The 71,434-nt window shown below is 38.8% G+C and overlaps 3 protein-coding genes across 5 annotated transcripts in view; 1 reads left to right on the top strand and 2 right to left on the bottom strand.

Moving 5' to 3' along the window:
• The window catches only part of LOC131772147 (protein O-glucosyltransferase 1), a 12,299-nt gene extending 11,170 nt beyond the window's left edge, over positions 1-1,129 (bottom strand). Inside the window, exon 1 of the mRNA XM_059088050.2 lies at positions 932-1,129. Coding sequence (XP_058944033.2) covers positions 932-1,079 — 148 coding nt within the window. The 5' untranslated portion in view covers positions 1,080-1,129. The remainder of the gene's footprint in view (positions 1-931) is intronic.
• Positions 1,130-1,278: 149 nt separating this feature from the next.
• On the top strand, positions 1,279-8,075 carry LOC131772129 (proton-coupled zinc antiporter SLC30A1-like). Of its 2 annotated transcripts, none has more exons than XM_059088040.2 (4): positions 1,279-1,374; positions 1,687-2,334; positions 3,505-3,909; positions 4,699-8,075. In XM_059088040.2, the coding sequence occupies exons 2-4, from the start codon at positions 1,710-1,712 to the stop codon at positions 4,977-4,979; spliced, it is 1,311 nt and encodes a 436-aa protein (XP_058944023.2). In that variant the 5' UTR covers positions 1,279-1,374; positions 1,687-1,709; the 3' UTR covers positions 4,980-8,075. The 2 variants fall into 2 exon arrangements, with proteins under 2 accessions (XP_058944023.2, XP_058944015.2); XM_059088032.2 differs by having other exon boundaries at positions 3,502-3,909.
• Positions 8,076-11,303: 3,228 nt separating this feature from the next.
• On the bottom strand, positions 11,304-58,615 carry LOC131772188 (A disintegrin and metalloproteinase with thrombospondin motifs 9). Of its 2 annotated transcripts, none has more exons than XM_059088086.2 (65): positions 58,476-58,615; positions 54,227-54,472; positions 53,764-54,125; positions 52,728-52,887; positions 50,256-50,449; positions 48,830-48,913; positions 47,470-47,594; positions 46,769-46,809; positions 46,313-46,418; positions 45,653-45,796; positions 45,122-45,266; positions 44,861-44,965; positions 41,672-41,814; positions 41,359-41,422; positions 41,121-41,241; positions 40,898-41,034; positions 40,387-40,504; positions 39,858-39,950; positions 39,252-39,418; positions 38,725-38,857; positions 38,209-38,335; positions 37,446-37,650; positions 36,831-36,998; positions 35,968-36,132; positions 35,532-35,750; positions 35,001-35,201; positions 34,199-34,405; positions 33,706-33,867; positions 33,413-33,574; positions 32,735-32,884; positions 32,312-32,473; positions 32,056-32,205; positions 31,714-31,875; positions 31,465-31,614; positions 30,868-31,017; positions 30,228-30,389; positions 29,980-30,129; positions 29,227-29,376; positions 28,544-28,696; positions 27,868-28,020; positions 27,404-27,553; positions 26,778-26,927; positions 25,896-26,045; positions 25,544-25,693; positions 25,042-25,191; positions 24,066-24,215; positions 23,475-23,624; positions 22,699-22,848; positions 22,094-22,243; positions 21,326-21,475; positions 20,896-21,048; positions 20,230-20,403; positions 19,658-19,837; positions 19,149-19,319; positions 18,689-18,865; positions 18,098-18,268; positions 17,547-17,723; positions 17,228-17,369; positions 16,830-16,921; positions 15,817-15,911; positions 15,038-15,174; positions 14,538-14,632; positions 13,861-13,965; positions 13,431-13,527; positions 11,304-13,109 (listed from the first exon to the last, which is right to left on the bottom strand). In XM_059088086.2, the coding sequence occupies exons 2-65, from the start codon at positions 54,306-54,308 to the stop codon at positions 13,093-13,095; spliced, it is 9,315 nt and encodes a 3,104-aa protein (XP_058944069.2). In that variant the 5' UTR covers positions 54,309-54,472; positions 58,476-58,615; the 3' UTR covers positions 11,304-13,092. The 2 variants fall into 2 exon arrangements, with proteins under 2 accessions (XP_058944069.2, XP_058944075.2); XM_059088092.2 differs by lacking the exon at positions 58,476-58,615 and adding an exon at positions 57,498-57,594.
• Positions 58,616-71,434: the final 12,819 nt, after the last annotated feature.

Below are 71,434 nucleotides of genomic sequence, written 5' to 3'. Positions count from 1 at the left end.
AATTTTCTCTTTTCTTACCATTCCTGGTCTTTGTGTTTCAATTATTACAAAGTATACCAATAATAGAGGCACACAGTTTCAAATTTTTACCGTTATGAGTACCCACATTTTAAAGGCTGTGATTAAATGCCCGGCAGCCGGACACGGTCTCAAATAGACTAAATGCCCGGCAGTCAAAAATTTTCACGCAACTTCAACCTAAAGGCACTTTCAAACTTCTTGAGAGTATTAGATGTTTGTTAAGAAATGTCAAGCGATTCCAAAAATTAATCAATTAAGTCCATTTGAGACCGTGTTCGGCAGTCTGATCAGAAGCGTAGAATTTCCAAGTTTTCGACAACCGAGTGATATTACAGTATGCACAAACTCGGAGAATTTGTCCGCTGAAAAACCAAATAAGTTTTTGGAATCGCTTGACATTCTTTACCAGACATTTGATACTCTTGAGAAGTTTGAAAGAACCTTTCGGCGGAAATTGCGTGAAAATCTTTGACTGCCGGGCATGTAGTCTATTTGAGACCGTGCCCAGCTGCCGAGCATTTAGTCACTGCGTATTTTTAAAATAAATCATCTTAAACCATATCCAAAAGACCTTCCCTTCTGGAAAAAAATTTAAATCATTAATAATTCAATTGATTCCACTACAGTCAAGCCAGTTAAAATTTAACACGTCACCGTGGGAAATTAACTGAGTCACGCAATTTGCTACATGTACACGATAGAAATTGTGTGACTATGGAAACCCCTCGCGGTTTGTTAGATTTCCTTTTGCGATTTGCCGAGCCATCAGGAATTTTAATTTCTACGATATTCTGAAATAAGAATTATTTTTTAAACTTCACTGACCAAAGCATAAAACCACATGTTCAAGCGAGTCACAAAATGATAAACAAACAAAAGTTGTTGACGATCGATTTCGGCTCAGCAATACCTTTCATTGTGTACTTAGCTTTGCTCCGTTTTTCCTCATTTCCATCACAAGAACCATCTTTCGAGCAATCACCTTGCAAATTGGACCCAAAAACAGCGTTGTAAATATTTACAAGAAGCAGAATTGAAACTAGCACGCGAGGAACCATAGCGTGCGCTGAAATTTTATTTGTGAAAAACTCCCTACAAATTATATGATGAACATGTACTCTATTACCGCTGATAAACTTTACATTGTCGAAAATAAGCCGAGAAGCTTCCGACCAAAACTAACCAATTAAGGTATAACTATCAGAACCCGAGGTATGAGATCGGTTCCGAAGATCGCGGGCGCAGATAGTCGTCAGATGACGATTTTTACTTTCGATATCGCCACATTTCTGCTTATTATTGTTGTTCTCGTTTCCTTGAAGAGAGGACATCACTTTTAAAAATCCCATGCAGGTATTTAATACAATTTTTTTCTCATTATTTGCCACTTTTAATGGTGAACAATGGAGCTGTCTTGTTGTTTTTCTTTGTTTTGTATACGATTATTATTAACTCCTTTTCCTGACAAACAGCGCGTGTCACTATTTTTGTCAGCCCGCGTGACCAACGTAAAATTCCTCAAAATACATCATTACTGCTATTGACCCCCTGGGTTATTTGCCCTTTTGGGCTGATAAATACAGGAAAATCACATTTGCCAACAGTTCACTCCTTTAGAAGGACCTCGCTTTTTTGAACTTGAAGTGACATTACAGTTCTCTTCAGTTTTCTTGTAGGTAACCACAAAAATGGCTGACTCTCGCAAGGTTCAACTCAAAAAGAGATTCTGCGGCAAAACTGGCAGTGTTTTGTCGATGCTTTTTATGACCTCTTCGTTCTTTCTGGTTGAAATTATTGTGGGGTATGCGACGAATTCAATGGCGCTTGTAGCCGATTCGTTTCACATGTTATCGGACGTTTTGTCACTGCTGATTGGATTTTTTGCCTTGCGGTACTCTAAGCGCAGTCAACGAACTGAAAGAAACACATTTGGATGGCAAAGAGCTGAAGTATTGGGAGCTTTGGTGAACGCTGTGTTCTTGATTGCACTGTGCTTTTCCATCCTTGTCGAGTCGCTGAAGCGATTAGTCGAGACAGAAGAGATCCACAATCCTATTCTCGTTCTTATTGTGGGAGTCGTTGGTTTGTTGATAAACGTAGTCGGTTTGATTCTCTTCCATAAACATGGACACGGGCATAGCCATGGAGGAGGAGGACATGGACATAGCCATGGAGCCCAGAATGGAACTGATCTGAAAGATCTATTGGTATCCAACAATGGTAAAACCACAGGAATGGAGCGGAAGTCGAGCAATTCGTCCGAAGATGAAAATGAATTGATCAGCGAAATTTCAAAGGGTGTTGTACCAGAAGGTAATCAAAATTTTGATTTCCTTTTTTTTTTTTCGAGAATATTATTTAACTTTCTATAATATCCTCTTGAATGCGATACAACCAAGTTTGGTCTAGGTATTCACTAGATTACCCTAATCAGCTGCTATAGATCTTTTTGTTCCGATTTCTAGCTACACAAAATATTTTTTGTCTTGCTGCGAAGGATATTAGTGGGCTTTATATCTTGTTGACAGCTGCGCTCAATTTTGACGTCTTTTTACGTTTTTTGTAGCAAATTACGCGGATTTCGTGTGTTCATGACCGAATACACCGGCTTTATGAAGGGGTTTCTGTGGTGTTTAATTTTATGCAATAACCGGATAAATTACGAAACCACTATCAGGTGGACCATCTCCAAATCCATTTTAAGTCTTATATCTCGGATTAGGTATTGTATCTTTATCCGATGTACTCAGCTCTACATGTTGAACTTTCATTATCATGTACATGTCCAGCTCAAGGATTTTATTTTGACCCAGCCGGTCAAGCAGATTATTAGAATCCTGGCTTATCATGAAAAAATTTAGTGTGGCACCATAACACAATCATTTGTCCTTTTGTCCTTCGTTTTGTTTTGGTTCAGAGTCTTTATTTAACCTTTTTCCTATCGTCTCACCCATCTGCTAGCTAAAATTCAATTGATATAACAAATTGAGGACTTCATATCTCTCCTGGCTTTCTCCATACTTTTTCCTCTCAACCCACTGATATAACAAAGAATAATTGTGTGATGGGGTGTGTGGAACAAAGCCTCAATCCTTCATCCCTAAACAACTTAATGTAAGAGTGCATTTTCTCAATTCTCTCTTCTGTACATTTTCTAAGGTGCTGACAGGGAGAATTTGTTTAAAAAATTCAGAGTTTTTATGGTTTAAAGAAGAGGTCTGAAACCCATACGTTAATTTTTAATTCAGGGATAAACCACAGACTGCATCAACATGCAATATAAATGTTTTATGTGGTTTGAGGCAGAGCTTGTGGTATTTATTAGCCGTGTGTGATTTGAGAGTTCTCTGCTTAAATTTAGCAGGCTGGCTCTCATTCAGACAATAAGAATTTTCTGTTACTTTGCACTATTCCTCGGCTATTGCATTTCTCAATCACAAAGTAATGGCTAATCATTTTCTTTGTTTGTTTGTCCTTTAGCAGTTTTCTTGTCAGAAGGAAATGGGAAGGTCCACACAGTTGTTTCAAAATCAAACACTTCTCAAATGAAAGTCAAGTCTAGCTCTCAGCTTAACATGCGCGGTGTATACCTCCATGTCCTTGGTGATGCCTTGGGGTCTGTCATTGTTATCATCAGTGCTTTGATAATCAAGTATGCCTCTGGTAAATGGACAATTTATGTGGATCCAGGCATGAGTATTATCATGGTTCTACTTATTCTGAAGACATCCATCCCCCTGATGCGGGAATCGTCCCTGATCTTGCTTCAAACTGTTCCCACACACATCAAGATCAAAGAGGTACAAGATCGACTGTTGGACAACGTGGAAGGCGTGCTGAGTGTGCATGAATTTCATGTTTGGCAATTGGCTGGGAATAAGATTATTGGTAAGTTTTTTTCTACTTTTCAGTGAAACTTGGCAAGAGATGTTTCTGGTAATCAAAATTATAACGACATTCTTGAATGTGATTGCTCATCAGCTAGCTGATTAAACACCAAAAGAACAGTAAATCACCATGCCCATAATTGTACAGTGTAAGAAGACAGTTTTATATGTCATGCCGAATGGCTGTGTAGTATTACAGTATGCATCATTTACATTTCTGTTACACAGACAAATAGGTTCACATTTTGGTGGGGAAAAAACTATCACTGTCCATGATAACCTTATCATATATTTTTCACTTGAAGTTTTATGGTTAATTTACAGTTTGAAGGAAGCTTGTCATTTGTAGTGTGTCATTCTTTGGGCATATATATCCAGCCATGTTCCTTCTTTGTTTGAGTTCTTCAATTTTTTTATTTTTGTTTTGCCAAACAGATGTTTTTTTTAGTTTCATTCAGTGTGAAGATATGTCACTAAATTGACCTAACATATTACATTATTTATCTTATGGACCACATTGCCCTGCACATGCTTTTATTTCAAACCTCCCTTAAAAATTCTTGTATGAGGGCCACAGGCTGTGGTGTAAGTGGGGCTAGGAGGAAAGAGAAGGAACACCAGAGATTTGGTAAAATCTTTCTTCATTGAGTTAATGATTGTGCAAAAATGGTAAATATTTGGCTCCCAGTCATGGGTTACTGTTTGTCTTGACCATTTGCCAAATATTTCTGATCCAGCTCTCCCACACAGTTGATAAGTATACAGTATTAACAATCTGTTGTTTTTTCAGCATCAGCCCATATAACCTGCCGTTCTCCAGATGAATACATGAACATTGCCAACAAAATAAAGAGGTTCTTTCACAATGAAGGCATTCACTCTACAACTATCCAACCAGAGTTTGTTGTGGAAAATGAAACAGACAGCCAGTGTGCCTTGGAGTGTGGGAAAGATGACAATTGCGCTGCACAGAAATGTTGCCCAGGTGAAAATGAAACAGAGGTGCGCAAACGTGGTGCTTGCCTAACAGATGGGAAGGGTGAGCTAATAAATCATGAAACAATGGTATAAAAGTGTCAACATCTATATGTACAGATTGTAGGATGATATGCAATAAATTTTTATGAACTGGGGAAATTCATTCATTCAACTCTTTAAGTATCAACTCATTGGACTTGAACTGTCTGCCATACATTTCTAAGCTCTGAGAATTTGTTTTTCAATGAGCATTATCCCCTTGTGTGATGTTCTCTCTGTCTGAACAGTGTATTGAAGTTGTAAGGAGATTTTTCATTTTTGTCACTCCTGGGATTGAAGGGCTTAAATGTATTTTGTAAATATTTAAACATTTCTCTCCCAAGATCTTATTACTAATTCCCCTTACTGACCACAATACATTTTTTTGTGATGAGAATTTGGTTTTGGATTAACTGATCCCCTAATTGGTATTTTTCTTTATTCTCATCACTTGTGAGCTTGATGTGGTATTGAAATATTGTTAAGAGAAATTCTATCAGACTCTCATTGGAGGGAAAGTTTTAATTGAGAAAATGTAGTAGATACATGTAAGCTGCTTAGTAGTTCATTACTCTTAGCTTTTGGTGAATTTTCAACCAAATTTGTTTTGCAAAGGTTAATGTAATCTGATTGCATGTTCAGATCACATAGAGGAAAGTGATCCTGAAAAGCACTGCTGTTAGTCATAGTGACTAGCATTTTGACAACCTTGGTGGAAGTCAGCAGTCAGAATGACTTTTCATCACTTGAGTGAAATGTTAGCTTCTGCTGAGCTTGTTGAAGTGTCAGTTGCCACTGCTCCTACTGACATCAGCCCTTCCTTCCACTCCAACTGGACAAATAAACTATGCAATCAAATGTAACTCCTGGGAGCAAACTGTGCTATTAATGAAAATTAATTTTAGTATTTTCTTAAATATAACATTATGGTACATGACATATATTTAAACTGAGTTGTCACACAACAAATTAAATTAATTATAACAGCCTTTTAATGGTGAAAAGCTAGTTTTGAGGGCTGATATTTGTGGTTATTCAGTTGTATTTAGCCCTTATTTACTATAGATCGTACAAAGCTTTATTCTAATTGATCCATTCTGTGTGACTGACTTGTCTCTAAAGTTTATTTAAGGAATTTAAATTCCCTGTGTCATTGTTTACATGATTTATTTACATAAATCCCCTAGTTCACCAAACATAATGGAAAAGGAGCTTGTAGGGGACAAATTGATTGATTTGAAAAACCAGAATATATAAAATTATGTGAAAGGCTATGTAATTATACTTAGAGAGAGTTACATGTATGTTGGTAGTTGAAATATGTCTAACACTTAAATTTCTAGTCATGATATACGACCGTCTTGAGACTATGCTAAGGGGACAATTTTTTAGCTAGTTTTAGTTGGCCTGAACCATTTAACAAATTGATTCCATGTTGCTGTGCTTCTGTTCAGTGTCAGAAAATAGATGATGCCAAAATGTGATAAGAACAAAGGAAAAGCACACATGGCACAGCTGAGTGTGTCACTGATGTCTTCTGTGATCTGTTGTACACTGGGTTCTGTTTTAAATTATATAATAAGCTCAGTTATGCACACATTTTGATTAGTTCTCACTCATGATCTGTTGGAGGACAGACGTATAGATGAGGTCATCATTAAAACTTTTTTTCAAATCTTTACTATATAAAACAAATAGATTCCAAGTTGCCGTGCACCTGTTCAGTAATAGATCACAGAGTACATCAAAATGTGGTAAGAACATCAGTGACACACTCGGCTGCACCTTGTGTGCCACTTTTTTTTTCTTACCACATGATGGTAAGCGGTATATTAACAGAGTGACATTCGTTAGGATTTGTTCACTAGTTCTAAAGTAGTATTTAAGTAATCCATTTGCTTACATCACAATTGTGGTAGTGTAGATAAATTCTATGTAATCAAGAAGGTTAAGCTTGGTGAACACTCCATCAAATCATAACATTTAAAAGTTTATTTTATGGGAAGTACAATCTTCATCATTTTATTGGTGGGTTTGAGGTATTAATATAGATGTTATGGGAAAATTGTATGAGGGACAAATGTAAGGAATACTTATGCTGCAAAAAGGAAATATCTTAATATAAAGCCTAATGTTTCCAAAAACTCACAGCATCAATTAAGGATTGAGAGCTGAGCAAAGTTTGATTTCTCATCTTTTTAAGCTTAATGCACAGTTAGCATTTTTGACAGGTCAAAATTACTGGTTAATCCTTTAACAAGAGATTAGCATGTAAGTTCTCCCCATAATATCCGTTCATTATCCAGAAACAGGTAATGAAAATATTCAAACTTATCTGGTGTAAGTTATTATTCTGATCCAACACCAAATTCTTGTAACTAATTTACAAGAGAATGTGTTGCAGCTAGAAGGTAGAATTAACAACCAGTCTAATCTTGCGTGTTAAAGGGTTAAACAGTAACATACAAATCTGTGCTACGCCACTAAACCCTGGTGTCTCTAGAAAAGAATAGAGACTAACAGCGGATTATTAAACGTGTCACTGGGTGTCTTAAAAGTAGTAAGTAAAAAAGGAAAAAATACAAGTATAAACGAGAAGTTGGTTTGTTACAAGTGAATACTGATGGTAGGCAGGTTTCAGGTTTAAATCAAAACACGGTGACACGTTATTCAATTACGACGTCGTTTGAACTGTTTTCCCATTTGGTGATCATCATGCATTTGTTGTGACGTCTGAAGTTAGAACGATCACTTGTTTTGTGACGTCTGAAGTTAAAATGATCACGTATTTATGGTGACGTCTGAAAAAAGAGTTTTTTTAAAAATTTTTTTAGAACCTGAAATGTGCCTGTAATGCCAACTTACAACTATTTGTGTTTTTTTTACGTGTCGAATAAGTCCGAATTTAACATATATTTTGAATATTTTAGATGTTCATTGCATCATAATTTTCAACTATTTTGTTTACTTCACTTGAAGGGTGTAGAATCTCTTACAAAAGAGATTGAAGTTAAGTTTCTTATATGCCGTAGTTTGCGTTCGGTTATAGATCCGCAATGTTTATGATTTTGATAAAGTTTTATTTGACTGAAACTTATTTTTAGACAAAGTATCATTAAAGGTGAATATTAAAGAGAGCATTTGTTTGAACACGTGAATTAAAACTGTTATTGTACAAGAACTTGTGTTCTTTTGCGAGGAAACGGATTATAATCGATGGGAGGGTTTTCGAACTTATTGTCGGTGTGAAAAGTATTTAAAGAGAATATGATTTGTAATAGGGAAAAAATTAGTGGAAGAGATTTGATTTTTTTGGTGACGATCGAATAACTGGGAACTCACAGGAGTCATAGGGATCCCTTAAAACCCCTGGGGTTTCAAGGTGGTGTTATACTCAGGGGTTTGAGCTGTGTGCTGATAAACCTATTTGCAACAATTTTGTCAGTGGTAGTTAGTGTGAAAAGTATGTCAAAGAAAATGTGATTTGAAGGTAGGGAAAAGTTGGAGGAAGAGATTTAACTTTTTTTGGCGACGATCGAATGACTGGGAACTCGCAGGAGTCATCGCAACTCCTTAAAATCCCTGGGATTTTACATTAATGGGGTTTAGGTGGTGTTTTACTCAGGAATTTGGGATGTGTGCGGATATTCCTATTTGCAATAGCGTCATAGAAAAGGAAAAGCAGAAAGAGAAAAACCAAATGGGAATTTCTTAGTATTTAAATCCAACTGCAGGTCATGTACCCGGCAGTCGAGCAATTTTCGCAGAATTTCCACTCAAGAATTCTTTCAAACTTCTCGAGAGTATGAGTTGTTATTTGGAAATTTCAAACGATTCTAAAAAAACGAAGAAAAACATTTGGGTGCTAATATCATAACTATGTGCTTATGATATGTGCTACTTAATTTTGATCTGGGTATATAGTTTTGCTTTTATTCTATGGCAACTATGCGCCAATGAGGTATCCGAAAAAAAAAATTGAAATGAAAAGAGATTCGTAAAATTGGGGGGTGGGAGGAAGGGGATAAGACTGCAAAGAGATTTCGCGTTTCTCCCAATCATCATCTCCCAGATTCTCCATTGACAGAAATCAAGCCTATAACGGTTTATGTCATGGGAAATCCACAACTAACACCCATTTCTCATCAATGAAGTTACTAAGAAACATTTCCAATAGGTAACGATGATAATTTGGAATGACATCGGATTTGCGTCGCTTCGCCAGTGACCAGTGATTACTATTTACCTGTCCTAACGCTAATCGTATGGATTTCAAAAACAACACCAAAGATATGTATTAAGGCGTTTCTTCTAACGTCCCTTTACAGCGAGTTCCAGTTATTATTAACTTCAATGGGAAGTTAATGAACTTAGGCAGACGAATGTGTAACATATTAATTGTAATCCTTCCCGGAAGTCTCAGCTCGGCTTGTTTTATTTACGATAAACGAGCGTGAGTGATTTTCTGTTCACTCCGCTTACAGTGGTACTGTTTTGAAAAGAGTAACCTTGCCGAAAAAATTTATTTCATCATGTTGTCTTTCATCATAAGTTCTTTAGTATACACTAATCCGTTTGCGGCCCTATCCCTTTTTTAGGTCGGTTCGGAGATGGAGTACAGTATATTTTATGGGTACATTTAGCTTGACGATGCTTGCCGGGGGTGTGAACTAAGTCCACTTCATGTAAAAACTTTCCCTTGCTTTCTCCAAGCCTTTTCTCTGACGTGCTTTCCCCTCTTCCTAAAGTACCTTTAAAATCTGGTGGGTATTATTTAAAAGATCAACGAAGAAAAGCCTTCAACAAAAACTTTTAAGAAACTATGCTTGGCAAATTTATGCCAAATTCGTTCCAAGCTTGAAGTGCGAGGCAGAATTTACACGTGCAAATTAATCTTTCAGCTCATTTGCATTTTATGGTTCCTCGTGGTTTGAACTCTCGGGAAGAAAGAAACGAAAAATAGTCAACTAGTGAAGACTGACATCCGAACATGGCCTGAAATACGAAAAAATTCTGGTCGAAATTTAGCTTAACAGAATGTACGGTAAGAGTGAATGGTTTAATTTGTAGGTTATCGCACAACTCGACCTGGCATGAAGATAGGAAGATTTTAAATAACGGTGTAAATGTTTTGATTTATTGAGTTAACTGCAATCTTTGTCAGAGGAACGGTTGACTATCACCGAAGAATTCCTTAATTAAAAGGTGTATCTATTACTAAATAGTTGGTATCAGTTTGTCGCAGCTAAGTAGAAGTCAGACCCTCCCCCAAAAGGCAGCGGTGCAACAAAAATCCGGACTTGGAAAATAAAAACCGGGCATCGCCAAAGTCAAAGAGTAAGTAGAGAAAGTGTTTTCAAAGGAGTTTTTAAGCTTATTTTTGCTTTTGCTTTGCAGAGTCAGTCGCTCATGTTTATGGAAAGAAGAAGAGAAAGAGGCAGTTGTTAAACACCTTAGTTCATTTCTCAGACAAGGAAGATTTCCAGGCGAATTGGACTGTGGGGACTGTATTTTAAAGGTAAATGGTATGCTGGGACTGGTATGCTGTTAAACATTTTGTTAAAAATTAGATTTAGAAGAGAAAGAGGGTTCTTGCCCCCCCTCCTCCCCCCTAAGAATCGCTAAGTGAACTGATCTGAGTACCCCGCACTAAATGACAGCCCTGATACCTTGCTACAATTCGACCTCAAGAGATGCAAGGATAACAAAGAGCCGTAATTCATGATGATTAAGGGATGTCTCGCTGTTTCGAGATTCGAGTTATGTAAGCCTCCCCTTGCCTTCTTTATAAAAAGATACTCGCAGGTTTGAGTCTGGAATTTAAAATATAAAGGTTAAATCTTTCCTGTAAATGGTATTTTATCCCCTCTCAGTGTAAGTAGCCCCCTTAAAAAGGATTCCTGTTGATAAAAATTTCGGATCAATATCAGTATCTGGGCAACTGCCCACCTAACCCTCCCTTAACCCCAACATTAACCCTCACTTTTTATCAATTGACTATTGTTGAGTTAGGGGAGGGGTAGGTGGACAGTTGCCCAGATACTGATATTGATCAAAAATTTCTTCCCCTCTCACAGTACACACACACACACCCATACTCATCTTTACCAACTTGGGGCTACTTACATTGAAAGGGGCCTTGTACGTCAGGGGCTTTAGGAGCTTGGAAAGGGGAATTTATATCCAGAAGATTAAAAGATTTTTTAAGTGATTTACAAGAGATGGACCAAAACCATAGAAACGGTAATTCTGATTCTGGGGTGGGAAGTGAAACTTTGTTACCGAGAAAGCTTTTTGGGGTAAGGAGGGAAGGGGAGGGGAGAAATTTCCAGAGCAAGGGGGGAGGGGGGGAGGGAGGAAACACATCAAGCCCGCAAATTTATTGTCATATTTATTTTCATAAGTGGTATCTTTAAAATCTGTACAGGCATACTAGCAGCCGCTTGAACGGGGCAAGCTAGTTAAAATAAATAAACTTCAACTATATATAAATCTCTACATTTTTGTCTTTTGTCTTTTTGTGTTTGGTTGTGTGACAACGCGTGCGTTTCTTCCAAAAACCGTACCGTTGCCATGCTTGTCACGCAATGATCGAACGTGCATGTCAACATCATTGCGTGACAAACGAAGAAGCTACGTTGAAACATATTTATCTAAATTTGTTATTTCCTATCATTGCTCACTATTTAAAGTAGATTGCGTTAATATGATCAAGTTGCTTAAAAGTTAATTCAATTTTTGAAAAAATAAAAATTTGCTTTATCTGCTCTTTAATAAATATAGAATTTTTAAATGCTGCTCATAAGCTTTTAAGTTGAAATCTGTACAACTTCTGCGATATTTCAGTGGAAAAATAAAATCTAAACGGCTCATGCTCTTATTATTAACTATGAACATACCTCGAAAAACTATTATTGGCTCCGATGCTAAAAAATTTACATTACTTGATATGGATCATGTAAGTGCCAAATAATTTTACAAAATAAAACAAACTATAGAACTGAAGATGAGGTAACCTGGTAAAGTTTGTCTTAATGAAATACACGAATTAATTTTCCAAGCTGACAGAGCCCTTTTATACTAAAGAAGTAGAATTTCGTAAATTTTTACTTAATTATGATCCGATATAAATGTCAGTATCCGGGCACTGCGCACCCAGCCCCCCCGTTCCCTCAAAAAAACAAAACAAAACAAAACAACCCCTAACCCAGGGATAGGTGTGTAGTTGCTAAGATACTGACGTGACTGACATTCATCTGATTTCACCATAACGACAAATCTGCTAATTGTATCTATTTAAAAATGTTTCTTTTCCTGCAAGAAATAGATACTCGCCGCGTCTGTCGTTAGTGGAAGAGGAAATCTTTTAAATAAACCAAACATACTTTGTCGCCTGCAATATCTGAGTTTCGACGTAGAGGCATCCGATTTCCGAATATATATTTATCATCCACAACGGTCTGCCAATCGATTAAAATGTAATTGATTTTCCAAAAAAAAAAAATATAGGACTGGAATTAATAATTTAATTATACTGAATCTCTTCACCGAAAGAAGATCTTTGGAGCTTAAGAGAGCTGTAATGTTTAAATTCTATTTTGAGAAGCAGTGTTTGGATTTCTTTCTTTATCAAAGAATAAAAGAATCTCCGCTCTTAAAACTATTTTTCAAGCACAATAGGGATTAAACGTTTTTTCGAAATTTAAAGTTATCTGCCAAGTAAGAAAATAATTTAATATATATAGTGAAAATATCTATTCTCACAAAACCCTATCTAAAACGCTTAAATGTTATATTCAAATAGTTTATACATCTTCCTAAATAGCTCTCTCAAAAAGGTTACTCTCAAGCCTGCTGTTAACGAATTCTTAAACGTACTATTCAAGCTTGCGTGATATCCAGATGTCACGCATAAATCTTTGAGAATGGCCCTCTATTATGCGTCACGGATTTCAGGTAACGTGACAAAGTTGGAAATGGGACATTCATTAAAATCATATTTTCCCGACATCAATAAAATCTTGACACTCAAAGGCCGCTGTGAGTAGTCGAATTTTGAAATAAATTGATATGTTAAATGAGCATTTGAAGAACTGCAATTTAAAACTCCTATGCTTGGAAATATTTACATCCAATGAAACAAATTTCTAAGACCTACAACTGATTTTCAACCTCCATCTCCATCTGAAAAAGAAAAGGTACCGTTTGTAACCTTTATCAAATCAAAACTATGAACAAGTTTATGAGGACCTTCTGATTCTGGAGTACTGAGAGCGCAATTAGGCAGGAATTGTGGGATAGTTATGCTCATTTGAAGCCTGGAGACGAGTATGCGAGAGCTCAGGTCGAGTCTCACAGTTGCTAAATCACAATAGCATTCCAAATTGCGGAATCAAAGGGAAACGTGCGTCAGCGGGGTCTGGGATTGACATAAACATCAAGAATCCATTTTCGATTATTTGGATTTGTTTAGTATTCATCAAAGAAATGGCCTTTTTCTCTTACCTTCGGACAATTCTATCTTTAACCCTCCATACTCTTCATGGCTACAAGTTCCACAGCGCCCGCCGCATTTACCTCGAACACGAAGTCCTTCAGCTTCCTGTTCAACAAAAAATGATACTACGATTGAACACATATACTGCAGTCACTGAGTAGCTTCGTGAAAAAGAAATGAAAAAGTTCCTAGAGACCAAAAGAAGTACAAGAAAAAGAAACCAAATTCTTGGCGACTTGGGAAAATCTTTAACAGAAATGTAGAACTCGATTGGTAAAGCGCGAAAAGGAAAATTGAAAAATTTTTGTGATATCGACGACAATCTCGCCTGCAGCTCGTGAGGCACCGGTTTTTTTCTTAGCGCATTTTGACGTCATTTTTGATCTACAACTGAAAAAGCAAACAAAGACGTTGAGGCTGTTTGTTAAATATACTCACCCGGTATCTGTATATAATTTGCGAGTAAGCCTGGCCAGTTGAACCCCACATCACTTTAGAAGTTAATCTAATACCAGTGCCTTTTAAATTAATACTAAAACGACCCTGCAAAATATAAAAAAATTAACGTTAATGATTCTATAACGATAAGAAGAAGATTCTTTGATTATTCGCCAGTCAAAAGTCAGCGAATTTTGTTACAGTTTTGATTTGTCTAAGGAACTAGCGCTAGTCCCCCAACCAATCAGATGCCAAACGTGAGCCAATCACAGTTTGGTTTTCCCAGTTTTCGCGGCGCGTTCAAGGATATTTGTATGTATTTGCTATGAGTTCTCATTGGCTCCTTGTGACACTTGCATCAGTTAGCCTGCCAGCAGGCCTTCATTATCACCGTGAGCCGGCGAGAGTACTACAAGGGATCTGGAACAGATAATGTAATGCCTGGCCCACCGCAAACCTCTCCCCAACTCGTCTCAAATCCTCTCCGGGCGGAGAAACGGTCGTCTTGCAGCGCTAATTATGAAGGCCTCTGCTCGCAGGCTACCGATTAAACTATGTGACTGCTCTTATTATTGTCGCTAAACGAAAGCTTACTCATTACATAGTCAAAGATTTCTCATCTTATAACCACGAGTATTAACTTTCATGTGTTTTAGGTCCACTTCCGTTCTTCTCACCTGTGGACAATTTCCTTGAGCGCTATAACAGTCTCCTGCTGTGCCATACGACGGTGGATTTAAACCTCTTTTTACTGCAAATTGCTTGTCTTCCGCTAAGGTTAGGATCAAATAATAACAATAAAAACGCTGTAAGAGGCGAGAAACCACTAAAAATTTTGTGGAATATGAGCTTAGTACTCTAAAACAGATCAGAAAGATCATGTTCATCCTTTCTTGTTCCAAACTCCATAGAGTTCTAAAACATGGAAAATTTTATGGGAAGTTATGTTTCATTCTTTCAAAATTTGTAGTCACGTACATGATTATTCTAAGTATCAGTATTCCAATTTTCTTTAGTACTTAAATATTAACATGATGTAAAGAGCAGGTCCCTAGATGGTAGTTGGAGGCGAAGCAACTGCACTTTGGTAGCGACGCGACCATACTTCGGGTCGACAAAACTTGGGGCGACGTCGCCTATTACCTCTTAAAATACATGGGAACATGGTGTCACTTACATATAATCTTCATGGCAGACAAGTCTACTCTAAGCTTGTAGAAGTAGGAACCTCCAGACAGTTTAAAATCTTCATCTTCACAGTCGCAGGCATCAATATGAGAGCCATTTGCTGGACACTTCCTAGGATCACGTAACCTGCAGAAGAAACCGTTACAATAAGTTTTGACTGATACTGCACGCACCTTTGTTTTGAAATAACTTTCGTGGCTGACTTTTTACAGGCAGAATAATACAGAAGTATTTCAAAATAGTTTATTATGTAAAAATATCCCTTGAAAATGTGGTTCAGAATCATTTGCTCATAGAGGGCTGGACTGCCAACATCTTGAACTTTGCAAAGGGACTTTCAGCAAGATACTTGCCGAGTTTGTTTGAAAAATTGGGAAAATTGTTTGATGATTTTCTGGCAGGGACGAAACGCCGTGGTATATTAGCCAAAAACTATTTTATCTTAGTATTTGACAACTTACTATAACTGCATGACAGTCATTTTTTGGCAAAAAATAGCCCATGTAAACGGCACACAAAATAGGCGGGGCTTGAGCTTTATTCGACAAGCACAAAACAGTCCAGACGAAATCAAAAATTTCCTACTAGTCAATTAAGATTTAATAGTACGAAGGCTTCTATTATTTCTCAGAGTTCCCTATTAATTTCCGAATTGAGACAAACATAGGTGATTTATACCTTTCCATTTAGGTGCAATAGACTTGCCGCACTAATATATGAGTCAAAGACTAATAAATCCCTTTGAAAGAGAAGATAAGATGGCGTTACCTTTTTGGATAGATTTCAGCGAAGTTATCAGAATGTCCTGTTTTAAGTGTAATATACTCTTTAGGTTCTTTTGACATCATTGCATGGCAATACACCTGAACAAAACAACAGGAAATCAAATCAATTCACCATATCAATCACGAAGAACGCTTGAATTTTCATAGAATAAGGTAACTTCTCGTATGTCTCAAACCTTAACAACCTAAATTTGGGCTGTATGAAGTCCATGTTTGATCATTTCAGAAACAAAAATGCAACAAGCTTTATCAAAAAGGTATAGAACCATTGTTTGCTACAGTCTCGGCGAGGATTTTGCACTCCAGTTGGTACGAAGGTATGCAACCATCTGTTACAGCTATTAAAAGGGTTAGTTCGTAAAGAAACTGTGGTGATACGTCGGTGGGGAAAGGGGGTAGGAATAACACGAGAGAATTTGATTTTATCAACTGAGTTGATAATCCAAATTGGTCACCGTAAAGAGTTTCTAAAGCTGACGTTAAGAGCGATAGCCCTTCGTCGCTTCGTCCCTTCGTCGGTTAGCTCTTTCGTTCCGACGAAGGAACAACGCTAGAAACGTCAGTTTTAGAAACTATCTACGGTGGACAAGTTGCATTATCAACTCAGTTGATAGAACCAAATTATCTCGTTTCTGAGTAAACTGGAATTGCATTAGTTTTTGTTTAGTTGGCTTGGTCGTCACACGGATTTCCCGGCGCTTCGGGCAGTTTGCTCGTGAGATCTTCGTGAGCTCTTCGTGACCACTTCGGTCAGTTTACCCTTAAGCTCTTCGTGAGCTCTTCGTGAGCTCGTCGTGAGCGCTCCGGGCAGTTTACCTGTGAGCTCTTACGGATCCTTTGTAACATTTTCCTCTTACTGGCATTGGTGTTTGACTTTCCCTTGGCTTTTTGTTCTTCTTTACTCATTTGAAAAGCGCTCTTTTTTATAACTCTATTTTTACCTGATCAAGTCTGAGATTTTCAACAGAGCATTGGAATTTGCGCTCGGTGACTTACTTGAAGTTTCTTTCCTTGGACAGTCAAAGTTTGTTCACCATCCACTTGTAACCCAGCATTTAATTGAAGATCCTTACAGCTCGCTGGTGGACCTGTTAAATTTAACGTTAAGTTGGAAATTAGAGCTCTTTCACACGTAGTATCTAAACAGACAGCGTCAAGAGGTCTCATAGGCGGCAGTAGCTAGAAACCTGTTTGAATTGAAGTCCCTGATCTGAAAGCCACATCAAAGGAAAACATATCTGCTTAGATCAAAGCTAACCATCGTAAGGGACCAAAAACAACGAAACTTAAACACATTACATCTGTCTGAAGCGCGGTAAAATGAAAGTGGCTGGTTTCAGATTTGCATCCGATTTGTGGACAGAGTGCCGCGGAAAGAAACTCAGGTTACTTACAAGCTTTCATAGAACATGACCGAGTGGTTTCTGGTTTGGGTGTTGTAGGCGATAAACAATTTGAATCCCTGACTGGAGATCCGTCTCTTGACAAACAAATAACAGTTCTGCTCGTGTTACCGCGGCCACAACTGACGTTGCACTGCAAGAAAATAAAGACAGGGTTCTAAGTTTTATGATGGGCTACTCTATGTTAAGAGACAAACTTTCCGATGCCATAGAGATAGATTCTCGAGTTAGAGACAAGTGCGAACAGCTATCAGTCTAATGCGTCTCCACTCCCTTGCGTAAAGGGAAAGTTACACATAAATTTACTTACGTTATGCCACGGTCCTACACTCCAGAACCGAGAGTTACAACGTCCCAAATTACAAGATCGCCATGAAACAGGTCTTTTCTGTGCGTCACATTGCATATCTAAGGACTGGGTTCTACCATATTTTGCAACACAGCCCACTTTTCTGGTCTGGTGACCGCGTCCACACGTTTGGGAGCACTGCAGGCACAAGAACTCATGGCTTTAGTGCTTTGATATTTAATGTGAAAAACCACAACTATAAAATGCTATTAAATTTCTTCCGATGAAGATGTGCCATGCCGTTTATACATGCCAATGGCCATGAAGCAAAAGCAAGTGATAACGTCTGTACAAGTAAAATGACTCGAACCACCAGAGTTCATCCTGATTTCTTTAGCGACAACAAGTTTTGCTACTTCCCCTAAGTGGCATGCCAGCCTATCGCAGGCTAAACCCCTAATATTTCGAGAGTCAATTGTCTTGCTAAAGAACAAGACATTATGAGCCCATGCATTAGGCCACGCGAATCCCTACAACAGAAATGGCTGTAATTCAGCGAGTATATAATTTACCTCCGACCAATCTCCGGCTTTCCATTCGGGTGGACAGTTCGTTTCGAAGCAGTAGGAAACAGTTTCAGGTTTTTCTGCGGCACTGCATCGTTCACTACTAACTTGCCTTCCCGCTAAGTCAACGCACCAAGTATTACGATACTTTTTCCCGTACCCACACGAAGTAGAACACTACAAGTAGAAACAAAGGAAGGGGTTATACAGATGTCCAAATAGGCGCGCATAACCTTTTTACAGACAGCTATTTTCGGGCATTCATGTAGTTTCCTTTTTCAAATGATAAGGGAAACAAGGATACTCTCCGCTGAATGCTATGTTCCTAACAAGGATATTCCGAATGGCTCTGAATCCAACTTGGACTATTGGCTAGATAACATTTCAATCGATACTGTTTTTAGCTATAAAAAGGGTGCGTCGGTGGAATGGAGTTCTCGTGAGTAGGTATTGAAATGAAAGCTCCTGAGCTGTACTTTCATGTAGAACTGTTAACTTGAATAGATCACGCTGTACAACGAGCTTCTAAGTTTAAAGTCCCAGTGTGTGGCTGTTGAAATGTTGGCGTGATGAGACTGAAGTGGTAACATTTCATACCCGACTCCAACCGGAAATCTGCCAGCGGTACAACGTAGGAAGACATGCCCCTTTGTTACAAGGCTGTTTTTCTGTTGGCCGCCTCTCTTCATCACAGAACATGTTTCCTTTGTACTCCAGCTGGTGATGACATCTGATGTAACGTGTTCTTATACCCTCTCCGCACGTTTTTGAACACTGTAAGAATAAATGTAAAATAATATTTATGAAAATTGTAATTGCGGTCTGCACTCTTTAGGTGGTCTCCGCCACACACTCGCGATAAGTTGGCGTAAGGTACACGCGCACGAGAAAGAACGAATCACCGAGACCAGCAGACATGCAAACTCGCTCTGATTCTCGCGCGCACATTATTGTTCAGGCATTCCGGTCGAAATTAATCGGGCACCACTGGATTGAGAGGAAACTAAATTGCTCTCTTAAGTATATAAATTGAAGTTGTCAAAAGGAGCGTAGCTACCTCGCTCCACATTCCACTCTCCCATTCACCGCAGCGTCGTCGCTTGTTACAAGATCTGCGTGTTCGAGGTTTATGTTCGTCCGCGCATAACTCCTCTGCGATTTTTTCCCCGTTTTTAGTACCACACCACACATCACGTGTTTTTTCACCGATTCCACAGTAGACTGAGCACTAATGAAAATCAAAGAAGAAAGACAAAAGAATGGTGAGGCTACTTAACTTATTACTGTCTCTTATAAGAGAATCCATAATGGGGCGTTACGGCTATTTGGAAAACAAAACATACATCACCTGGAGGCAGTCTGTTTATGATACCAGTAAGCAAACATCCATAAGGGTGGGAAAACGTAATTAACTAAGTCATAATTGGTTCTAGTTTGCGAGTGATTGGTTGAAAGGCTACCCCGGGTATTCTTGATTCACCCATGAGAGAAGCAAAGCCTTCGTATTCAATTACTCCTGACAGTCAAGTTAAACCTCCCCTAAGATCACGAAGGATGTTCTCATACCTTGCCCCAAGTGCTTTTACGCCATTTGGCATCCGGGTGACATTCCCTCAGTTTGCAGTCTTCTTGGACGAAAGGCTTCGGCTTAAATGCACAAGCAGAGTCCTCAAGTGTGCGCTGTTGTTCCGTTGATTTACATTCAACGTTTCTTTTCCTGATTCCGTTACCACATTTGCGAGAACACTGCAAAATTACCATTAAAAATTCCTCGTTTGTCAAAGAAGTGACTCATAGGAAATACTTTCCAATAATCATGATCGATGAAGGCATTGTTCATTATTTTGCACGAGACGGCTTCAATTTTTATGTGTCTGGGTGAAAACTCAATATGTGAGTATTCCGATGAAAGCTCCTGTTTGTCATACTGCCAAACGTCATCGAAACTTTCTAGTCCCTGCCGAAAACCTGGAACGATTTATATGCAAGCTCCATCTTTACTGAGAAATAATTCAACGGTATGGTTTATGGTTTTCATTTTGATTTTTACCTTTGGCATTGTGAAAATCAAACATGTACTAGTTCTTCTTTATCACCATATTTTCTTAGGTATGGAGCTCCGTAATGGTGACTCTTACCTCCCCCCAGTCTCCCGTATGCCAATCAGCGCATTCTCTGATCTTGCAGGCTTCGGCTGAAGGAGGCCTCAAAGTCATGTCACACGCAGACTCGTCGTTCAATACACGGGAGTATTTTATAGAAAAACAGCCTACATATCGTAGCCTTAGTCCTTCCCCACATGTGCGAGAACACTGCAAAAAGATCAAGCACATTAATAAGTTTCTCAGGTGGTTTCGTTAAATATGTAAATAAACAGTTCTTTAATCAATAGTAACCCTCTCTTGAGCCACTTTCGATTATCGCATCAATACTACAGATCCTCTTTAAACGTTGAAGTAAAATGAATCTTGAATACGCTAATTGCTTAAAAAAAAATGGGGGCCACCAGAAGAGTTTTTGTGTTGCAATCACATAAAGCTTGAATTATGGGTGTTTCGAAGAGGTTGAATTGATACGATGGTAACCTTTAATTAAAGTAAAAAAATGGCACGTCCTTCGTAAAAACATTAAATTTCTGATGTTATACAACAATTATCGTTTTGGAATGGGAATGGAATAATAACACATTTTTTATGACTTTTTTCTGGAAGGCAAACGAAAAAGTGTGAGAGTATAGAACCATCGATCGAAAAGCGCTCCAATGAAGGACGTAAAATCGCAAAATGAGTTCAGAGACAACTTACCGGTGTCCATCTTCCGGTGTTCCATCTTGGACAGGGCCCAAGCTTACAAGGAATTATCGACTCTGGTTTGGTTCTTTCGTCACAAGTCGCCTTCACTCCGCTGAGGCATTCTACCAGTCTTTGTTTATATCCGTTTTCACAAGTCACCGAACACTGCCAAACAAGTCGAAAAAGATAGTTCAGTTAAGGTGGCACATATTTTGGAGGTGGTTGTGCAACACCTTCCCAAAGTAGCAACGGTAAAGGTGTTTTAAAAGGGTCTACAATAACAGCTTATTCAAATCAAAAATCAGTTTCTCTGTACTTAAGTTTCCCTTTAAGAAAGCGAAAGGCAAAATTGAGGTTCCTCGAAGAGGCGCAACGACCACTGAATCAATCACATCGACGATGATTGATTACAACAGAGCTGTAATAAACATTACCACAGTACCTTAGACCATTCTCCTGTTTTCCAGTGTGGGCACTGTCCCAAGTTACAGCGGGATCTGTTTGTCGGTTTGGCCCTAGGGTCGCAAGTATTTGGTCCCCCATCACATTCGACCACCCGCTCTTTGAATCCCTCGCCACAAGAGGACGAACACTACAATAACGAAGAAAAACTTAATTCACAACTACGAAAACAACTGCAACAACAATCCTTACTTTAACTTTTTTGCAATTCTATAATTAATTCTCCTGGCCGCGGAAAGTTTACTAAAGCTAGACCAGGCGGGTAGGCCAGTCTATCAAAATCTAAATGCGACATTCATTTTTTGTAAATAATTGACAATAAAATTAGTAACAAAACGTGAATTAAAGGACAACGGCTAGCAAGAATGACAGCAAAGTTATCAGAGATTTAATTTTGGTATATCCACATTCATTTCGAGGAAGTATTCTCCTGTCTTTTTTTCTCTTCTAGCTGGGGGAATCGATCGGTACGTCCGGAAATAAATCTAGCTGAGTCAGGTTAATAAGTTAGGTCAAGTCTCATTAACCCTTAACATAAGTACACATGTTTCCCAAGGCACTGACAAGACAAGAAGGTCTTTAGTTGGTTATCATTTCCTTCACTCTCGTGACCATTACAACAGTTTTTGGTGTCAGACATGTGGTATAAATACCCCACAGGTTTAAAAAGGTGGAGGGGTTGTGACCCCCTCCCCGCCTCCCCGACCATCCCTCTGGATCTGCCATTATGAGTAGTCAGAGGACTTACCTGTGACCATTCTGCCACTCTCCATTCTGGACAAGCACCAGGGTTGCAACTGATAGAGGTCTGTGGTCTGGTTCTAGGATTGCATCTGTTTAGTCCCGCACTACACCTGACATTGCGCTGTTTACGTCCTTCGCCACAAGTTACTGAACACTACAAAGCAAAAGATGAAGGGACTGACCAACCATTTTTTTAGTCCAAGACAACTGATGTGAGTAGGAGCCATTAACTCTGGTTCAAAAATGATAAAATGGGAACACGGATAACTCAAGGGTACATGCCATGCCATTCTATGCATTTACGCCAAAGAATGATAGCAAGGTCTGCACGCAAGTGTGCGCCTGAGTACAATTCCTAGGAAGGAGATCCAAGGTAAAATCACAGTAACACGCAAACACAAGTGCACAGCGGGGAACCCGACCTAAGATTGAGATATCTAGGGTAAAATTACAATAACACTGGCTGAAGTCCACTCCTTGGGCCCGGCCTAGGTCTTAGACATCCAGGGTAAAATTATTCGTCATCCAGTAACACAGCCCGAGTGTGAGACATCCCGGGTAAAGTTACAATCATTTTGAAACAAGCCCACACCATACTGAATCACTTACCTGACCCCAGTCCCCCGTCTGCCATTTAGGACATTCATCTAAAATGCATCTCTCTGTTGTTGCTGGTTTCTTTCTTGATTCACATGCGACGTCCGATCTGCTGCATTTAACCATACGCCGTATGAAACCACTTCCACAAGAAACTGAGCACTAGAAATAGATCGTTAAAATCACTTTATTGGTCCCGATTTGCAAGCATTCAAACTTCGTGCGATTAACAATGCAGTGCCGATGCGAGAGCGCTAACAACGCACTGAAACTCACCCAAATGCATGAATTTTATGAGTTAATGGAGAGCTCATTTCATTACCCATCGCTGTGTTAACGGACAGATCTCATTTTGCTAAATTAAAAGGTTAAAGAGTTCTAGATTTATGTCGAACGAACACAGTTTCTGGCTGTTGAATGGAGTCATAACTCTTTAATTACTTGAAACAATTCAACAGCAAGCGCGTGCACTTAAAAGTGGCTAAATCATTCTCAGAATTCTCCAACCACTATACAAAATGTTGAAAAGGGTTAAGTTTACTAGCAATTACAAACTTCATGCGAATCTAATTAAAAAGTATAATCTTTTTCTTTTCATGATGTATTCACTACCGATTTAGATAACGACGTTTCGATTGCACGCTGCCAGTCTTAGGCAATAGTCAACTACATGCCCGTCACCTTACGAAGCATTATACTCCGCTCTGATTGGTTGCTTTTCAACACCTCTTGTCAGCGCATTTCGATAATAAGCGAATGAATTGGGTTTAAAAAGACAGTCGTCCTACCTGGCTCCATTCAGCTGCTAACCATTCAGGACAAGCTCCAAGGTTACAACGAGAAACAGCTTCCGGTTTGCTGCTGGAATCACATTTATTCCTTCCTCCACTGCATGACACGGAACGCTTTTTGTTCCCATCTCCACAGGTGACGGAACACTGCAAGTCAAGAGCACCTCTGTTAAGAAGTCGTATATTTCTCTTACTCAGCGGAAAAGAATTAGTTTGAGTCCGTTTTGTGCACTGAAACCCAAGCTAGCTATGATTTCGTGTTAAACGCCACATTTGGTTGCCTATAGATCCTTCGTTAAACTCCAAATGAAAATTAAGCGACAAATTTGTAATAAAAAAATCTCATAAAATGAACCGAACTACGCAAGTGTCCACGGAAATGTCCCCGTCAACCTCAATGTCAAGTTTTAGATCTCTTAATACGATTGGCCAATTGATCAGATCACATGCGTCGCGCATGAATAGGAAGGGGGGGGGGGTGGAAAGAAAGATGCAGCTCAAAATACATTCACAAAGCTTATTGAAAATTTCAAAACAGGCCATATATCAGGTCCACGTGGCATGAATAAGAATGGAAAGGTCGCTAACCCCACTCCATTGGCCTGTCCGCCATTTTGGACATTCAGCAAGATCACAGTCCATCGTTGTTATTGGTTTCTTGCTTGGATCACAAGTTACATCCAATCTGCTGCATTGGACCGTGCGCTGTTTAAAGCCACTCCCACAAGTAACTGAACACTAATAATAGTAATCTCTGTGAGCGTAATTTCAAGTAATTGTGTTGCATTATTTCATTGGTTTACAAAACTTGTGCCACCCTCTCAACCAATCAGATCCAAGCTTTAGAACAGTCGCGACTCCGTAGCATATAGTTTCTCGCGTTGGAAGCCGTTGACATAAGGTTATTAAAATTCTAGTGGGTTTTTTATAGCAGTTAATTTATTCTGATTGATTATTTTAATCCTCTTGGTTCTTCAGGTGCCTTTATTATGATACGATCTTACCCTTCAACCCCTGAGAGTGATGAGTATTCAGTTTCTCACAACAATATCACCCCTGGATCAAATATTAAGGTCGTGAGAACAGAGGTAATGATTGCGAACTAAAGAAGCTCTTGATTATTAGGCAAGTTCTCTATGTAAGTACCATAGTAGACGTATAGAGAACAGCATGAAGAACTTGCAAACTAATATTAGTTTACCAATTCAAAAACATCTTTCTCTATTTTTTTACCGAGCTCAAAACTTACCATCTCTCTTATTTCTACCTACAAACATTACGCTATCAACATTGTTGATCCTAGCAGTATGAAGGAAACATGTCATATGAACTTCGTAATAGACCTTGCTCACAGTGGAGTCCCTGTGGCTCAGTGGTTAGAGCATCGGAGCGCGGAATCCGAAGGTCTGAGGTTCGATTTCTCATGGGGACTCAGAATTTTTTCTTTGTCCCACACTCATGACAAGACGAAAAAAAAAAATTTTTCTCTATTGATATTAGGGTGTAATGGATTAATCAGTTATGAATCTAAACTAGAAACAGATGAGTAGAAGAAAGAGCCTACCTTACTCCATTGGCTCGTTCTCCATTCAGGGCAAGCTCCAAGGTTACAATGAGAAACAGCTTCTGGTTTGTTCTTAGGGTTGCACTTACTTAATCCTCCACTACATGACACGGATCGCCTTCTGTTGCCATCTCCACAGGTGACAGAGCACTACAAGACGGGAAAACGATTAAGAATGCAAACCAAGACAACCTTACCGTGTATAATTACATCGGGATATAAAAGAAATATTTTCAACTTTCACGAGCCATTTTATCAACGCCACCCTATACCCCTCCCTACCCAACCCCTGCAAACACCCGAAAACATCACGCATACATGGCTTTAGCGAATATGTCCGAAGAATGTCGAATTCCATGCGATCGATTCAAAGACATGTTCATGAATCCTGTTTCAGTTTCCAATGGATCAGTTGTTATGCAGTTTCTGTTCAGGACTATTTTCACCCTAGAATCTTGCATTGCAGGTTTCTTCTAATTGACTTTAACTATATTCATCTCACCTGGGTCCATTCGCCAGTGATCCACACAGGACAGGAGCCAAGATTACAGCTGGCTATGGCCCGTGGTTTAGTTTCAAAGTCACAATTGTTTCTACCTCCTGAACACTCAACAGTGCGCTCTATTTTGCCATTTCCACATGACACCGAACACTACAAATCAGGACAGAGAACATTTTGTTATTTTCCTGAAGGAAAACAAATTGACGTGAAACAATTAGGACAGACTCCTTCAAAATTGTCTTTTTCGAATAACCCTCGCGCTATGTTTCCTCTACCTCCCCTCCCCCTCTAAGATTCTCTGTTCCTAAGCAAGTAATATGCTCATAAATGCCAAAAAGACCCAGGTGCTTACCTTACTCCACGGACCAAATTTCCATTCAGGACAGGTGCCAAGGTTGCAGCTCGTCTTGGCTTCGGGTTCAGTTCTTGCATCACACTTGCCTCTTCCTCCACTGCATTCAACTGAACGTTCTTTTACTCCAGTTCCGCAAGACACTGAACACTGTGACATTTAGAAGAAATTTTAAATTTAACGACAAAAGAAATCAGGGATTGCCTTCGTTGTATTGGCTTTACTAGGCTCTCTAGTTGGTCTAGAAAACTTGTACACCTTCCCAACCAATCAAATGCAGAACTCAAACCGATGGTGACCTGCCTTCCCGCGATTTCCCTCGCCAGAGCGCAGTTACATGTTTTTACTTTGGATTGTCATCGGCAACTTAGTGCTAATGAGCCATTGTTAGTATATTGGTTTCGATTTTAGACCGCTTTTCGATTGACAGTCGTAAACCAAGGGCAGAGTAATCAAGCCAATAAGAAGACAGAAAATATCACCAGGAGCCAATCAGAATTCTAAGTATAGAAAATTAAATTTCTCAAGCGCGGGAAAATGTGGATGCCGATTGGTTGTAGTTTTAAATCTTGTTGGTTGAGGGGATGGCGCGAGTTATCTGGGCCAATCAGATTGCGAAAAAAAAACAAATGCAATTTCACATTACTTTTGACTCTGAATGAAAAATTGCCCTTCGATGTTAACACTCAATCGAAAAGCACTCTTAAGTTTTCATTTGCTTTGAATAAAATTAAGTTAGGATCCTGTATCATCATTTTGTTTTTGACATCAACGGCAGTTCCGATGATCTACGAAGTTATTCCGACGACTATAGAGGGCACTTCGAATTCACCCCAAAGAACAAGCATGTTTCTAAGAACTAATTTCTTTCTCTGCATTTACCTGGTTCCAGTCACCGACTTTCCACTCAGGACACTTGCTAAGGTTACAGGACGTTATCGCCTCTGGTTTGCTTCCCTTGTCACATTTGTTTCTTCCTCCACTGCAGTAAACAATGCGCTTCCTTCTCCCAGTTCCGCAGGACACCGAGCACTGTAAAAGGGTAAGAAGTGTGCTTTAAAATCCATTTAATTGTATGAAACTGTTTTTGAAATCAACAAAATTAAATCAACTGATGAAGTTACAATAAGAACTTTATTGGAAGTGTGAGACTCCGTACAAGACCGTGTTTCATAAGAAGGCCTCTAATTTAAAACCTTTTTTTTAGCTGGACAGTTCTGCAACCTCAGGAAGACTTTCCGATAACCCCTACGAAGTCTTTTCAAGAACGTTACGCAGCCTTACTGACTAATTTCAAGACCTTTCGAGCGTATATCCTGATGGCAAATAGGTGAATACACGTGCATATTTAAGGAAAGTTTCCTTCATAGCCCTTGCAACGAAGAGTACGGCTATCATGTTTGTGTAGGCTCAGATTTGTTCAAATCTTTCTTTGTTTTAATATTTTTCAGAAAAATTTAATTTTTTTAAAAATAAGATTCGCAACATGTAAATGCAAAATATGTTACCCGACTCCATGCATCAAATCTCCAAACAGGACAAGCACCAAGATTACAGCTGGTTATGGCAAGCGGTTTGTTTCTTGCGTTACAATTCCCTGCCCCTCCACTACATGTAACTGTACGTCTTTTTTCACCATTTCCGCAGGAAACTGAACACTGCAAAGAAAACAAATTTCATTTGTCAACCTCTAGTATTTTTTATCAGAATTGGGCGAACGTTTGTTAGCACGAAAACCGGACTGACCTGACTGGCGGACTAAATTTTTATTTTTTTCTGCCTACGAAATAAATTCCAGCCCGTTTACTTAGGTGGGAGGTCTTCTCAATACTATTCATCAGGAAAGTTTTCGCTCAATCTCTGAGGGGATTTTTGCGCGATCTTTCAAGCAGGAGAAGATGAGTTATGATATTAATTGGGCACTCCAAGACATCCTACTAAAATCTCAGTCACAAAAACAGAATTTCCTTACCGTTTCCCAGTCTCCCGCCTGCCATACAGGACACGGCCCCATGTTGCATTGGGCGTAAATATCTGGCTGGTTTCTATAGTCACATGACCGTATACTGCTTCCAACACATACCACTTTACGAAATTGCCAGCCTCGGCCACAAGTCACAGAGCACTAGAAACAATAAACAAGAATGATTTTTTTTCCTTTATAGGATTCCTTGATATAAAAGGTGTGTTTGTTCACCGTGGTTACTTGACAGATGAATAAAAGCCGTTAGTCTCACTGTTTTAAGTCGCTATCAACGGTAAACTCAAGGTATTAATCATAAATTAAGTTGATCTCAATCTTAATCTTGAATTATTTCTTACATTATTTATGCTTAAGTGTAAAAGAGAAAAAAACGGTTTTTGCGTTATCTGAATCAAAGTTTGGACCCCTCGATGGAACAATTCCGTGACCATCCTTGCAGCGTGAATGAAAGCTTTGAAAATAACAACGACAACAATAACGGCAACTTTAACAACAAAGCTCAAAACAACAGCAACAACGACAATAAAACCGACAACGACGAAAACGTGGCAAAAAAAATAACAACAACCACTATCATCAAAAACAAAAACAACAACAGCATCAAAATAAAACCAGTAACAACAATGATTACTACAGCAAGTGATAATTACTGACAATTAATTACCTTTTGCCATTCTCCAACACTCCATTTTGAGCAGCGCCCATGATCACATTCGGCCGTTGAAGCCGGTTTGCTCGTGGGATCACATTGATGGTCCAGGCCTCCGACACAATCCACTTTGCGTGTCTTAGTTCCCTTCCCACAAGACTTTGAGCACTAAAAATCAGTCACATGAGAGGGGTCAAAAGACATTACTAGGTCAACACTTCAATAATCAGTAGTAAAACATGCTTACAGTTATCAACAAGCTTGTGCCAGCTTTCAATGACTTACTTAGTTCTTATCTTGGAGTGCTTTTCAATAACCAAGGTAATGACAACGGCCACTCAGGAAAGAATTACTAAGTTCAAAAGGCACTGAAAACTCAAAGTAACTTGACAACCAAACTGCCAACAGCGCGGGTAAACGAAGGTGACCTGGTCCTTCTTGATTTTTAGTTTTGCATCTGATTGGTTGGATAAGTGACGCGATTTCTCCTCTAGTGTCCCTATATCGTTTTGTATTAGTATGTTAGCCGCCAGCTAGATTATTTCTGTCCTTTCTTCGTTCGATTTCATTTACCTTGTTTGTTATCATTGTAAATTACTGTTATTTGAATCATTTTTCCTTAATTTCAGAAAAACTGGTTAAGCAATTAAAATTTGAAAATAAATCGGTGCGTTCGCCACAAAGGCATTCATTAATACCTTACTCCACAACCCTGTTCTCCATTTCGGACAAGGGAAGTTGTTACACCTCAACGTAGAGCGTGGTTTGGTTCTTGTGTTACAATTGGAACTGATTCCAACGCAAGCCACGTTCCGACTTTTAACTCCTGAGCCGCACGTCACTGAGCACTGAAAAAAGAACAGTATTACTCTTTAAACTCTAACATCAGTTTACATATTCTCCATACTGTTCTCTATACATTTCTTAAGGTGCTGATAAGGAGAATTTGCTCAACAATCAAGAGCTTCTCTTGTTGGCAATTATTGCCTTTATTTTCGTGACCTTAATGTTTGATTCAGGAGTGATATTGTAAGGAGATATTGGATGCTGATCACTCTTAGGGGTCACAGGGTTAAAAACAATCAAACAATGAAAGGGTGGTGACAAGAACCAGAACAAGTGAAAGCAGTTTGCTTGAAGAACCCAAGTCGGAATTGGTTTTAGTCAGCTTCTAATTAGTTAGCCCTATTGCTCCCAAGATGTAATTAGTAATTTAATTCTCCTCACCGTCTGCCATACAATTGATGCAAGCACGTTGCGCGGACTGATTGTTTTGTTTTGCAAAATTTTTGTGACTCGAGTTATGGACTTTGCGGGCTTAGCTTTGATATTCTACGTGAAGGATACACGACAAAGCTGTTGGGTTACCAGACGCGAGTTTCTGTGGTAGAATTGTGACTGGATGATTCCCCCCCCCCGTTTTTTTTTCCGCAGTTTTTTGTGTTACATACCTCTCCCCATGGACCTGCCTCCCATTGTGGACATTTAGCAAGATCACATCTCTGTAAGGTGTCTGGTTTCGTTAAAACATCGCATGGTATGTCTATGTCACTGCATTCCACTGAGCGAGTCTTCACTCCTAAGCCACATGTCACAGAGCACTTGATATTCATCAGAAGAACGAAAGAAAATTTATCAATATCCAACCACATGCAGAGGTAAAATTTGCGCAGAAAACGATTTTAAAAGGACTACTTACTCGGCCCCATTCTCCTGTCATCCATGTAGGACACGGTCTAATGTTACATGCCTCTTTGGCTGAGGGTTGATTTTCTTTGTCACATCCGGGACTTAAGCGACCATTTGGTAATCTACAATCCACAGTTCTCAGCCTTGAACCATTTCCGCAGGAGACCGAACACTACAAAAAAGAGAGAGATAGCGCGCAACTTAATTTGGAATTTCATCTAATGCAATGCATAATAGTTTTGCTCTACGTGGGGCATAAATTAAGAAAGTGGACCACATGTGCGCATGAGCGAACGTTGTAGTAGCCTAGTGGCATGCTTCTAGGACGTCACCGCCACGTTATTTTACAAGAGCTTTAGACAACTACACAAATCAATATGTCAAGTTGTTTAAGAAGCAAACAAACTTTTTTTGATAAAGTTAGAAAGAAAATTGTGAATCGACAGCCAGGGAAAGTCGAAAAGCTTCGAGTTTTCATTTTTTTCCCTACTTTTGTATCCTTATATAGATTTTGGCGAATTTTTTATTTTTCCTCGCATATTTTCTGTGTCAGCGGTTTTTCCCAGAGTTCTGTGGCGGGAAATTGGCGCACGGCCGGTCGAATTGATCCTCTTGCGTTTAACTGCTGTGTTACGTAAATTTGGTCTCACCTCTCCCCATAGCCCTGCATTCCACCGCGGACAAGCTTTAAGATCGCATCGCTCAGTCGTCAACGGCTTCGTTTCAGAATCACAGCTTATTTCTTTATCACTGCATTCCACTGAACGCATTTTGGTCCCTAATCCACAAGTTACCGAGCACTGTAAAAGGAAAGAAGAAAATTTTCTTACAGCAGCGACATACATTAGATTGTGTGATTCTATCTAAACACGATAAAGAGAGGAAAGTAGCAGAGTGTTAACAAAAAAAAATTGCATCAGCTTATCTAAAATATTTGATCAGATCATCTAATAAAAATTAGACTCTGTATCACTACCTCCTTCTATTTCTATGATAGTAAATGGCGTTTCATTGTTTCCGGGAATAAGTTAAAAGACTGAAGTCAGCACGTGTCTTGTTAAGCCTCGAAGGAAAGATATAAAGAGAGGGGAGGTTCCCTCTTCCCTTTGTAGTTTTTAAAACCATTCCCTCTATTTTCCAAGAATTAGTTGAGAGCCCTCTATTTAAGAGACTCTCTTCAATGCCTAGTATATTCAATTTGATCGTTTTGACAAAAAACGACATATGATAAGCAAATTCTGTCTTGCCTGCCCCCATTGACCAGTGATCCATCGTGGACACGCCCGAAGATCACATCGTTGTGTGTTCCGTGGTTTCGTTCTGATATCACATTGTATGTCTTCGTCACTGCATTCGACTGAGCGAAAATTCATTCCAGAGCCACATGTTACTGAACACTACCAAAGAGAAACAATAGCGCTTAAGTGGTTCACTCACTTAAATTTATGTAAAATATTCTAGAATTCTCTAAATTTAAGTCCAATAAGACCACTCACTTTGCCCCATTCTCCCGTCATCCATGTAGGGCATGGCCTAATGTTGCAGGCCTCTTTGGCAGATGGTCTGATTCTTTCATCACATCCGGGACTCAATTGTCCAGTCTCCAGTTTACACTCAACACTGCGTTGCCTTGTGCCTTCACCGCAGGAGACTGAGCACTAAAGAAAAAGAAATACGTCCACCCTCGTCAAAAGTACCAACGGAAAAGAGGAAAAATGAAACGAAAATGACTTGTTTAGGAGCCTTTGTACTTGAAAAATACGATGCACCTTGTAAAATATCCACATGCATAATATGTTAAGCCTTTCAATGAAAAGTATATGCATGTATACAATTACCTCTTCCCAGGGGCTTGTGATCCACTGTGGGCATGCCCTAAGAACACAGCGCTCCTTGGCCAGCGGTTTTGTTTTAGTATCGCATGGTACATCTTTATCACTGCATTCAACTGTGCGTACCTTTACTCCTGAACCACAAGTCACTGAACACTGAAGGACAAGAAAAAGAAATCAGCGACTGATGCCATAAATGTGTATTTGAAGCCCTTCAAAAAAATTGAATTAAATGATTGACAGATCTAAATAGAATTCTTACTTTGCCCCAGGCCCCAGTCATCCACGAGGGACACGGTCTAATGTTGCAGCCCTCTTTTACTGCAGGTTTGATTTTCAGATCACATCCAAGACTCCGTTGTCCATCTGTAGATTTGCAATCAACTTGACGTTTTCTTATGCCTTCTCCGCAAGAAACGGAACACTAACGTAAACAAAATAACATAGATCAACTGTTACTTCTAAGTACACCATTAAAAATATGGAAATGTATTCATTTCGCCGTATGGCTTTCTTTAATCAAACCCCGTTGTTCGAATAGTAAGGATACATTTTATAGTGTGTTCTATTTCTAAAAAAATAATAGTGTGAAATATCACAAAGTAAAAAAAATCCTTAAAAATTTAAATTAAAATTCATTAAATTTTCTTTCAAGTCAAAAAGTATTGTGAGAGAGTGAAAATACCTCTTCCCATGGGCTTGTTATCCATTGCGGACACTCTTTCAGGTCACAATTGCTAATGGTTTCGGGTTTTGTCCCGGGATCACATTTGATATCTCTGTCACTGCACTCCACGGAACGAGCTTTAGTTCCTGCCCCACAAGTTACTGAACACTGTGAAATAAAATGTTTCTTTTCATAAGACCCATAAGGCCATGCTCTATGCAACTCGATAGAACAATGACATCATAGTGTAAGCTCACTTGTGTAAGGACCAGTTGACGTGAATTAGTCCGGAGAAAGCCGTTTTGGCCCCGAGAACATGAATTCTTATAGTGCAAGTAAACTTAAAAAGAAAATCGCGTTTTCGATGAATTGTAAGTTTCTTATTTTAAAGCAAAGGAAAAAAAAGGAAAATATTTAATAAGAATATTATTTTTAGTAATCCAGCGCATGCCCTTCTCATGTATTTCAACGCGTCCTTTTTAGACTCAAACATAAACTCAACATTCAGAAGATATAGTGGCATTTGATGAAATTTCTTCTTGCTTGAGTTTGGTTGGGAACGGACGATGCTCGACATACGGTTACCTCAGGCCTAACTTTTTCCCATGAATCCCTCCCGCTTGTTTAATAAGCACATAGAATCTCGCTCATGACTAGGTTTATATGTTGAGAAATTGCGCCAGAGGGATAACTTACACTGCCCCAGTCCCCTGTCATCCATGTAGGACACGGTCTTATGTTGCAGGCCTCTTTAGTCGTAGGTCTCTTTTTCTTGTCACATCCGAGGCTTAACTGGCCATTTGCGAATCTACAATCAACACTTCGTTGTCTGGTGCCTTCCCCGCAGGAGACTGAACACTGCAGAGAAGAAAAGTGGATGTATTGCTCTATACGAGGTTGGATTTTACCCTGTAATCTTCCATTCTAAGCACGACAGGTAAAAGAAAGTTTCAAACGTTCTCCTTCCAAAATAAGCCTTCACTACGTACCTCACTCCATGGTTCTTCGTGCCATACGGGGCATGCTCGTAAAACGCATTCCATAACGCTGGCTGGTTTGGAGTTAGGATCGCAGTCGCTGCTGATCTGACCATTGTCATGACTACAGCTGATTTCCCGATGTCTTTCACCTTGACCACACGTGACAGAACACTGAAAGGAACAAACTAATCTAGATTGAAGTGACCGGTGGTAATCCTTTCAATCCTTCAACTCCCACGATCTCATTAGTAATTCTCCTTACTGTCTGACATATAAATCTTGTGGTGCTAGTTCGGAGCATTTGGTATTGGATCAACTGATTATCCCCTAGTTGATATTTTTCTTTGTTTTCATCACTTGACAGCTTGATATTGTAATGATATTGTCAGGAGAAATTCTGTCTTGATCACTCATGGGAGTTAAAGGTATTAAATAAGAATTGAAAACAAACAGGTATGATTCAACGCAGAAACAAGTGATGTTAAAAAAGAATCAATTTTACCTCGCTCCACGTTCCTTCCTTCCAACTCGGTTTTTCTTGCGGAGTCGTCGGAGCTGGCGTAGTTGATTTACACGGGTTGATCTGACAATCTCTCCTGTTCTTTGGGCGGATTCTTTGATCGCAATTTTCGTCTTTTGTTATTTTCCAGTTGTCATATGTGCACTTGACTACACGAAGCTGAAAACCCCAGCCACAAGGCTGAGAGCACTGCAATTGAACAAAGATTAGATAAAATCTGAAGGCAAACCTATTGAAGCAAACAAATCTGGAACTTATCCTGGTTTCAGCAGCGTGGGGCTACTAGAACCGTTTCTATAACTCCGAGGAGGCATGTTTGACCATCGCCTGTTACCATGGTTACCCTGAGAATAGTAACTATGATTACCCTGAGAATAGTAACCATGGTTACCTCCTAAGAATAGTAACCATGAATCTCCCAACAATAGTAATCATAGTTCCATGGTTTCTCGGGTATTTCTTGATAGTAGACAAAATATATTAATTTATTATGTGAGACAACATAACCGTCTCTGAGGCTTGAAGATTTTGTTTTAATGAGAAAAACTTCTTTTCTTTCTTTTTCCCTTTGATAAAATTTTTCAAACATTTGAGACTTCATCGCATCTCTAAACAACTTCAATCTCGTTAGAAATAATTCTCAACGCATCATTTTGGAGGAACTTTTTTTTCTGTTAAAGAAACTTGAGTGTGTGATCTTTGACATGAAACTTGCAAATGAATCGTAGAAACTGTATTGAAAAAAAATTCAAGCAAAGAAGGTAGGAGGCAAAAAGATCCTTACTCTGCCCCAGGACCCGTGTTTCCAGCTTGTGCACGGTAGGACTTTGCATTCTTGTCTGTTAGCGGGTTTCTTTTTTTCTTCGCAATACTTCTTATTGACCAACTCCTGCTTTTCTACAGCAGTCTCGTACCCAGGCTTCACCTTCACGCATTCAACATCACGATAGCGTGTCCCAGGCTTCTCTCCGCACGTCGCAGAACACTAGAGAAAAACATTTCATAAAATTAGCAACAACAACAACGACGACAGCAAGATATTAACTTTTAAAAAAAGGTGAAAGAAAAATATCCGATAAAACGCGAAAAAAAAAACAAGGGAGGAAGATGTAGGACAATTTACCAACCACTCAAACAACTTAACGAGGACTTCAACAAGTTTTTCCAAAAGCGGCTGCCCTAAAAGAGGCCGTACGACAAAACCCAAACACGAGAGCGTGCTCGTAGGCCGCAGACCGCTGGTCACTGGCTTTTTATTGCTTAACGAAGTAAAAACAACAGTAATGTTATACTGTATGCACTTATTGAAACTTACCGGCGTCCATAACGAATATCTCCAATAATACTTCGTGTTTTCGCCTGAATCTGGAAACATGAACAGCATCGTTCTGCAGTCTTCCCTTTTACACTCTTTGCGGGAGATTGGTCTGGCCAGGGGGGAGCACTGGATGTCATCCAACACTCGAGGGACGGGTTCCCCCGACTGACAAAGGACGCGCCGGGTCATAAAACCCGCGTCACACGTCTTGGAGCACTGGAAACGATAAACAAGATCAGGAAGACGGCTACGAGATTAAGTTTTTACACCCTTACATCAACATTCATACTCTCCACGCTGATTTCTCTAAATTCTCTGTGATCAGTAAGGACAAGGAGAATTTCTATGATAGTCAGGAGCTTCTGAAATTGGTGATCATTTCCACTTAAAATAAAAAGTTAATCAAAGACAAAGTGACTTCAAATTAACTTACGTCCGTCCATTTCCCCGCAAACCAGTACGGACACTTTTTGAGGTCACATGACTTTGTCGAGACTGGCCGCTGACTCGGATTACAGGCTGTGTCCATAACAGTTCCTTTTTCACCAGTACATGTCACATGACGGGTGCGCTGTCCCGAGCCACAGGTCACACTACACTGGGAGAGGAAAATAATGAATGAGATGCTCATTTGTTGGAATTTGATACTGGCGAGAGGAGGCAAGGTGCTACAATGATCAAGCGATAGGACGGGAGGCAAGGGGTTATGATGCTAACGCGGTGAGCGGAAGGTTTCAAGAGCGATTTTTTGTTTTAACCATAATACTGCGGTCCTTTACAATGTCATCAACTCTTGGTGTCCTTTCACTCATATATTGAAAGTACTCCTCCCGGGAGATAGTCTGCACTGGACCCCTGCTAGATCATTTTTCACAAACGTAAAGTTAGGTTTGGCTGATTAATTTCAAGCATAGCTGACCAAACAAACAGTCTACAAATTGTACTATTTAAGGGAAGATTGGCAGCATTCCCATGCAGGCTGTAAGTAGTTAGGCCCCAATCAGTGTCAGACAAATTGTCTGCTGTAGACGAGTGCCTGCTTCTAGGAAAAGGTTCTTAGCAGAGGTTGGACAATGAATATACAGACAGACAGTCAAACGGACGAACAGAAAGAGAGACAATCAGGCATAGAGGTCGACAGACAGACAGATAATCAGGAAGACAGGAAGATAGACCGACAAACAGAAAGAGATACAGATAGCCTGACAAACACGCAAAAGGATAAACAGACAAGCATGGTTTTAAATCCATAGGATAAAGCAATCGAGAATGTAAACAAGAACTCTTTTTAATTACCGAGGTCCAGTTTCCCTTTGTCCACCACGGGCACTTAAAAGTATTGCAGTGTCTATTAAGTGAAAGTTTGTCACTTGGGTGACAATCTCGATCCTCAAGTTTTTCTCCAAAATTGTCTATACATTCTGCCGTTCTGTTTTGTCTTCCTCTACCACAACTCTTTGAGCACTGAAAAAAACAAAAACAAAAACAAACAAAAAAAAGATGGACACTAGTTTTCATTAATTGGTGGGAGAGTAGGAATCGTTATAGTGGGGAAACGTTTCCTTGCGCCATGCTGACACCTGGCAGGTTATTTTATTGTCCTGAGACGGAGAGGGGAGAAGGATTCACTTTAGTGGGAAGTAGAATTTACGCTAAAAAGAATGGAATACACCTAAGGGGTGTCCGAATGTATGCCCTAGGGGTGAATGCACTCTGGAGGAGACAAAGGCACCTGAGGGTAGTCAAATGCAACCTGAAGAGGTCAAATAAACACCAAGGAAGTCAAATGCATCCTGAAGGAGTCAAATAAATAAATGAAGAATTGTTTAAAGAGCTTCCTTGCTAATTTTTATAACACATTTTTCTCTATCAATCAGAACTCGTGTACTATCTTAACCCCAGTTCAAATACCTTGGACCACTCAGAGTAGACCCACTTGGTTCCCTCGCACTTTCCTTCGCACTGAACAACCACGGCAGGCTTTGAACCTTTTGCACAATGTTTGTCCTTCACAATATCCCAGCGGTCACTGCTAATACGCATGCACCGTACGATACGTGTCTGGTTCCCAGCCCCACAGCGTGCAGAGCACTCTCCTGAGCTCTGTATTTTCCATCTGCAAATTTAAGAAACAAACCAACTTTCTTTTTGTGTCATTTACAATTTGTCCTCTAAAGCTACTAAAGCATAAATCGTTCAATCTATCGTTCTGTTTGTCCGTCTGTTTGGCAGTCATTGTCTCTCTCGTCAGACTTTCAGGCATTCACGATGTGAACCAGTCTTTTGTTCTGTATATCCCTCAGTCCTACTATCTCAGTCCGTCTGTTGATCATGCAGTCAATCAGTTAGACATTATCTTATGCCGTCTGTCTCTCTGTCCGTCTGTTTGTTAGTCTGTTTGTCTGTCTGTCTGTATTTCTGTCTGTCTGTCTATCTGTCTGTCTGTTTGTCTGTCTGTCTCTTTGTCTGTCTGTCTGTCTGTCTGTATTTCGGTCTATCTCTTTGTCTGTCTGTCTGTCTGTTTGTCTGTCTGTCTGTCTGTCTGTCTGTGCATCTGTATGTGTGCCTGACGGAAAGTTATTTACTTATCCTTTCAGTTTATAGTAAAAGTAACTTAAGAACTGAAATTAAGCCTTTTACCCACCAAAAGTATTGAAACAATTGCATTACTTACTCGAGTACGCAACTTAAATTGCAGGGCTCTGATACACTGCTCGGACGAGTCCTCTGATCACAGCGGGAATTTGACACTTGTTGTTTGTCAATAGCACGAACACATCTGGGTTGGCGGTTTCTTTTTCCTGGTAAAAACAGAATTTCAAATTTAAAAAAATTTAAGAAATGAGGAACGCGTTTAAGCATGAGAACATAGTTGATGTACTTTTTTTTTAGTTTTCCAGACATGCGCACCATGATTCTTAATCAAGGATCAAAGTGACACCATGGTGTCACATTGGAAAGCGCACCTCACTTCGAGAAAGTTTCTATAAATGACTAGAACTTAGTGAGTGCAATTGACACATCCCTGGCCTGGACTAGGTGCCTCCTGATTCATTCCTTCATAACGCTAAGATGGTGTGTCGTGGGGAGTGTAGAGTGGTAAATTTTGTCAGGCAAGTGTTGTGTGACAGTGGCTGCGTGGCCAGTGTTAGGCTTTTTGGGACAAGTCACGCGGGAATATTTGTCCCACCTCGGCATAGTTTATTACACTGCGTCCAAGGTCCAAGCTGGCTCCACATGTATACAAGCTTTCTTGGTTCCGATATCTTTTGATTGAATGAGTAGTGGATGTTGGGAGGTAATACGTCACCAACTTCAAGAACCTGTGAAATCAAAGAAGCCTTTGGATCAACTCATAAATAGACAAGAGAAAGGGAATCTTGAAGATTTACAAAACGAAACGATTGAGTTCTCTGGCCCAGAACAACTGAGACGGGAAAGGGACTTTACAAGTCAGTTCACTGAACCTTTTTCTTACAATTTATTTATTTCTTTTCCATTTCTACCGCTCTGTATCCGCTGTTGGTCAGTATTTCGGGCGCTTCCTCACGTTATTAAAAAAAAACTCGTTTGTAAAGAGACTAAACCAGAGTCGACGAGATGTTTCCTAATTCAGTTGCACCGGGAGTAAATTACGCCCTCGCTTATTACCTTTACATGGACACGTGACGTTGCTATTCAAACGACACCATTTGATGGGCTGCACTGTATACTCACGTGCACTTTGATTGGTTCAGTAACTTTTCCTGAAATCTTTATTTGTTCCGTCGCTTTTTCAGAACCTGAGTACCAGACCTTCGCGCCAGGGACACGGAATTCTCTTATTCCGACCCCCACAATCATTCCTCCGTTGAGAAGGAACTTATCATTTTGATCCTGAAGTGCTGAAAATATGGAACGGAGAGGACTTTAGGACAGTTGCATGAAGCGTACATCGACTCCCACCGACAGCAAATGAGGTGAAGCGAGAAAAATTTGTGCCGTTGGCTTGTATAACCAGATTCCATTTAACTAGGATGCCCGCACTTTGAAAGTTTGCGGATAAACACCATTCCCTTTTCGTTTAACTAAACTTTTTATTTAAAAAACCTGAAGTCCGAAAACTCCGCCCATAACGAGAGATCCAGGACAGAGATTTTGTTAACATCACGCAAAACCTCCTACGCTAAACTATTCCAAGTCCTAGTTCAAAAGTCTCACTTCCCGCTTACCATATGAATTATCAAGAGAGCGTTAATTCAACGTATAAGTATTAGAACGAGGATAAACGAGCAATTAAAAAAAAATAAGACACTGGAATTGACTCTAAAAAGAAATACTAACCTAGATAGCTAGAATCCTCTTTATTTTTCCAACCATACTGAGTGATGACTATGTCCGTCGAGGCAACAGGTATCGTAAATATGTAATTGTATCCTGTAAATAAGGCCAAATGAAAGTGACCATTCACTTTTTTCTATAGTAAATTCAAGTCAGCTCGTCTTTTTTGGGGGTGGAAGCTTCGACAATGATTCTATGAATTTCAATCCTACCTTACAGTTGACGCACATACTCTTGTTAAGAATTGAAGAGAATTGGTATTGTGTCAAAACGAAAGTGTCCGACTGGCGAGTTTGTCAGATTTCTCACCTACCCTTTGGACAACGTATTGATATTGTAAGAAAATGTGCCATGTCAATCGCGCCTGGGTGCCTTAATCACGTGACTTTCTCACTTAATCTTAGGGGATAAAAAGAGTTGTTTTCTCTGTCTAAAGCTTTTTATCCTCGCGGATTCAAATACGTGATAACCGTCTAAAATGGGGTGGAAGGGACCGAGATCTAATCCACAAGTACATTCCGCTAACCCTTACCAAACCTTGTCTCGTTGAATGTCCTGGACAATCTCCTGCAAGAGGAATTGTCTCCTCCGCACACTCCACATTTATCAAATTTTTTCTTTGAGCTCAGATCTCTGTCACAACCAGCAGCCTACAAGCAAAGCAGAATTCTCATATGACGCAGGGCTACTGGAGAATTTGTTTTCTTTCTCATTTCATTGTTTTCATCGCCATATTATCGTCTTTATGGTCTTGAAGTCGTCGTCGTCGTCATTATAAAAACGTGTTCTTGTATTCTTCATAGTCTTATCGTTTCGTTGTCATGCCGTCGTTGTCGTCGTTACCGAGGCACTTTCGTATTGATCATCGTTTGTCGTTATGCTCTCGTCGTTTTCCTCTTCGTCGTATCGTCTTTTCAGTATTTATTTGTCTTCGTCATGTTCGATACGCTCTCGTCGTCTTCGTCACAATGAAATCGTTTATTTCGTCGTTGTGAAGTCGTCGTTAACTCGTATATCACATTTTTGTAAAATGTGTAACTTACCAAACATTTGCCCTCCACGCAGATGTCTGTGGTCTCTTGATTACAAGGGGTCCCATCAATAACTTTGTCCTTCAGTTTGAAATAAATTGCAGTGCCAGCCATGCGGCAGTACAGCTTACATTGATTTTCTTTGCGAACTGTATCAGGACAACACATATAGCCAGTTAGAAAAGAACCAGTACAATTAGAAACTTCATAAACTTAACGTGAAGTTCTCACTTACTTCCAGCATATTTTGGCAGCCACTGAGTCGATCTGAAACTCCTCGACCCAATACTCAGACGTCGCCCATGCGTATTCACGCATTGCAAGGCTCGGAAATCTGGTGACCCTGGTGGACATTCCTGCCAATATAACAACCCAACAACACTTGCGTTAAGCTGACGGGCACAAGGAAAGAACGACTGCCTATCAATAAGTGGAAACACTCAATGAAATAAATCACATTACAACATTCTTACCTGAGTGTTGCATGACACAAAACGTTTTCGTTTTCCAACGCAGTATTTACCTCCATTTTCTGGGCTGAAAAATAAGATAAAGGTCCATTGTCCTTTGATAACAAGTAGTTTTGAAAGATCAAAACATTCTTAAACTGCATAACAAGGCAAGAATTATGTTCCAAGCTAAAGTCCTATTTCTCTTTCTGTTACGAGCAAAGTGAACATCGGCGTTCGCTTATCGCTAATAGAAATTGCGCGTGACATAAGTAACTAAGCTGAATGGCTTGACAGCAGTTTCGCGATTAGATGAAGAAATTATTTGGGTACTTACATTGGTTTGTTACACTTTCTGTATGCGAAGGAAATCCCTCCTCCACATTTTCTTGTGCATTCATTGAAAGAACCCCATGGTCCCCAGCCACCGTCTACTGGTTTTAATTTTCGTTTCCTCACACACTGACCTTTGATGCACCACTGAGACAGGTAAAAAAAAAACTTCGCATCAGCAATTGAAGTGTCCTATGTAGCTGATCTGGATCAATATCAATATCTGGGCAACTGCCCCCCTATCCCTCCCCTAACCCAACATTAACCTTAACTTGTTGTCGAATGACTGTTGTTGATACTGGTCAGTTAAGTAAGAAATTTTAGTTAACAATTATTTTTGATAAATTCCATTTAAGTAGTCGAGCTTCTTCCTTGGTCTACCTCAAGTGAAGAGTTAAAGATAGCTCGCTTAATTCTACACCCTCGTTATGGAAAAATTTAAACGAAGACTTTTTTTCTTTTGTAATGAACCTAGTACTTAATTGTCAACGACTTTATGATATAAGTAATTATTTTTGTTCAAAAAGGTTGTGAAGTGTTAAAATGTATAAGGTGTAATCCCGTGATGAGTGTGGATTGTAGAAAGTTCAGTGATTCTTAAAGCGTGAAGCGACTCGACTTTTTGTGTGGTGGTTTTAAACGGGAATATCACCGTGAAAACCGCTCGTGAAAGAAGCAATCTAAAGATTATAAAATAACAAAAGAGATCTGAAAAAGAAGTTGGCTTGCTGCAAAATCACAAATTTCATGAGAGAGGGAAGGGGCGAGGCACTATTAATCTTTGTGCAAAATTCTGGTGTCCTTTTTAGTGTGCATAGACTAGTATTGCACGTTGCCTAGGTAACTGCGTAAGAACTTTCTAGACTAAGAAGTCTGGTGTACTTAAAATGAATAAACATTTTTTATTGCCGTAATTCTGCTTACATAGCAGGGGGCTTAGATGTTCCAACATAGGGTATGATAGGAACTTCCTTTAAGTCCTTATAAGAAACGAGAAGTTTTTGTGCAGTACTTCCAAGTAAGGAACAAACTGCCGCCATCTAATTGGCCTAATTAGAAGACAACTTTCCCTGCGAAACATCCGTCTCGTTGTATATCATGTTACACCAAGAGAAAATAATGGGTTTATTATTTTCTCCTGGTTAAATATGAACGTGTTTGACATGAAAGAATTTGTATCCGCTGTAATTTAGGAAGAAGTGTGACATATGGGAACCATGTCACTCGAGAATGCAAAAAAATTGGGGGTGAGTGATTGGAATTAAAAACACAACAAATATTAAACTTAATCGGCTTATGAGTTTGACCTACGACCCTGTTACGTGGGCAACATTGAGAACGTACAGTTTAAAAAGGATATGAGATGTATGTAAACTACTTGCAGCCAACGAAAACAGCTTTTGGTTCAAGTAACAGTGGTTGTCCCAAAGTTTGCACAATGTAGATACAAGTTTAAAATATCTTTTTTAAAAGATTGAAGAGGTATCAATTTGTCATTGATTGAGAGATTTATTTTGAAAGGTCTTCGTTCAATAGGATTATCTTTAAAACAACTGAAATACCATCTTCAGACAAGAGGATATGCTCAGATCTTGAGAGCTTAGGAAAAGTGTCCGAACGACTGATATGTTTTCTGAGTGAATTGGTGTATTCAATACAGTCAACACCCTTGTGGTTTTTCACTCTAAAATAAAATCGGAAATATTCTGAGGGATTAACGATATGCGAACATTTCATTTGTAGAAAGCGATGACAAACAAACAACAGTATTTAAATATTAACAGGTAAATTAAGTTGAAGAAAACAAGTTGGCAACTAGTGAAAGTCAAAACGTAGAAGAGGAAATATCTCAAACACGAGTATCTGATGATAAATTGATAACATAAAAAAAAAGGAACATATCATTTACAAAGATCTAGTAAGATCTGCAGAAATTTGAGAAAATGTCTAAATTGTTATTTGATAACAGAAAGCTGTTTTGTCAGAACCTTCGTCTATCACAAACTTAACAGTAAATAAGCGATCCCTATTTGCGAATCTTGAGAAGGTCGTGCGCGGTCTGTGGCTATCTTCACCATCCCAAGCCATTCCTAATCTCTCTTGATGAAATTAATAGTTTTGCAGTTGCTTATTCCTCCGAACTCGTATATCACTTTTTTCCCCATCTAAGGCTAGATAGTCTTACACAACACACACAAAAACGGCAGTTATCTCGACATGGTCAAAATAATTTAAGGGAAATCAAATCGAAGTATTTTTGAAAAATTATTTTTAAACAAGAAAAAATCATCAGGACATTCCGTATACGACCGGGAACATCAGACAACCAACGCACGCGAAAAATTGGTTGGTATGTACAAAGTTTACGGGAAGTTCACAGATTGATGATTGTGTTAAGTAAGCGATGATCCTTAATTACAGCCTTCTCATAATTAGGCTTAGTTTATGACAGCATGTTTCGACAGATTCGATTTGGTAAACGTCACTTAAGGAACGTGTTAATTGTTAGACTACCGAAGGTGCGCGTGTGTTTCAATTGGAAAGAAGACACGTGGAATGGACTAACAAACGAGGGAAACTGGAAGTGTTCCGTTCCAAAGGGTTAGATTTCTGTAAACACGTAAGCCAACTGTTTTTAAAACGAATTAGTTGTCACGAGTCATCAACGTCCAGTTTTGCGAACTTAAAATATATTTGAGTAGATCCGCTACAAATCGGAAAAATTTAAAGACATCTTTTTACTCGCAATAAGAAAGCTCATTCGTTTTGAGAGCGGTTGGTGAAAAACGACAGTTTGAAATAAAATTTGGATAGGAACAGTCAATTCGAGACATTGGAGATAACAATAGAGAAAAGAAAAACAAAAAGAGACACAAAACTTTTAAATAACCTTGAAACGTTTTTCATAATGGAAGATTCAGAATAAAAGAAAGAAAGAAGAAACAAGAAATAAGCATTTTGGGTTGACCACAAAAGACAAAATTTGTTTCTAAGGCTTGAGAAGACACTTATCGTTGACTCCAAAATAGATAAGCATGTAGAGTCTCATTTCAGTTACTAACAAAGCGTTGTAAGGTAGACAGCTGGTGAGAATTAAGATCATTATCAAAGAAGTGATATTGCAATGATAGAATATCAAACTCTCAATACTAACACAGACGGAGATCTATGACGGTAAGTTTGGAGAATTTACCTTCCTTTTTGCGCACGGCGTTCCATCTGCCCATGGCATGTGATGAGTGGAGCAGCCTTTTCTTTTCCCGATCATCTTGACACACCACAGGCGTCTGCAAGGTTCCTTATAGAAAATGAAGTGGAACAGAAGCTAAGGCAGTGCCTCGCAAACAAAATCTTAAATATTCTTTGCAAATCCTTGCCTTGCGTACATTTTCCACAGGAAAATATTAAGAAAACTCCCTACAGAAGGCTGAAATTTTTTGCCAACAATACGTACCATATATGGACACAGCCTGGATTCCTCTCCAAATATCATTTGGCATTGTTTGTCCACGCTGTAAATTTCTCCCGGCAGAGCGCCATGATACTTCGATTGATTTTTTTCACTAGGCTTATTTTCTAGGCAAGATCCATACCCTAGTCTGAAACAGAGGCGATTGCAAGGTAAGTAAGTTACAGCTGCAAACAGACGATGAAACTTCACTATTCAGAAGGGTTTCACGGGGTTTACGGGCCACAGGTTTATTACGGACCAACATGATGACCAGCTCGGAGTTGGCTAGTTAGCTCAGTCGGTAGAGTACTGCTCCAGTATCGCAGAGGTCATGGGTTCAAATCCCGTACAGGCTTGAATTGTTTCCAGGCCTTACTTTCAGGACTGCTCAAGAAGTATTCATTACTGTGAAGATCGCTCTTAGATTTATTTCCTAATCCACAGTTCACATTTATGATTCTCATATATCCACAGTCATTTATTGTGGCAACCGACATGTTAAAGCAATAAACTGAAACTAGTTTTGTTACTTACTCTAAGAACCTTGTGATCTTTTCTCGGCTGCAGCTTGACCAAGACCAAGGTTTGGAGTCAAAGCTTAATGAGGGGGCCATCAGATGTTGATCTCCCCTGCTCCGTGTGCATAGGTTGTTATCTCCATCATGAGGAAGACTAAATCTAATGTATTGAAAGAAAAGGGTACAGTTAACAGAGGTCAACTCAGTTGATACAAAGAAACCTTTAAAGGAGGAAGTGGATAGGTTGAGATGAATGGGAACTTAAGGTAAAGAGACAGGGGGAGGACAAGATGAAACGCAGGTAGAGGCAGAAGAAAGGGTGGCGGAGAGTTGAAGGGGAGATAGGGAGAAAAAGAAAGGGTTCTAAGGGAGGTGGAAAAGCAGGAGAAGGAGGAAAAGGAGAAGAAACAAAGGAGGAGAAGGAAGAGGGGCGAGGCTAGAGAGAAGGACAACACCATCTCGCCAGCATGGAGGGTGCTATCCATGATCGGAAAATGTATCAACTGTATCGAATGTACTTGAATTTAAGGAAGCATGGATCTTTACCATTTACTGTGTTGACCTCATCTTCCCTCAAGGGGTTTGAGAAGCATGTTATAACATAAGCAGTGAGTTGTTTCAGCCTCCTGACTGAACGTTCTCTCTTAAATTTAAATTATCTTTAAAAAAAACTTACATGTGACCCAGTTCGTGTGCTATTGTATAAGCTGTGCTTAGTCCATTGTCCTCTGCCAAGGAGCAACTCCTTGATGATTGGCACATGGTTCCAAGCTCTGCAAGACCTGGAATAACAAAGACATCAGTACAGCTTGTCAACAAATTAAGGGGGTATTGCCTCCACAGATACATTGTGGTAAGCACAACTTTATCATTGATCGACAATTTAGTCGACTGAGGAGAAAGAAGCCTGCGAACAGGCCCAGATAATTAGAGCGATAAAAATATAATAATAATAATAATAATAATAATAATTAGGGCTTGCTCGCGAGCTGCGGAAAAGGGTGTTTGACTCCCGTGATCTGACAACTTCGACCAATATCGCTGTGTACCACCAATACTTAATACTCCTTAAAAGGAAAATGAGCTCATTTGTCACTGGCTAGATTTCTTAAATCTTGTAAGTTCAGATTACCTAATGTGTCACACTTTCCGGGCGATCTGCAGATATCTCTCCTGAAAAAAAAAAAACAAAGTAAAACAATGAGTTAATCAGCTGCTGAGAAAACGTTACTACAGCTTGTTCATACAAACATAATGTTAAAACTAATTAAGACAGTTTTAGTTTCGTGTCTTGTAAGTTCTTCTAAACTTCAGGACATGTAACATCTCGTAAATCGAGCTTCCCTTGCTCTTATTTAACTTTTTCTGTACACTTCACTTTCTAGACTCTCCTCGCGTTTCTGTCAAGCCACACTTGTTTTTGGAAGTTTGGAGCCTCCTGCTTGCGTTTAACAGCGCTTTCCATCGTGTCTCTTTTGTGTTCTTCGGCGCTTGGTACCGACATAACTAGATAAAAGGTTATATCATTGTTTTCCGGTAACAAACTTTTCGTGTTTCAGGCGCTTTGCGAGGGCGACGGGTGCGTTTTCAACCAGTACATCATTCACTCCGCTTAGTACCAGCCAAATGTTTTACTCCGGAAGAGCAAGGAATGCTTGTGTGTTTCCATGTTACCAACGCAACTGCTCCGAGTGAAAGAACTGTTCGCGACTTTTTGGCATGCACAATCTTTCTGTCCTTCTCTAAATCTGCACATGCTCTTGCGCATTTGAAACTCACATTTCCAAACAAGAATGACCAAAATACATCCCCAATATTGGCAAAAAATTTTACCTTGTTAACAAGATGGCGGTATCGTGGCGGTGAGACTGACTCTCTTCTGACATCATACGTTTCTTCTGCCAGCGGCAGAAACTTTTTAGAGTTCGCGTTGCGTCTGACGAAATATGGAAACCAGGCTGAAATCAATAAAACAGACAATCATTTATTTACGAACACTGCAAACACCTCTGGCCATTGTAAGTAGCCTATCAAACTTTTTGGTCATTAACTAGAGGAGTTTATCCCGTTTTTCATCGAAAGTAGTGACTAGAAGCATCTGCGCTTGTTGCAGATGAAACGATACTTATTCGTAATAAAGACCTTACCACTTTGGCCAATTTCTTAGGCTAGCCAGTTGAATAAGAGAGTCTTTTTTTAATTATCTTTTTCCTCCATGAACGTTGGAAACCCTAGTTTATCTGCTCTCGTTGCTTGGCTAAATTTTAAGCTGTGCGTGTTCTTAAATTCAAACAAGATGAAACATGCGATTCACTTCCAGTGCGGACGTCTTTGCGGAAGATCAACTTCCGGGATTCTTCACTGCATTTGTGGTCTGATTAAACAAAACAGGAAATCGCTTCTATGGAGTATTCCTGTTGTTAATACCACTTCCTTCGCTTTCTGTGCATTGGAAAGATCTCTCATGAATTTTTTTTAGCAGCCCTTAGCGCCACGGCACAGTCGCCATTTCAATATTTTTCAATCCCAGAAACTTAATATCAATTTTCCACCCAATCGATTATACACTTCTGCTAGTTTTAACTCTGGCGGTTCTTTCTTCTCAAATTTTCTTGAAAAGATATGGATAACGGGAGAAGAAATTCCATCTTGGTTACTCTTGGGAATGAGAACACTTCTTAAGGCAGTTCCCATTTTGCACGCTACTTAGTTGCAATTATGAATTTTCAATGGTTCGTGACAGCGATGAAATGATTGTAAAGGCTGTGATTTTTAAAATTCAAATAATTCAATTTTTCTTCTTATAAAAGATTTTAATCCTTGCTCCTTCAATGCTTCTTTCCTCTTGATAAAATATTCATAATCTTCCTATGTTTATATTTGTGGTTTCCCTCAATTGGTGATAGTTTTACGCGGTGCAAAATGCAAGCCGCGGGACATTACAACTGGACGTCTTTAACCCTCAAAACCCCTAAGAGTTATTAATATCTAATTTATCCTTTAAATTTCACTCCTAAATCAAACATCAGGTTACGAAAACGAAGGAAAGTTCACTAACTGAAGAAGTTCTTGATTATTTAACACAATCTACTTGTCAGCACCTTGGGAAATGTATAGAGAACAGTGTGGACAATATGCCTACTGATGTTACAATGTAAAGGGTTAAAATTTTGGTTTAATACAAGATCCATACGTTCTTAGTGTCCAGGTAGGCTATTTTCACCACAACAATGTTTATAGCGCAGCCAATACTTCTGTCGCGATAAATTTGAGCAACCTGTTCAAGAAAAGAGAAAAAAATCGTCAAGAATCTAAACATATTTATTAAATATAGCAATGAAGCCAACACAACATAAATTACGTGCAGTTCCTTCATTTTGGCGAATTGCGTCAGCGATATCAGCATTCAGCGCGCAACTCTGAGGCCTTAGTATCAATTTTTTTTCGAATTTTTTACGAGCAGTCCCTGCTTTTTAGCAAAGTCCGTTGCGCTTGTCAAAATAAAAATCAGTAATGTCAGCGCGCAGCGCGGAATTCTGAGGCCCCAGCATCAATTATCCCTATTTGACTTGCGTGAAAGACTTCGCTGTAAACTAAAGGAGAGTCTGCTCGCACTCTACACGCACCAAAAACTCTCACTTTCTAGTAATGCAGAAGTTACCCGTTCTGATAGTAAAATTCATGGTTTGTTTCCATTTGATATTGCGAAAAAACATAAGAAAATCGATCAAACCTCCACAACGAGCCCGTATAAAACAATGGCTGCAGTGAAATGAGACGACAATGAACCTATGCGAGAGTACTCTGGTCACGTGAACATCAATCTTTAGCTTTTTAATGATTTAATGTATAAAACAGCAAAATATCCATGTCGAGTTTTTCAAGTTACAGTCTGCATCCAATCATTATGCAACCATGAAAATCAACCTCAATCTCCTTTCCTTCTGGGCGTTTTTCTTCCGTCACAGATGCGTTTCACGTACTTAAAATTATTTCTAGGTAGATCCGTTTAATCAGGATCTTTTATCGATTTATAACACCGCGCCGCACATTCTTCTGTACTCAATCAAATTTCGCAATCGTTTGCCGAGCCTCAAGCGCCTGCCAAACGGGGAATTTCAAATTTAACGTACAGTTGTATGTGCAACGCGAAGATTTTGCGTGATGCCTCCATCTTCGCTAATCTCTTCGTTTTACTTCCTCTCTAAAACGATAAATGCAATTTCCTTTTTTTCCTGCGCCAATTGGACGATCATCGAAAAAAAGGAGTTGTGACGATATAATTCCGTAATGAACGTATACGTTTGCGCTGTCCACAGAAGGATACAAACCGAAATATCCATTATCCATTATATAAACTTATTAAAAACGAAAGTCGTGAACGCTCTAGAGAGTAGCTTTTTACAATTTTAAAAAAATACAGATCAATTTCAGTATCATAGCAACCGCGCGCCTGTGCCCCCCTAATCCAACTTTAACCAAACTTTGTCGCCAGTTGACTGTTATTGGGTTGGGGGGGAGGGTTGGTTCGCCATTGCTTAATATACGTTTGAACGTACTTTAAGAAGGTCAAACGAAAAGAAATAACTGATAACTGATTACGATAATATGTTACTTACCACACCCATCAGAGTAATGATATAGCTTTCCAAATCGGCTTTGCTATCAAAAGCGTCAACCATAGTTTTATCAGCAACCACTAACGTTTCAACGAAGCTCTCACCGAGGCTTCTTTTACGTCTTCTCCTCGTATAGCTTTCATTGATGGGTCGTTGCGGCTGCCCACGTAAATGCGGGAGAGGTTTGTTGGTATCTAAAATCAGAGTCAAAAGCAGTGTCGTGTTATGGAAAATTTAGTTCAATCATTTTGCCTCCGGTATTTAAAGTGATCTTGTTGGAGGTAATTACTTCAAATGCAGCATCCTCATGAATCTTACGAGATCACCATCTTGTGAAGAATCTGAGACCCTCATGCATATCATGTACATCAACGATCAATAATGGTTCTGAGACCAAGTGGAAAGCAATTCTGTCTGCAATCATATGATTACAGATATAGAGTTCGTTTACCAGCTAAAAAACTATGGCGAACTTTAAGAAACAAATAAACATCATTTAAATTATTTCATAACTGTAAAAAATAGTACTACGCAGGAGTGAAAGTAACAGCGCGCACTTGGGAGCGTACATAACAGCGCGCGCACAGGGGAGCACATAACAGCGGGCGCACTGGAGCGCATAACAGCGGGTGCACGAGGGCGCACAGAAGTTAACACAACATCGAGCGCACATAACAGCGTGCGCACAGAAGTTAACAAAACAGAGCGCATCTAGGGGCGATACATTACAGGGTGCGCAAAGGAGTGCCATAAAAACGTGCGTGGTGCGCAAACGAGACACAGAACTACAAGGGCATAAGAGTGAACATGACAATTTGTAAGAAGCCAACTGAGTGCAAAACTATGAAGAACTGCGGCAGAAATTTTCATCAGAAGCCTTCCACCAGAATGAAAATTCCTCAAATTCACTTAAGAAACCAAAGGCCGGCTGCAGTGCTAAAATAATTGATGGAAAAGGCGTTCCTTAGCTGTTTACTACTGGATCAAAGTGATCAAAGCGTTGCGTGACAAGCGAAGGGCAATGCGTGACAAGAGGATATGATTTGCAATTAAGCATCTGACCATCGTCATTTAAAATCGATCACCAAAGCATTAATTACAAGGAGTTACGTTTCGACCGTTCGTTATCGCAGGTTAATCCTGTTTAAACGTAGCATGGAATGCTCCCCGTGAACACGAAGATCGTAACACTATTGCACAAAACAAAGCTGGCCACGCATGATTCTTGTTAATATTTTTAAATTGGACGTGATCTCATTTTTTCGGTGAGTCTGATTGAGCATCGGAGTGTACGTCAATTTCTTTACACTTCATGCTGTGTTTATGACAAAAAGCCATCTGTAAAACAATTTGCAAATTCGCAAAATTCTTTAGTTTTCACAGAGAAATATTAATTCAATTACATCAGGTTTTGAGCGTGTTCTTTATGTTTATCAACCGCGTTCAATAAGCAGACTGTAAGGCTTGTAAAGAGTTCACTAAGAACAGGAGTCACCGGGTGAGCAGGAACACCGAAAAACGTGTTTATGGAACAAGATGGTATTCAGAAAATCTGAAAAATTCGTAACCCTCCGTCATTAGGGAATGACCTAACAGAAGTGACATTTTGCTATCGCACAGAGCTTAAATTCGTCTCTGCTTTCTATAACAAATTACAATAAACCACTTGCTGAAAAGAATTGAGAGGAATTTCTTGATCCAATTTGCAGCCAGTTTCTGACGTAAAACAACTGCATTTTTGCTATATTGTAGCAGTAAAACGCCCTCTTTAAGAAAGAAAAGGCACTGACAGATGAAATCCAAAAGATATGGTTTCCAGACAGCCAAAACGAAAAGTAAACTTTAATATGTTAGTTTGTTGATCGTATCGTGTCGTTGTCGGTTGATTCACGGGTAAACTGTCAAGTTTTACGTCAGAGATTTCTAAGACAACCTTGTTTCAGTGTCGACCACGACAACCTATCCATGTCAAGTGTACCTCAAACTCTGCAGCGTTCCCGCGCTATCACGCACACGGCAGAAAGAGACATTAAGTCGACTCGTATTAAGCTACAGTTAGTTGTGCAAAGAAACTCCCTAAAAATTAGAGCTAAATTTTCCTCTTTTGCAGATTTGCGCACTTACAGTAAAACAGATACAAGCCAAGAGTTGCAGAACACACTCTTCAGGCGCAAAAAAAACAAATCGGAAACGTCTGATTCGCTAGCAATCCAGCAAGGTTGAAAGGCGTATTTATTTGTATTAACTGAAGTCGATCTCACAGTGTCCTATCTGATTTGGCACACGACATGATGTGACGTAAAATGCACTTTTTGTCATAACTCATGTCAAGGTAGATATAGAATAGTGGTACTTTGAAGCAAGATAAATTTCCTGTATTGCGGAAAACGTGCATAATTGTGGGTTGAGTTGACTTCTTTTTAACCGTATTGTACGCACAGACGGACCGTGTGTAATGTAAATGAAACTTACCCACAAGTCCACATGTCGACGGAGCATTGCTAACATCGTCTTCAAGAGCAGAATGACGAAATACGATATGGAATTTCCTGAGATGCGCGTGTATCTTTGTGTTCCGTTCTTCAGCAGGTTCGATTAAATAGCGTTGGCCACTTGAGACGAACGAACCATGCTGTAGAAGGAGAGAAACTGGACACCTTATGATCAGATTTTAAATTAAAACTATCACTCTCCTAAACAAAAATCAAAAGGAAATAAAATCTACGCGCGTTTCAGGGGGATTTTACATATGCAATTCTCATGAAGCCAAAGTTGTTTGTTTTTCATGATTAATATGCTTAACGGAGGAAGTGGTTACTCGACATTCTTTTGGCTAATTAAATACCCATGTACCAGCGGTTTTAGTATAATAAGAACAATGTAATTTTTTTTTTCATATGTATATTTGAAGTTGCAGAAGGTGTCGCCACCAAGACGGGAACGCGCGAGTTGCGAAAAATTGTTAGTATTGATTTCCAGGGGGTCATTACCGCATGAAACCACTTCCGGTAGAACTGTAAACCCAAAAATCTGAAATGGCAACCACAACTAACCCGAGCCCTTGAAAAAAATGTTTTTCAAAATTATCCCGTGTGAAATAAACTCTGGATTAGATTCCGTTCATTAAACAAAAAAACCCTCTTCACAGGACTAACCAGTTTAAAGAGTTTTCAACTCAGAGTGTAAACTTGTCAATTTACATGTCCCTGGCTGAAAGTCGGTCGGACAGGCCTCGTTAATTGAGTACATAAATAAAAGAGTATACCGCCATCGGTCACAAAATGATAATTTTTCCAAATGTTTTCATCACATGAATGAGAATCACATGGAATTGTTCTAAATCGAATTAAAATTACGGAGCGGCGAGCGGTAAGGAACAGGAACACCGCCTGAGTGTTACAGTACATTCACAGCGCTGCACGGTTGTATAAAACAAATCTTTGGAAATCAAAGCGCGAATTAAAACATCAATTATAACAACATATGTAAACAGGACAAGGGTACTTACAAGTCCGTTGCACAAATTAAACACGGCAGTAGAATTTGGCTCTCCCTGAATTTCCCCACGATAAAAACAGTGCTGCAAATTCCCAGAGAATGGAAGTCTCCTAAAATCTCCGTAAATATGCTCTACATTAAGTGCAGGCGATAAAAAGCTCGCGTCGCGCTCCAATCGGAATCGAAAAATTTGACCAAACGCGGCAAGTCTGTAATAAACTGTGGCCATCCCCCATCCGTTGTATTCGTATTTTACAAAATGTTTGTGAGGCGAATGGCGTTTTCCGAGGCGATTCACTCGCTCTACGATTGTCATCTCAAACTCAATGCGACCATTGTTGCTGGAGATACCTCTAGGTAACAGCGTGCGACCTGTATCGGAGAAAAACCCAGGGTAATTATTATAAACACACTAAGAACTAAGAGTTTCGACTCACGCTTAGCAGCGTTAAAACGCAACAATTTCCACTCACCTTTTGCATATTTCTTGTGTGTCGTTGCACAAATTTGCTGAATTAGAAGAATTATTAATACACTGCAAGATATCCTCTTCATGGTTCAAGATTTCGGAGATTTGAAGTTGTGCCCTCGGTTTGCGGGGCCTTTCACTGGAGTGTTTTGTTAGACAGGACCTCAAGGAACGCCCACGGTGACAAGAGAATTGACCAATTACGAGCCAGCTCGTCGATAGCGACGTTATGTGTGATGACACAAATCACCTGGTGAGAATGAAGAAGTTCTTCATAACAAATCTGTATTTTATTATTTTAAACTTAAAATTTGCGTGTTTGGAACAGCCTGCAAATTGATTTCGTTTTGACTACAAGGTGGGTTGTTTGTTAATACTGTGGTTGAGTTACAACAAGCGAATTCTCGTTTATGTCACGGAAATCATTACGAATTGTCACGTTTCAATTTAGCGCTTAGCCGTATGTAGCGGCCTATAAAACTCAAATGAATGAATTCATAAAAGGAAAACAGCCAAGGACTCGATACAAATTTTAAAAAGTTTTATGTTATGATTACAAGCGTACAGTAGCTTTGTTTATACACAGAGCTACCTAAAAATGTCTAGGGTACGAGGTAGTTTTGAGATGATCACAACACTCGTAATAACAATGAAGCTGATTTGAGCGACCCAATGTCGTACAAAGCGCTGAAAAGATTGTCATAGCTGCTACTGAATAATCTTCGCAACGTAATAACAACCAAAACGAGTCAAAAAATTTGGATTCAAAGCAATTGAGAGTACAAATGCCATATAAAACACCGTTATCATCACAACAGTCGCGCAAGCAGCAGAAACTTTTTTATCTCTTCCGTTTGCTATTGACCGCAAACAAAACTCAATATTTATATCAAACTTCTCAATAAGCACCAGTAACTGGTGCTCTACGAAGATACGACAAATATCGCACGGTCTAGAAGTCACATCAGCTCCCAAGTCTGATTAAAAAAGATATCAGTGCTGGTCACATCGTAAAGCTTCGGCATCACTTACAAAATTCTGAATCGATAACAACTTGAGAATCTACTAATAACATCATCAAGTTCGTATTCCTACAATCGCCTACAGTGTTTGCATCATGGCGTTCCGTTAATTTCTTCTCTCAAATTAAACCGTGGCTCACTAAAATCGGCTTTTAAAACAAGCTTTACTATCCATTTTTTTCAAATCTCTTTAGTTCTTGCCTTGCGTTTTAAAAATGTTATTTATAGTTTGTAAATGACCATTCCACAGGGTTTTTCCTAGCGCTTAAAATATCGTATGAATGCAATCCATGAATTCTAAACTACAAGCTGCTAAATTTATATCAACGATACATACCCGCAATGCGAAAACTGCTAAGGTCACTGAGAACTGAGCCCTCGTATAAAAAGTTTTGAAATATCTCAATTCCAAATTAGCTACAGCTGAAATCGATTGAAAATTTATTTACAATGAGTGAAATGCGCATTTAAACAGATTTTTTTTTTCAACTTAGAGCAAAATTGGTGGAGCGATGTTAATACCGTTTACGTGGATATAAATTCATACAACATGTTTCTCGTTTGTCGTTTCCGATGTGACCCGATTATTTTACATCGTAGACAGTTTTCTAATGCATTTAATCCTTTAGTTGTCGCAAAACCATTCCTTTCGTCAAACGAAACCGGAAATCATTTTCCAGTATCAATTTCTTTCAAATCACGACAATACATAAATACACCGCCGCATCATACTCTACATGAAAGTGTAGTAAACAATTTCGCAGTCAATTTGGAGAAAAATGGTGCATTCGTGCAGATATTGCCCAGTTGAGATGTCTTCGTCCCACATGCGAAGATCTTTGCGGTCTAACTGTCAGCGGATTTGCGTTCGTAGACCTCTCAATTGCGTCTGTAGATGTATAGGAGCTCATCGCTTTAAAATCCTGTCTGTCTTTATAACCAACATTGAATTTAACACGTGTTTTGACAACTAATGCGCAGTGAAGGCGATTTTCGGATTCATTTAAACAAAACGAAACATTTCAAGAATTTAAATTGATTAAGGCGGTTCGCGTTTACTTGAACGCGGCAAAGCGCCGAAAATTTATTTGCAAAACAACCGCAGATTCTACGACTCCGTAATAGCAAAAAAGCCGATTTGACAAAGGTCATAATTCTAAGAAACCCTTACAAATCGCGTTTTTCAAGATGCGTAACTCCAAAATAAAGATTTGGGGCCGAAAGATGATTTAATTGAAGCAAATTGTCGTAGTTTCATAGGCTACGACGACATTTCAAACTCTCTAAACAAAGTACCTCATGCGGGCGAATTCGCGTGTTTTCAAATCCTAAGGTTGCTCTGGTAATAAGTTTAATCTGAAGTTTTTTTCTACTCTTCCTCCAGAAATTTAGTACTTTCTTCACATCAGTGGGCAACAATTTATATTTGCCACCTTACTCAGTTATTCATTTAGAGTTTAAATATCAAAATTCAAATTCTCAGCATTTATCAAGTGCTTCCTCATAGAACAAGTTGGAAGAATTTAATTTTTATGCTCTCTGTAGATCCTCAACAGTAATCGCATTAAGCGCATGCCTGAAAGTATATTGATAACTTGGAGGAAATTCGATTCTTGTCACGGGTTAAGGAGAAGATGTTGACTTCATAGTGTTTGCATGTCTGTGATAACGATACTAAGACTCAGACGACGAAAAATCATCTGATAAACGAAAGTTAGGTATACTGCTAAATACCACGAGGAAAAAAGTCAGTCTTGTTTGTTTTATTTCCTACCATATTATTAGCCTCTTTTTTTCCGGTTTTTTATGACAAAGAGTGACGTTATTTTTTTACCCTTGCATAAAGAAGTATTGAGCGACACCCCAATTTTTAATTCAGACAAAGAAAATGTATCCGTGTGTTGCAACAGAACCGACAAAAATGGCGCTCCTAAAAACAGGAGTATCTTTCACTTCTCGGTCTTTTTTATGTCAAGGAACCTCATCACCAAAGAGACGATCAGATATCCGTAACTTACCCAAGGCGTTGCCTTTCGTGGTCGCAGAGGAAGTTATTGTTCGTTGCTGTACACGTATCAAAAATTCTTCGTTGTTGCTTCTTACAATGCGCGCAGAGATCGAGAGCAAATGTACGGGATCTACTCCTCTTACACTAAGCGAACTCTGCCTTGCAGTTAAAATAATGAAATTCGTCCAAATGCTCTGGGTTAGATTGATACGAGCTAGCTTTAGGAAAAAGAATGCAATCCTGACCTGAAATAGCGGCTTCACGACGGTGAGTATCAGCTAACTGCTCTGGACGGTCGATTCAAAGCCACTCGCTCGGTGAGATCAGCCAAATCTCGCCAACACCCAAGTGCAATCAAACATGATGGTAGTAAACTGATCCGCTTTTTCTCATTGTCGGATAAAATTTTCTTCTAAGACGCTAACCTCTAAAATGCCATTTTGGAAACGAACGAAATACTATTTTGTGGTTTAGGAGATGATCCTTTTAGATGGTTTTACAAGAAAATAAATCTCCTTTAAAGGTGGTTATTACCATAAATGTCCTATGAGTCATGTCTGGAGGTCAAATCCTGCGGCCAAATCTCAGATACATTATAAACAACAAAAAAAAATTTCTCCTGTTTTGACATTTGTACTTTCAACACAAAGATCTATTTGGTTTTAACCCCTTGCTGTCGGAAGTAATAACCTGATTTCTTTAACCCGTTGCGTAGGATGCACTCTGGATTTCTTTCCATGCCCATCCACGCATGTGATTAAATTAAGTCCTGCAACATTGTATATCTACGATATACATCTATACCATAATGTAAATCTTACTTGATAAAGCTAGATAAGGAAAATCCACCATTAAAATCGCCATAAATAGTTAAAAAGCCTTGTCATGCACTCGGCGAGGTTTCCGTATTTGAGTAATTAAGTAACTCTAATCCGCTCTCTGGTTTCGGTTTTTTCGGATAGGGTCTTTTTCTTTGATTCAAAACAGTTTTACTTCTGACTATGCAAGCACTTAATTTACAATATCCAGATTTTCTCAACCATTCATCATTGAGTACATAAGCTCTTTGTGTAAGCTGATTTCTTAATAAGCTGAGAATTCTAAGGCTATTAATGATATAGTTGGATAACATTATATAGCCCAATTATAAACGTCGAGTAAGACACGCAATAGGCAACACCAAAAGAAACAATCATTTTTTGACAATTTAAGCCAAGACCTACCGTTAGGAATTTACAACAGAAATCCACTTAGAATGAACCATCCAGGCGCCTTGATTGGAAACTAGATGCGGCATTAAGTGTAGGAATTTAGTAATAAAAGCGAATAAAGGAGAAAGATTACAAACCGCCAGCCTCATAAAAAACACTCCACCGTCTTTAAAAGCGCAACAATCTAACTAAGACTCAGTCTGTCTTCCCACTTTATTGTTCCGGCCCCGACGATGTACATAGCGGTCAATAGCTCTTCAAAAAACGAACCAATCACGGCAGAGAACAGCCGGACAAAATGCGTCATGCGCGGACATTTCGCGGGAAGTACTTTCGCAAGGTGGTGTCCATTAGAGCTTCTCTAAAGTCGATCGCATCAATGAGCTTAAGAACCGGATGAGTTAAGCTTCACGTCCGGCGAAATGGTGTTTGAGCGGCGAAATTCTACGGCTACATACACGCAAAGTCTACTACCCTCTTATAATATATATATTATTACTTTTAACCTATTGAACTCCTGGGATTTTACGATCCATACCTTTATATTTGTTTCATATTAAGTGCGTTAGATGTTTGAGATCTGCCTGGAAAAATCTACTCAAGACAAGATAATTCTCTAAAATTCAGCATACCTTCGATTATAATGTGCAACATATTCTAGTTTTTGCATGGCTATGTGCTTCTTTCAAAACCACAAAGTCATTTCCAATCCAAATCTGCTCTGATCTCCGAGAAAAAGTGTTATTGTAAAAGTTCTAACTACATGTATGATGTTCAGGATAACAAAGAACGAGATGAAAACCGCCATGGGATACCAAACAAAAGACGGCAAACTACGGTGATCAACAAAACTCAGCTTGTTTCAGGATAAAACAAAATCTTTTTGTCTGTTCAAAAAATTTTTCTTTATAAAAATATTGGAACGTGGACCGGAAATAACTTCTACCGTCTAGATAGTGTTGGTAGTATAAAACAACTCCTAAGTTTCATCCTTAAATGACTCTCTATGTGCGTGATCTTTTAACTTGCAATATACGTGAAGTGATATCAAGCCGTATTTTTTTCATTTAAAATCGCGAAGCATTCAGAAAAAAACGTAAACAAGATAACGAGGAGGAGTTTACTATAACAATCCACTAAAGGATTAATGAAAAAAACACTTAAAAGAACATTAAGGCGATTGTTCAACGCTAAATGTAAGCCAAGGGGTATTTCTTATTGAAATCAATAGTTATGATTAATTTTCTCTTGAAGGATAAATTGGGTTTGTTTCACTAAGTCGAATCAATTATAAGTTACTTGAAATGATCGACGTAACCTATGCGAATATCAAACAAAAAAAAAACAAACAAACAAAAAGTTTGAGATTTTAAGATGAAACGTGCTGCGATGCACTCCAAAAGTTTGTTTGTGGTTTTAGGCTCTTGTCCTGAGCACGTTTGATTACTTGTACCTACAGTTTGTTCCCTGAAAAGCTAGGGTCATCCAGAAAGCTTTCAATCATTGCTGTAACAAGAAATACAATGATGCCGTTTAAGTGATAGTTAATTAATTACAAGTGCAAATCGTCTGGTATTGGATCTTCTCCTGATACTTCCGGGTCGAAAACTCCTTCACGAAATCTTGTTTTTGATTTTTGCATTTCCTATCCAAAGACACGAAAAAGTTTTACATGATCATGAATCATTGCACACGTTGGAGTTCTATTTTAAAGCTCACACATCTATCTAATTTCCTGTGCACAAGAATTCAAGCATTACAAAAGTGTAATGTGATCATAAATATACGACTGGTACTTCTGGGTTTTAAAATTTATATCTGTAGATTATATGATTCTGGTGTACATTGCCAGTATTATCAAAAGCTTAGGGTGGTTTCTCAGCAAGAAAAAGGGGGAGGGACTGAGGGAGGTTCTGGTAAGAAGATCTGTAGACCGGTAGGGGACAGGCTTGTTTGTTTAGCACTCTTCCAGATTATCGCCCTTTCCTCTGCACGAACCATCGTCTGTCTTCCATGCAACGCCTTTGAATATAGCGTGCAGTCAAAATCATGGGTGGCCTAGGATTAGCAGACACATTTCCGCCGAATTCTTCGTATTTTAAATCCAATTGCGCAAAATCATTTCATGATCTGCTAACATCTGAGGGTCAAAACCTCTGACATTTCAGTTGTGCAACACCCAAAGGAGATCTCCCAATATTCTAAGAGAGCTGGGAGAAATTGTAGTAGTTTTGTGACTTCATTTTAGCACTAGAGATTGTTAAGTTCCACGTTCACGCTCAAACCAAAATGTTAGATATACGAGACAAAAAATGTAATTTAAATGCTCTTCAACCCGCGTGCATGAGGTGCATCCTAGCGATGTTACAATCAACCATTAGCATTCAATTCCCCGACGTGTAGACTCATGTGGTTGCAGTGGTTGATACAAATAGGGTTTTAAAGACGTTATGTCGCGACACCTTGGATCGCCTGCTGCGTTGTACAAATTACTTTCAATATAAAGGGAACGACAAAACATTTAGCTTGGTAAGATGGAGAAATGACAAATTGAAAGAACGGTGCGGGTATTGATTGCAAACGAAGTATCTTAGAATTAAGGCTAAAACTTTCACCCGTTCGGTCCCTCAATTTTTCTGACATCAGCTTTGAAATAGAATAAAGCTGTATCCCAAAGCTCTCAGTCCTCCATAAACAACCATATCCTATGAACAAGTACACGAATTAGCCAAAGTAATTTTTGAGTGGTAAAGGATTTCTGCCCACGCATAGTAGTCAAAAGTTGTCTCTCTTTACACAGTTTTTAAGTTAAACAAGCGATGAACAAACTGCTAAATAAACAACTAGACGACGTTTTTCTCATATACTCTCCACAGATGTTAGAGTACGTTTAAGAATGCAAATTTTTCAAAGATTGTCGGACACATCATTCTACTTCTATGCTGCAATATTCACGCCATGTCTGGCGGGCAAAATCAACCGCAAACAACCTTCCTTCAACTTTACCTAATGAAACATGGAATTACAAATTTTAATCTCTCGACTTTCGTTCAGTGTCTCATTATCCAACACACCACTGGCTTACATGTTCTGACAAGTGGAACAACTAAAACTGATTAATTTTTTAACCGAAACGGACTCAAGGTACAATAAAAAAATCAACTGTTTCGGAAATATCTGTCCCAGTGTTTAGTTAGACAAATTAATAAGTCTGACTTTTCAGATCGCCGCTTTTCCCGGTTGGATGCGTCTGGGATAAAAGTGGCGGTTTTGTTAGGGTAACCACAAGAATTTGGTCGTCTTTGCCGTTACAAAGAGCCTCTATTTATTACTAAGTCAAACTGTCATGTCCTACTGTTTATATCCCAGTAAAGTAGAGCTTTTGTTGCTGATGCCCACTTTCTCCGGAGATTACGAGTGAACGACGGCAGTTAAAGTGGTCGCTTTACATTCTATAACTGGAAAAGTCGAAGTTCTTATTTCAAGTTAGCGACAATACGACAGAAAAATTTGACAGTTATAAATATTTCCCGTCAAAATTAACTTTTATGTCAGAGGCGAATCATCAAAGTCAAATATGAGTGAAAATATGTGGGTAGAACTTCCAAAGAAGTCACAAAATCATTATCTCAAGCTTTGACACTTTGCACCCTAACATCAGTATTTACATCAAGAGCATCTTTAGTTGGTGATCATTTCCTCTATTCTAATGACCTGTATGTGTGATTCAGGGGTTATATTGTGACGAAAAATTAGATGCTAGTCACTCTCAGGGGTTCAGGATTATTCGGAAACATTTAAAAGATTGATTTTACCCTCCCACAGAGAGCGGTTTCCACTCCTGTGTTTTGGTCAACAGTCAGGTCGAAAATCAACTTTTACGAAATTGAGAATGATATAGTCAGCTATCTCCATTTACAAATAATCTCTTCCTTTTAATATAATATAATTTAGATATTGTTTCTTATCGCCTAAAAAGCTTTGCAGTTAGTAAAATTTAAATTAAGCAATTATCTTTCAATTTAAGAATTTAATTTAGTAAACATTGATAGACCTTATGTTATATTGGTTATTATATGTAGCTTAAACTATCCAACTTCTGTACATCAACAATTAACTCAGTGCCGTCTCTTTATCCGTATTTACACTTGAGTTAAGTTTCTTGCTTACTTATCTCCTTACTTACTACAGAGCATTCAACAAACGCTGGCTACTGGCGGTCTACCGCTGCCTGTGAAAACACTTACCCCCGTCTGTTTAGCCTGCGAGCAGCTTCTCGCGTCTGGGGTTTATCTTACGGCTTCTTTAAGAGCACAACCACCTTCTGGACCATCGGCAGCCGGTTATGGAAAAAGTTACTCAAACCACTGTTTCTAACATCCTTAGTTATTTACCTACTAAATTACTTAGTTACCTGCTTACCAACATCCTTACTTATTTACCTTCTAACTAACTTACTAAACTAACTTACTTAACTACTTACTTACTTACTTACTTACTTACCAGCTTGCTGTCTTTCGTATTTACCCAGGCACCTAATTCCTCGAAATATGTTGGCTACAAAAAATATTTCCCACGTGTGAAAATACTGACCATATGTTCCAATTTCCTCTTTTATACAATGATCGTTACTTGATGAATGAATTAGCGGAAGCCTAACAGGTTCTCGTTTCCCCTTAAGATTTTGTTAACCGCAGTGCATTAAAATGACCAAGTCTTTGACTAACTACTGCCTTCGGAAATGGGTTTTCAAGTATGTTTTGGAATCAATTTCCAAAAATATCTGGAACACGTCTTACTATTAATTAAAAATCTGATGGAAAACTTGTTGAAGAAAGGCTCACGAGTCGAGCAAAGTCTTACAAAGGATTAGTCGACGAGATAAAGAAAAAACACGGGAGGAAGGAAGGAAAAGCCTTTCACGAGGTTTCTATTAATCCAAAAAATAAGAAATAAAATACATTAGTTCTGGTTTAACTAACTATTTAAACAATCTTGGTGGTACAGAACGGGACAGAAGTTTCTCACGTATTTACATCCACAGTTTAAAGAAGAGAACCGCAAAAATTTGCGCATATCTCGAATAATCACAAGGAAACATTCCTGTGTGTGGTAAAAGCACCAGTGTCTCACTTAGAAACATTCCTGTGTGTGGTAAAAGCACCAAGGTCTCATTTATAAACTTTTAGGGCTAGAAACTACTCCTACAACATAGTTCACATTTAGATTACGACTCGAACACGCAGCTCAAAAGTTTTAATTTGTGTGGCTTCACATTGGGGTTTCATCGACAGACCTAAAAGTTAGAACAACCTTTATGAAAGTACTACATGAAAGTACTGCTCTGTCGCTTTCAATCGAATAGTCACTCATAAGGCTTTCATTCACAGAAGTTAAACCACCTTTAAAAGGTAATATGTAGTACCACATGGAAGAGCTGCTCAGTACAATTAGACTCATTGATAAACCCCCTGAAAGTTGAAAACAATAGCCGAAAAGTTGAAATCAACTTGTTCAAAGGATAAAACAGTGTGAGACGGATGTGTTACCCATGAGCCTAAATTGAATAGCCTTTTAATTGACTCAGGAAATTAAAAAAAATGTTGGGCATGGAAAGCAAGAAAGAAATTCGTACAGTATTCTGCTTAGCAGCGTTCACCGAAGTTTTTTTCCTAAGATCGGGTTTCATTCAGTCGTAAACACCGGAACCTTCGAATTCCTTTACTTTATTGTACAACACTTTTCATCTCAAGAGTTAAAAGGCTGGCATAACTTTATAAACTGCATTACTTGCAATTGTTAGCACCACTAAATCGAGCTCATGATTAACTCAGTGATGGTCGCATCACCAGTGTGGTTTAATGCCCACAAAATTCCCTACTTCACAATTCAGACAATAACATTAGATAACATATCTGTCTTGTTCAGCGTCGTTATCACTCGTACCGAGTTCCTCATCGATATTTTCTTGACATGTGCAATCGTTTCAAAAATCAGGTGAAAATTACGCAACAAGAATCTAAAATTGCGATCCAAGCTTTGAGATAACTGAATTGTCTAACGTTTGTGTAATTAACAAACGTTAGCACTAGAATTTGCTCATTAGCAACTGGCAAATGAAAGTGCAAGGTTTCACCCAAATATTGAAAAAAAAAGTAAAATCAATTCTTACCGATCTCTAGAATACTTATCTTTCATTTTAAGGTCAACAGGGTTGAAGGCAACCAGCACAACAAATAGGTCTTTAATAGGCGAGATAACACTCTCCTTTACCAAATACCAACTTTTGTAAAATATAAACCCAATATATGAAAAGCAACCAACCATTTTTGCTTACATCGTTCCCACAAAGGCTAGATAGAAAAGCAAAACTTACACAAAACGGCGCAGATATCAGCTGATGCAGAGTCGCTGCTTACTTGGGATGGACAGACTGCAAAATGTTTCTTTCAATTTTTTTTTTTCGTCTCGAAAATGACCGAAGAAAAACAAAATCCTTTCTTTATGTCATGAAAATCCTAGACTGTCAAAAATGTATATTGTTTAGGTTCATTTGGCTATCAATTGCTGCAAATTGATAAATATCATTGTTTGTTTTATCAGGAAACCTGGAGCTGTTGCTTGTTGGGGTAACCTTTGTTAACTTCCCGAGCGTGTTTTGTTTCTTAATTGATGGGTCATGAGCACTTTAAAATTGCTGTGGTGGAAAGAGAGAATAATTGCCATTAAGTAGTCCACGAGCTTATACAAATAGTAAAAAAAAACAGCTTTACATTCCTCGTTAATGAAAAGCAAAGGCGCCCAGCTTCTTTTTGAAGACTGTTTATGTTGGATGATTTCATTGTGGGGAATTTCTGGCATGTTGCCTCCAAAATTACCCTCTTTCTCTCCTCAAAACAGAGCGCCCTAATTTGATTGGATATTATGCTATTACTCAGGGAGTTCCAATTTTCTGTGGTCAAACCTTCATACTTGACATTTCCGTAAGAAGTTGAGTACAGCGTCGATGAGTCTGTTGTTATCGATGAAACCTAATGTGCTTAAACTTCTAAATGCAGTCCAATTCAACTTATGTAAACACCGTAAGCGGATTGTAAGCTAAATCATTATTTGTGAGATAAATGCTGCAAAACTTGAATGGAATCTAAGATACGATGTTCTGCCGAAATGTCCTCAAGTTACTGTAATGCGACTCTTTTTTTTTCACCAGCATCGAATTGGCATTTCTTCACGAAAATTCTATGTCCTATTTTACCATATAATACCATATAGAAGAGTCATCAAAAGCAAGGGTTTTCCTCCACCACTTATGACCTTCGCTCTTCCAAGCTTCCTTACTCAAAGCAGCAAATCTTTGTATTAAGGAATTGCAAAGTGAGCGAGAAAAAATGACTGGATATTCTCAAGAAGTCCGCAACATTCATATCATCAAAAGTAATTAAGGGCATCATTTCTGAAAGTATTAACCAGTAATCGAAATAAGAAATTTTACATCTGGTAATGACAGAAGAAATACATACGCGATCTATAAACAATCAATGAACAGGAATTCCGCAGTGATATTGATGTCAACGCTGAGAACAATAGGACGCTAACTGTAAGGGAAATTGTTAACTTCATTTTGGCCGCCATGCTTGACATCACGTGATTGTTGTTTCTAAAACTGACTGCTGGGGATTCTTGGCAAGTTCGTACATGTACAAAATCGAAATATTCTCAGTTTGACCCTTTACACCCTAACATCAGAATTCATATTCTCCATACTGTTCTCTGTACATTTCCTTCGGAACTGACTGGAGAATTTGTGTAATAATTAAAGCTTCTTAGTTTGCGATCATTTCCTTTATTCTCACGACGGTAATGAATGATTCAGCAAAATTACTGCCTGGAGAAATTAAATGCTGATCACTCTTCAGGTTTAAAGGGTCAAGCTCGATTTTCTATTCCCTGGATGTAATAGTTAAAAAGCAACAGTTCGTAATCTTTTCGTAATTGGGAACATAATTCTAGTAATGAGCAAAATATAAAGAAAAAAAAGCTAAAGTTAATTTTCAAATCACAAAGGAAAATCGATTTTGATGAAACGCTGCAAGATAATTGGAAAGAAAACAGTTGTTTTTGCCTTTATAGCTTTTCCACAGATACAGCTGATGTAAACATTTTAGTATTTGGGAAGGTTCTCAAAGAAGTCACACACGTTGAATGGAAGAAGTCGGCGGACTTCTCTAAATGCAACTTTTCCTGACGGATCTCTCTCGCAGGTACGAAGCTCTTTTCAATTTTGCAGCGAAAAAATTTGATGAATTTTACATCCAACGTCATAGGAATGGAATATGACCTCTGACCTTTCAAACCAGAAAATTATCAAAAGTATCATTTCGGCTTTGTTCACTGAATTTTCAATTGGATTAAAACTATCCTCTTTCATTTTATCAATTAACTGAAAACAAAAGGGTTAATATTATTACCGGGAGCTTTACTACCTTTAATTGATGGTTACAATTTTTTTTTAATTTTTTCATCGTAACTGTTCCACTTTCGTACCGTATTAAAAAAAATTAAAATGATAGCAGGAGGTGGTAGGGAAGGATGTATCCAAGGTGATTATCGGTGTAATCCTCTCTAAAACTGTGACGCCACGTTTCCTTTGGGTGACATTCAAAATGGCGGCCGAAGACGTCTTCGAAAAGGCAGATAAATATCTTAAATTTGTGATGAACATATTAATAAATAATATAAGAAATGGCAATGAATAGATTTTTTCATGGTGAAAACCAAGAAATTATATATTTTTTCATTTGATAAATGTGAAGCCTTGCCTACTGAATCTAAACTTTAAAATTTTCGGTGATCCTTTTGGTAGACACTGGCTAAACCCTTAAAATCATGCAAGTTGCATTAGATGTTATTAAGTAGGATACACTCAAGCCAAATTCCAACAAAATATCTCCAACAGGATATCTCTTAACTCGCCAGCATGATAATAAACATTTGGGCTTCCTATATCTTGTTCGCAAACCAATTTCTCTTCATTTAGACCATCGCCCACAACGCGGGCGAATCACGGGCTGCAGATTAGACTCAGTAAAGATGCGAGACTACAGAATGCTCAAGTCGATGGTCCAATAGTAACACGTGATGTGAGCGCACAAACCTGCGTCATCTAGGCGGGAAATTCGTGACAGCTGTAGGTCTTATCCTAAGTGGTTTTGTGAGAGTAGTCTTGGTAGCAAAAACAAGTTCTTAAAACGTGCCTCATTCTTTTGCAATCACGAAATAGCTTTACATCTTGTATTCAAAGGAGATACATAACGACATTTTAAAACGTTGATTAAATTTATGCTAACATCTTCAAGATCTCCACAAGGATAAACAGGGGATGAGATGAAGCCAGTCAACGTGTTATATTCCTTTGCTACATAGTATTACATTTAAATTCACTGTCACGTGTCACTACCACAGTCAAACATGAACATTACTTAAGTCTGAACGTCTCTTAACTCTTTAACCGCTAAGAGTGACTGACATCTAATTTCTCCTAACAATATCACCCCTGAATCAAGCATTAAGGTCACGAGAATAAGAGAAATGATCGCCAACTCCAAATGCTCTTGATTGTTCAACAAACTCTCCCTGTCAGCACCTTAGCAAATTTATAGAGAACAGTACGGAGAGTATGCACACTGATGTTAGAGTGCAGAGGATTAAACAACGAACAATGAAGAAAATCTAGTCAGCTCTCCCTTAAGAACAACTCTATGCGTATGTCCTTCTTGCTAAAGTTGGTTGGAGAACATTCCCGTGGCTGACTGAAAATACATTGAATAGCTCTTTTATACGAACATTTGTTACTGCCAGCTCTGGGGGGGTTTCAGTTTTAGTCGAGAACAGTTTTAGTCGAGAACAGTTTTAGTCGAGAACAGTGTAGTCAATCGTGCTCAATTTAATCTGCTTGGTGACTGTTATTTCGTATTCACAAATTGTTTCAACTGAAAGTGTTTTTAAAAACTGTTCCCATAGTTCGCTCTATGGAATTTCCAATCCGTGCACTCGCTTCCATTTAACTTTCATTGCAATGCGCATGTGCATAACGAATGTAATTTCGTGTTCAGACAGAGGCAGTTAAAAATAGAAAGCATGGAATATCGTGGCTGACAGTAAATAACAGTGAATAACAGTAAAATATACTCGAGTTTGGCTATCGAGAACTCTTGAGAATTAGCAGAAAGGTTACTGAACTTGTTGAAGGGGGCACTATGAACTTTTCAACTTCTCATTCATTGGCGCTATTTTTAAGAAAGAGATAAAGATCTCTTGTGACCTCCAAGATACGGTTAAACAGTCAACACATCATTAGGTGTATTACATACACGCACATTTAGTGATAAAGAAAGTTTTCATGGTACAGCGGCGGCTTTGTATCATAGATCTATTTAGAATCACTCTATATCTATTTCCATCTTGTGGTTTCGATTCTGCTATACGCAAGAAGTAAGATTCAAGAGTTTTCAGGTCTGAGGCTTTCGGCCAATATAGTTGATCACCTTCCTGTTTGATCAGATATTTTTACAAGGGTATTCCTACAGTCAACAGCTACAGGAAGCATTTTTGTGCAAGGAATTTGACGCAAAGTGCATTTTGAGAGTAAAACGTTTTGAAGTCCTTAACTTGACAGCAAAAATCTTCAGATGATTTATAACGTTGGTCAATACAAAACTGAAAGCATCTGTCAATTGGAACGTGAAATTTGTGGAAGTAACTTAGCAGCAGATAAAGAAACTTCGCTATCAACATACACAAGGCTCTGTAGTTTAGTTGGTAGAAACACTCACACTCGTATCCTTTCGAGGCCATAATTTGTGCAAAAAAACGTTTTGTGGAGTTCCTATGGTTGCAGTTCACCTCAGAAGATCATTTCATCGTCTCTTTTAATCATATGCAGTTCAAAACACGATTCGTGCTTAAGGATGTCAAAGAATCTGCTATGAAATAAACGTCATATGTGCCATCTCCTCTAGAGATATCAAGTTAAACATATCTCCCTTAATTCATTCGATCTGTTTGAACAAAGATTTTCTGATAATGACATTCTGTTTCTCCACCCCTACTACCATTAAGACCAATTGTCCGTTTGAAAAATCTCTACCCAAAACCATGAGCGTGCTTACCTTAAAGTTTTAAGCTTCCCAGAATAGATGGAAAAACCTTTCGGTAAAATTCCGAAGGAATTAAAAAATGTTCTGATTTACTTCTGCTGTTTCGTGTTTGACGACGTAAAGTAAAAGAACCTTTTTCACCACCAACAAACATTGATTTCCGCCTAGGTGAGACAACATCGAACTACAAACATTATACCCTACCCTATAACATGGTGGAAATGTTAAATTATAGTGTAAGCGCTTTGAAGAAGTTTTAAAGCTTTACGCCAGATATTTGCAGATGTCTAAGTGCGATATTGAGAGTTGAACAAAGTCTAATTGCGACTCAGAGTTGTTTTGTAGTACATGGGAGGGGAAAAACCGCTTAGACATCATTATATTGCACGATGGTCTTTCCTGTTATTATAATTAGTGTATATCTGATTTACAATCTTCATGTATTCATTAATGGTAAGGTTGCATTCCATCGCTGCAAAAGTTTGGGACCACTAAACCAAGTTGCCTAGCAACTGTGTTGTAGATTTCACTTTGTTATGCGAGAGTTACTGAGGTGGAAATTCATAGACTAGACAGAATTTATTTTCTCATCGCTACTACAACAGAGGTTTTTCGCTAAAGTAAGTATGATTTGTACATGAAAATGCGTTTCGTTAGGCGCGCGTCCTTGCAGGAAAGCAAGACTCTTCTCTATTTCAATTAGAGGCATTCTTTAGAAGAATAAGATAAAAAAAAAGCTTCTTACTTCAAATCGATTTTGCATAATGCCATTAACAGTAAATCATACAGAGAAAAGTTACCGATCCTTTAAAAATCCGCTTTAAAAAGACAATTTCAGAAAGATATTGAATGGGACAGATATTAAAGACGAATTAAGAATCTCGATTAATTGAAAACAAACTTCTTTCTCAAATTTCTCAAGCTTGAAAGCAATTTGTTTGACAGTAACTTAAAGGTTAAAATCGAACGCTCAGGTAGAACAATGGGAAAGCACAGCTAAATGATTTACCAGCCGAATACATTAAAACTGAAATAATTATGCTAACCTTGATTTCGTCCAAAGATACGTGGTTCGCCTAACTACGACAGACGTCTTGGGGGTAACATCTGTTCAGCGCGACCGCTTTTGCCCAAAGCCTCTTGCACATGGCCTAGCTCGAAGCCTTTGACACGCAATGTACGGGAGGTTTCGTGCTTGCGAGAGATTGACGTCAAAAATTGCCCTTGTGTTCGAGACAGCTGGGAACGCATTTGGATAATCTCTCTATAGTTTAACAGATTTTTATGCAGATAGATAGCGTTTTCGTGATCTTTACCAATATTTCCGCAGATAAGTCACCCTGAAGTCTCGCAAACTTTTTGGATTAAAGAATACACAAAAAAATTCTGATAGAACATGGTCTGTTATGATAGACTGGTTTTAGACGTTTTCAAAACATGGCTGAGTTCTTTTCTAAGGATTCAATACCATTATCTAATCCCAGTAATTCATAACATGCTAAATATATACAATAATTACTTTCTGGTATGTTTGAAATGATACTGTAAGAAAAAAAAACAAACAAGGTAAGATTCTGATATTTAAGGTTGTAAACGACGAAAAACCTTCATCACAAAGAAGAGTAGAAAGAGATGCTGCAAGTCTATCTTTTGGTATAGCAGAATCACTTTGAAAATTCAGAATGATTCGTCACAAAGAGATTTGAAACAAAGAGAGGTTTACTTAGAAATCCGTGTAGTGTGCTTCATTAAATACGTGTGTTCCTATAATCCCTTCTGTCAAAGGTGGCTATTTAGTTCTTTTGACAAGATCAT

The sequence above is a fragment of the Pocillopora verrucosa genome, chromosome 11 (genome assembly GCF_036669915.1).
Source record: "Pocillopora verrucosa isolate sample1 chromosome 11, ASM3666991v2, whole genome shotgun sequence".
Taxonomy (NCBI): domain Eukaryota; kingdom Metazoa; phylum Cnidaria; class Anthozoa; order Scleractinia; family Pocilloporidae; genus Pocillopora; species Pocillopora verrucosa.
The sequence above is the reverse complement of the archived record's forward strand: the minus strand, read 5'-3'. Positions and strand labels throughout refer to the sequence as shown.

What these genes read in the sequence shown, in the direction of transcription:
- LOC131772129 (XM_059088032.2), top strand. Translation starts at nt 1,710, where the DNA reads ATGGCTGACTCTCGCAAGGTTCAACTCAAAAAGAGATTCTGCGGCAAA. An exon ending in AAAGGGTGTTGTACCAGAAG is followed by an intron (nt 2,335 to 3,501) that starts GTAATCAAAATT and finishes TTTGTCCTTTAG; the next exon opens with CAGTTTTCTTGTCAGAAGGA. An exon ending in GGCTGGGAATAAGATTATTG is followed by an intron (nt 3,910 to 4,698) that starts GTAAGTTTTTTT and finishes TTGTTTTTTCAG; the next exon opens with CATCAGCCCATATAACCTGC.
- LOC131772188 (XM_059088086.2), bottom strand. Translation starts at nt 54,308, where the DNA reads ATGAAGAGGATATCTTGCAGTGTATTAATAATTCTTCTAATTCAGCAA. An exon ending in AGAGTGGAATGTGGAGCGAG is followed by an intron (nt 18,866 to 19,148) that starts GTAGCTACGCTC and finishes TTATTCTTACAG; the next exon opens with TGTTCAAAAACGTGCGGAGA. An exon ending in AGATTTCCGGTTGGAGTCGG is followed by an intron (nt 18,269 to 18,688) that starts GTATGAAATGTT and finishes TTCTACTTGTAG; the next exon opens with TGTTCTACTTCGTGTGGGTA.